Source organism: Heterodontus francisci, chromosome 41, assembly GCF_036365525.1.
Source record: "Heterodontus francisci isolate sHetFra1 chromosome 41, sHetFra1.hap1, whole genome shotgun sequence".
Lineage (NCBI taxonomy): Eukaryota > Metazoa > Chordata > Chondrichthyes > Heterodontiformes > Heterodontidae > Heterodontus > Heterodontus francisci.
Window position 1 is genome coordinate 16148750 of NC_090411.1, and position 72089 is coordinate 16220838.

Sequence of the window (72089 nt, forward strand, 5' to 3'; positions counted from 1 at the left end):
CAAAAAATTCAATCATGTTTGTTGGACACAATTTCCCCCTGACAAAGCCATGCTGACTATCCCTGATTAATCCCTGCCTCTCCAAGTGGAGATTAATCCTGTCCCTCAGAATTTTTCCAATAGTTTCCCAATCACTGATGTTTCGACTCACCGGCCTGTAATTACCTGGTTTATCCCTGCTACCTTTCTTGAATAATGGTACCACATTTGCTGTCCTCCAATCTTCTGGCACCTCTCCAGTGGCCAGAGAGGATTTGAAAATTTGTGTCAGAGCCCCTGCTATCTCCTCCCTTGCCTCACATAACAGCCTGGGATACATCTCATCTGGGCCTGGGGGTTTATCCCCTTTTAAGCCCGCTAAAACAGCTAATACTTCCTCCCTTTCAATGCTAATTTGTTCAAGTATATCACAATCCCCCTCCCTGATCTCTACACCTACATCGTCCTTCTCCATCATGAACACAGATGAAAAGTAATCATTTAAAACAGTTACATCATCCAATCCAAGAAGAGAGGTGGGATTACATAAAGTAAATTTACCAACCAGCAGTGGGACCTCTGTTAGATTGATGTTTTATTAACCAATCGCCAGCTCGAATCAAAAAATATTTAGCTCATTTCTGCACTGAGAGATCCTACTGAATCATTGTAACTGCCTCATATCTCTAACGCCAGTTCACATCGTGCTGATTGCATTTTGAAGGTTGTGAATTTATATCCATCTCCACCTTCAACGTCTGGTAATCAAAAGTCCATTATGGATATGCTAATATCTCTCTGCAGCCAAAGTCTCAAATTGTTTTTTAAAGCAAGTTCTTTCTTCACCAACAATAGTTTAAAATCAATGTTCATGTGGCAAAATTAATTTTCCTCATTTTTGGCTGATGGGGGTGGGGCTTGCCTGACATCCTGAAGAAATGGATCATCTTTTAATAACAGTGTTTTAATTAGAGTGATTTTTGCAGTTCCACCTTCTTCCAACAGATGTTGTAAATGGCTAATAAGCCTGCAATTCCACATGAATCCAACAGGGCCCGCCATCTTCCTCTACTTGGGATTCTTGGCTTTTGAATCCTCTGTCGGGAGAGCAGCTTTTAATCCAAAATATTCCCCATTTCAATGAGAAAATAATGTTCCAACAACAATTTGCTTCTGTAAAGTTCATATAAAAAAACATTCCAAGTGTTTTACAATGAGCTAATAAGAATGTTGAGCAGAAGAATAAGGAGAATCAAAGCAGAATTTTCACCAGTCTATAAAACCGCAACATAAATGCAAGGTGTTGTTTTTGTTGGTCTTTCTGCCAGCACAGACGTGATGGGCCGAATGACCTCCTTCTGTATCATTCTATGATTCGATGATACTCTTAAGGTCAGTCTGTGATCAACAGAAGGTCTTTCATTTCTACAGAGACTTTTACATCCTCCAGACATCTCAAAAGCAATGAAGTCATTTGGAAGTGTCGTCACTGTTGTCGTGGTTTGAGCACAGCAAGATCTCACAAATAGCAATGATCAGATCATCTGCTTTGATTGGTAATGTTGATTGAGGAATAAATGCTGGACAGGATAGGGAATCAAGTCTCTGCTTTGTTGGTTGCTGCTCTGCATTGTGTGGACTTGTTTACTGTTGAATCTACGCCATCTCCTCACTCACTTATCCTTCACTATATCAACACCATTGGTGGAGAATCTGTGCCATTCACTTCTTTCTATGTGTAATGTTTTACAGAGAGTGGGAAAGTGTTGAGTTTAGGGCCTCGTGGCAGAAGCTGGGATCACTACTCTTCCGAATTTCCATAAATGACCTGGATTCGGAAACTCAGTGCATTTAATATAGTGTGCGAGACACGGGATAATGGAAGACAAGCTTACAGAGTGGAACCTCTTGGCATCCTCCACAGGCCCCATCAAGGCATTTGCTGCTGCCTCTTTACAAACAGCAAACCCAACTGCCCCATCTTACTCCCTCGCCAACTGTCCTGCTCCGCACGGCTGCTGGGACCTAATCTTTGCAACTTCCTTCCCATCCCACTCATGGCCTTAATGGAAACCTGGCTGGTGGGCAATGACACTTTCTTCCAAACTGAAGCCTCCCCTCCTGGCTATTTTTTCACCACTTGCCCCATCCAGCCCATTGTAGTGGCAATGAGACTCTGATAACTAGATCACACCTTGGTCTGTCCCCTTACTCCTCTGGTACTTTCTCCCCCTTTGAGCATCTCACCTTGTTCCACCCCTCTCACCTCTCCTTTAAAATCCTCGTTCTCTATCGCCTGCCCAAGTACCCTGCCAATTTCTTACCGAGATTTCTTCACTGCTTTCCTCCCCCAGCCTCTGCACCGAAAGGCTTCTCATCCTCGATGTTTTCAACCCCCATCTCAACACGTCACAGAAAATATAGAATCGTAGAAATTTGCAGCACAGAGGAGACCATTCGACCCGTCGTGTCTGTGCCATCCAGCTTAATCCCACTTTCCAGCTCTTAGTCCATATCCCCTCTAAACCTCTTACTTCCTTCCTCCTACCCTAAATCTATTTCCCTTCAACCAAGAGGAGTAGGGTCTTCCTATCCACTCTATCTAGACCCCTCATAATTTTATACACTTCAGTTAGGTCTCCTCTCAGCCTCCTCTGTTCCAAAGAAAACAACACTAGCCTATCCAATCTTACCTCGTAACTAAAATTTTCCAGTCCAGGCAATCTCCTCATAAATCTCCTCTGTACCCTCTCGAGTGCAATTACTTATGTACGGTACCGGGGGGGTGGGTGGGTGGACACCAGCCTCATCAGCTTGGACCAGGAGAAGGCCTTTGACAGGATATCGCACACCTACGTGATGGACGTGCTTTCCAAAATGGGGAGGGAATCCACAATTGGATCAAACCGTTCTACACAAACATCAGTAGTGCAGTCTCAATCAATGGGTGGGAATTGGAATGTTTCCTGATCCAATCTGGAGTCAGACAGGGCTGTCCTCTCTCCCCGGTCTTGTTTGTTTGCTGTATGGAACGCTTTGCTGAGTCTATTAGGAAGGATGCGAGCATAAGAGGGGTGACAATCCCAGGCAGTGGAGGCACTCAGGTTAAAACCTCCCTGTACATGGATGACGTCGCCGTCTTTTGCTCGGATCCGCTGTCTGTGCGCAGACTGATGAGCATCTGTGACCAGTTCGAACTGGCCTCGGGAGACAAAGTTAACCACAGCAAGAGCAAGGCCATGTTCTTTGGGAACTGGGCTGACCGATCCTCTGTCCCTTTCACCGTCAGGTCAGACTACCTGAAGGTGTTAGGGATATGGTTCGGAAGGGCCGGGGTGTTTGCCAAAATCTGGAAGGAGCGTATAGCCATGGTGAAGCACAAATGTTATGAATAAAGTATATTTTTGCAAAAAAAAGTTAGCAAATTTTTGGACTGGGGAGGTGTGGGGGCTCCCTCCACATTATGTAGGGTGCACTTAGTACTAGTTTCCTCTGTTCCATCCCCCTTCTCCTTTTAGGGGAACAAAGCTGAAGAAAGAATTAGGTTGCCTTCTGTAATGACATGTTCGCAAGTAAATCTGCCCATTAGCCTGCAGAATCGATGACTGCACAATAGCCAGAGAGAGAGGCCATTCAGCCTATCGAGTCTATGCCTGCTATTTGTAGAGCAATTCAGTCAATCACATTCCCCTGCTCTAGGCCGACAGCCCTGCAAATTTATTTCCCTCAAGTGCCCATCTGGTTTCCTTTCGAAATGAGTCATTGTCTCAGATTCCATCACACTCAAAGGCAATGAGTTCCAGGTCATTAATACTTGTTGCGTACAAAATTGTTCTTACTCACACCCCACCCACCCCCCCCCACCCCCCCTCCCCGTAACTTTAAATCTGTGTCCCCCTAGTCCTTGTACTGTCAGCTAATGGGAACAGCTTTTCTTTACCTACCATGTCCAAACCTGTCATAATCTTGTACACCTCTATCAAATCTCCCCTCAATCTCCTTTGCTCCAAGGAGAACAACCCCAGCTTCTCCAACCTAACCTTGTAGCTAAAATTCCTTAACACAGGAGCCATTCTGGTAAATCTCATCTGCACCCTCTCAAGGACCCTCGCATCCTTCCTAAAGTGTGGTGACCAGAACTGGGCGCAGCACACTAGTTGTGGCTCAACTAGAGCTTTATAAAGGTTCAGCATAACCTTCCTGCTTTTGTACTCACTGCCTCTATTTATGAAGCCCAAGATCCCATATGCTTTGCTAACCATTCTCTCAATATGTCCTGCCACCTTCAAAGGTAGATGCATATGCACCCCCAGGTCTCTCTATTCCTGCACACTCTTGAGAACTGTGCCATTAAGTATATATTGCCTCAATGCCAAAATGCATCACCTCAGAATCCTCTGTATTAAATTCTATCTGCCACTTGTTTGCCTATTCTGCTCGCCTTTCTATGTCCTTTTCCAGTCGATTGGTATCATCCTCATTGTTTGTCATTCCTCCAAGTTCGGTATCACCAGCTTATTTTGAAATGTTACTCTTTATTCCAATATCCAAGTTATTTTAATATATCAAGAAAGCAGTGGTTCTCGCACTAACCCTTGGGGAACAGTACTACGTACCATCATCCAGTCTGTAAAACAACCATTTCCCACAACTCGCTATTTTCTGCCCTTAAACTAATGTTTTTATCCAAGCTGACACTGACCCTCCTATTCCTTGAGCTCCAGTTTTGTTAACCAGCCTTTTATGTGGGATGTTGTCAAATGCTTTCTTAAAATTCATATAAACAACATCCATTTCATTCTCGTCATCAACCTTCATCAAAAAATGCAACTCGATTAGTCAAACTCATTCTGCTTTTTACAAATCCATACTGGCTCTCCTTAATTAACTCAAACCTCTACAAGTGCCTGTTGATTTTTTCTCTGATTATTGTTTCTAAAACCTGACTGTCCTGTAGTTACTAGAAATGTCTTTACATCCTTTCTTGACATTGACAATGCTCTTTTTAAGGTTGAGCAGTGAAGGTTATAGAATGGTTACAACACAGCAGAGGCCATTCAGCCCGTCATGTCCTTGCCAGCTCTCTGCAGGAGCCACTCACCTGGACCCACTCTGCCGTCTTTGCCCTGCAGCCCCTGCAAATTTTTTCGCCTTGGATAATTATCCAGTTCTCTTTTTGAAGGCCTCAATTGAATCTGCTTCCACCACGCTCTCAGGCAGAACATTCCAGATCCTAACCACTCGCTGCGTAATCAGGTTTTTCTCATGTTGCTTCTTTTGCCAATCACCTCAAATCGGTGTCTTCTGGTCCTCGACCACTCAGCCAACTGGAACAGTTTCTCCCTGTTTACTCTGTTCGGACCCCACATCATTTTAAACACCTCTGTCAAATCTCCTCTTAATCTTCTCTTCTCCAGGGAGAACAGCCCCAATGTCTCCAGTTTATCCACGTCACTGAAGTTCCTCATCCCTGGAACCATCCCATGAATCTTTTCTGCACCCTCTCTAAAGCCTTCACATCCTTCCTAAAGTGTGGTGCCTGGAACTGGACAATACTTCAGTTGAGGCCGAACCAAGGTTTTATACAGGTTTATAACTTTGTTGCTTTTGTACTCTATGCCCCTATTTTTCAAGCCCAGGATCCTGCATGCTTTATTAACTAGTTTCTCAACCTGCCCTGACACCTTCAATGATTTGTGCACATGTACCCCTAGGACCCTCTGCTCCTGCACCCCCTTTAGAATTGTATGCTTAATTTTATATTGTCTCCCCTCATTCTTCCGACCAAAATGAATCACCTCACACTTCTCTGCATTAAATTTCATCTGCAACGTGTCTGCCCATTCCATCAGCCACTGTTGAAGTTTATCACTATCTTCCTCACAGTTCACAATACTTCCAAGTTTTGTGTCTTCCGCAAATTTTGAAATTGTGCCCTGTACACCCAAGTCTAAGTCATTAATATATATGAAGTAAAGCAGTGGTCCTAACACCAATCCCTGGGGAATCCCACTATATATCTTCCTCCACTCAGAAAAATAACTGTTCACCACTATTCTCTGTTTCCTGTCCATGCTGCTACTGTCCCTTTTATTCCATGGGCTCTAACTTTGCTCACAAGCCTGTTATGTCGCACTTTACCAAATGCCTTTCGGAAGTCCATGTACAACACATCAACCACATTACCCTCATCAAGCCTCTCTGTTACCTTATCGAAAAACTCAAGCAAGTTAATCAAACATGATTTTCCTTTAACAAATCTATACTCAATTAATTCACATTTGTCCAAGTGATCGTTGATTTTGTCCTGAAATATTTCTAAAAGCTTTCCCACCACCAAGGTTAAACTGATTGCCCAGTAGTTGCTGGGCTTACCCTTACACACTGTTTTGAGCAAAGGTCTAACATGTAGAATTCTCCAGTCCTCTAACATCACCCCTGTATCTAAGGAGAGTTGGAAGTTTATGGGCAGTGCCTCTGCAATTTCCACCCTTACTTCCCTACTTGATCCACTTGACCCACCTCATGGGTGGTTGATGTTCGGCACAGACTCGGTGGGCCGAAGGGCCTGTTTCAGTGCTGTATCTCTAATCTAATCTAATCTAAATCATTCCCCAGAACCAGATCAGCAATGCCTCCTTCCTTGTTCTCCAGAAACATACTGATCTAGAAAATTCTCCTGAACACACTTCTTAAACTTTTCCTCCTCTCTGCCCTTTACACTATTATTATCCCAGTCTGTAATGGGATAATTAAACACAATGTTGAGTCCAGAAGGCTGTAAAGTGCCCAGTCAAAAGGTGAGGTGCTGCTCCTCGAGTTTGTGTTGAGCTTCATTTGAACACTGCGGCAGGCCAAAGACAGAAAGGTCAGAGTGGGAGTAAGGTGGGGAATTAAAATGACAAGGTACAGGAAGCTTGAGGTTGCACTGGCAGTCTGAATGTAGGTGTTCTGCAAAGTGGTCACCCAGTCTGCATTTGGTCTCCCCAATGTAGAGGAGCCCACATTGTGAGCAGCGAATACAGTACACTAAATTGAAAGAAGTACAAGTAAATCACTATTTCACTTGCGAGGAGTCTTTGGGGCCTTGGACGGTGAGAAGGGAGGAGGTAAAATTGCAGGTATTGCATCTCCTGCTCTTGCATGGAAAGGTGTCGTAGGAAAGTGGGGAGGTGATGGGGGTGACAAAGTTTTGTGGGGGGAATGGTCTCTTCAGAATGCTGAAAGGGGAAGGGAGGGAAAGATGTGTTTGGTGGTGGCATCACACCAGTGGTGGCGGAAACGGCGGAGGATGATCCATTGAATGCAGAGGCTGGTGGGGTGGAAGGTGAGGACAAGGGGAACCCTAATATTGCAAATTCCCTGGATGTGGGAAAGGTTCCAGTGGATTTGAAAAATGCTAATGTAACGCCCTTATTCAAAAAAGGAGGGAGGCAGTAAGTAGGAAACTATAGACCTGTTAGTTTAACATCTGTCATTGGGAAATTATTAGAATCCGTTATTAAGGAAGCAATAACAGGACATTTAGAAAGTCAAAATGCAATCCATCAGAGTCAGCATGGTTTTATGAAGGGTAAACCGTGTTAGACTAATTTGCTAGAGTTCTTCGAAGATGTAACAAGTAAAATGGATAATGCAGATCCTGTAGATGTAGTATATCTGGACTTCCAGAAGGCATTTGATAAGGTGCCACACAAAAGGTTAATACACAAGGTAAGATCACATGGGGTTAGGGGCAATTTATTAGCTTGGATAGAGGATTGGCTAACCAACAGAAAACAGAGAGTCGGGATAAATGGGTCCTTTTCTGGTTGGCAAGATGTAACTCGTGGGGTGTCACAGGGTTTGGTCCTCGGGCCCCAACTATTTACAATCTATATTGATGACTTGGATGCAGGGATAGAAGGTACTATAGCCAAATTTGCAGAGGACACTAAAATAGTTGGATAGTAATTTGCAATAAAGAAATAAGAAATTTACAAATGGATATGGATAGGTTAGGTGAATGGGCCAAAATTTGGTAGATGGAGTTTAACGTGGATAAGTGTGAGGTTATCCATTTTGGTCAGAAGAATAGAAAGGCAAATTATTATCTAAATGGAGAGAAACTTCAGAGTGCTTCAGTGCAAAGGAATCTGGGTGTCCTTGTGCATGAATTTCAGAAAACTAGTATGCAGGTGCAGCAGGTAATAAGGAAGGCAATTGGAATGTTGGCATTTATTGCTAAAGGAATAGAGTATAAAAGTAGGGAAGTGTTGCTGCAATTGTACAAGGCATTAGTGAGACTGTACCGGGAGTATTGCGTACAGATTTGGTCCCCTTACTTGAGGAGGCATTGGAGGCAGTTCAGAGGAGGTTCACTAGATTGATTCCAGAGATGAGGGGCTTGTCTTATGAAGAGAGATTGAGCAGTTTAGGCCTTTACTCTCTGGAGTTTAGAAGAGAGATCTAATTAAGGTATATAAGATGATTAAGGGGATTGACAAAGTAGAGGTAGAGAGGATGTTTCCTCTGGTGGGGCAATCTAGAACGAGAGGTCATGGTTTTAGGATAAGGGGTAGCAGATTTAAAACAGAGATGAGAAATTACTTCTCTCAAAGGGTTATGAGTCTGTGGAATTCACTACCCCAGAATACGGTGGACGCCGCGACATTGAGTAAATTTAAGGAGGAGATAAGACAGATTTTTAACTAGTAAAGGGTTGAAGGGTTATGGAGAATGGGCAGGAAAGTGGAGTTGAGGCTGAGATGAGATCAGCCATGATCGTATTGAATGGCGGAGCAGGCTCAAGGGGCTGAATTGCCTACTCCTGCTCCTAGTTCTTATGAAATCGCTAGTATGGAAGGTTGCATCATTCGAACAGATGCGACGGAGACGCAGAAACTGGGAGAATGGAATCGTGTCCTTGCAGGAAATGGGGTGTGAGGAAGTGGAATAAAAACAAGAAATGCTGGAACCACTCAGCAGGTCTGGCAACATCTGTGGAAAGAAAAGCAGAGTTAACGTTTCGGGTCAGTGACCCTTCTTTGGAACTAGCAAATATTAGAAGTGAGGAAATGGAGTCCAGGTAGCTGTGGGAGTCAGTGGGCATACAATGAATCCCCAGAAATGGAGACAGAGAAGGATCGCGTGTGTAATATGAAACATTCACAATTTAAAGAACATAATAGAAGCAGTTGAACTTGCAAATCTTGCAGTTGTTCCTGAATGAGTCTCTTGTTCAATCCAAACAGAGGAGACTCCAACCTCTGATTGGACAGAATTACGTCAATCAAAGAGTTCCGGCGCTGTTGATTGGGCGACGTTCCGTCCCCGCCTCTCCATGATGTCGCGGCATTCTAAGTCCTGATTGGTTACTGGGAATGTCACTCAGGTATGGCGCGGATCTTCGGAGTGCGCACGCGTAGAAGCTTTGCGGCATCGGCGCCGAAGAGGAACCGGGGGAAAGGTCGTGGCTGTTCCGGTAAAACCTGTTTTCATGGTTGTTTGGTCTGTTTTTCCTGAGAATCTTCATGATTTGGTGGGGGAGGGGCCGCTGAACCCTCACCTGTGGGGGGGAGATGCTGACGGACCTTCACCTGAGGGGGAGGGGCTGACGGACCCTCACCATCACCTGAGGGGGAGGGGCTGATGGACCTTCACCTGAGGGGGCGGGGCTGATGGACCTTCACCTGAGAGGGGAGGGGCCGAATGTCTGACGGACCCTCACCTGTGGGGGGGAGGGACTGACGGACCATCACCTGAGTGGGAGGGGCTGACAGACCTTCACCTGAGAGGGGAGGAGCTGATGGACCTTCACCTGGGGGAGATGCTGACCGACCCTCACCTGAGGGGGGAGGGGCTGATGGACCCTCACCTGTGGGGGGGGAGGGGCTGATGGACCCTCACCTGTGGGTGGAGGGGCTGATGGACCATCACCTGAGGGGGAGGGGCTGACGGCCCCTCACCTGTGGGGGGAGGGGCCGAGGGGCTGACGGACCTTCACCTGAGGGGGAGGGGCTGACGGACCTTCACCTGAGGGGGGAGGGGCTGATGAGCCTTCACCTGAGAGGGGAGGGGCTGACGGACCTTCACCTGAGAATTGAGGGGCTGACGGACCTTCACCTGAGGGGGGAGGGGCTGAGGGGCTGACGGACCTTCACCTGAGAGGGGAGGGGCTGACGGACCTTCACCTGAGGGGGGAGGGGCTGATGAGCCTTCACCTGAGAGGGGAGGGGCTGACGGACCTTCACCTGAGAATTGAGGGGCTGACGGACCTTCACCTGAGGGGGGAGGGGCCGAGGGGCTGACGGACCTTCACCTGAGAGGGGAGGGGCCGAGGGGCTGACGGACCTTCACCTGGGGAGGGGCCGAGGGGCTGACGGACCTTCACCTGAGAGGGGAGGGACTGACGGACCTTCACCTAAGGGGGGAGGGGCTGACGGACCTTCACCTGCGAGGGGAGGAGGGGCGAAGTAGTGATGTATTTTGTTGGGGAGAATGAGGAGAGGCAACATAAAATAAAGGGTGCAATTCTAAAAAGGGTGCAAGAACAGAGACACCTGGAGTTATATGTGCAAAAATCTTTGGAGGTGGTAAGACAAGTTGAGAAGGCTGTTAAAAAAAAAAGCAGATTTTTAGCTTTATTAATAGAGCAATACAGAGTACAAAAACAAGGAATGGTTGCAGGAATGAAGGATCTCACTTATGTGGAGAGGTTGAAGATGTTTGAATTGTTCTCCGAGAGAGATTTGATGAAGGTTTTTTGATACGAGGCGCTCACGTTGTTGCTGTATGTGGCACAAGTCTGGCTCATACCCCACTCCTGCGCTGTGGCGGTCACCCGAGCCATTTTCCGCTTCATATGGGGGATCCAAAATGGACCGGGTCCGGAGGGACACGATGTTCAAACCTCTTGATAAGGGCAGGAAAAATGTACCCAACGTCGCCCTCATCCTGATGACAACCTTCGTGTGCGGCTGCATCAAGCTGTGTGTAGATCTCCAGTACGCAAACTCCAAGTGTCACTACGTGCTGAGGTTCTATCTGTCCCCGGTGTTGCGAAGGATGGGCCTGGTCACATTGCCGCAGAACGCTCCATCCAGTTGGACCGTGCTGTACCACCTATCCTTCGTGGAGAAGTTTCTGTGGAAAAACACTTTTGACCACCAATCCATCAGACAGTGGTCTGCATGGAATGTCCTCAAGGCCCTACAGGAAAAGGAGATGGTGGATCCTGTTGGATGGGGCCCCGAGCAGACCGCCAAAGTCATTTGGCGGAATGCCTCATCACCAGAACTTTCAAACAAGCACCAAGATGTAACTTGGCTGGTGGTGAGAAGAGCCCTCCCCGTCAGATCCTTCCTGCACGCCCGGAGTCTCACATCCTCCGCACAATGCCCCCGTGGTGGCTGTGGTGGGGAAGAGACTGTTGCCCACCTCCTTCTGGAATGTGTCTTTGTAAAGCAGGTGTGGAAAGAGATGCAGTGGTTTTTGTCGAGGTTCATCCCAAGCAGTTCTGTAACACAGGAGTCTGTGCTCTACGGGCTGTTCCCAGGGACGCACACCGAGATAAACATCAACTGCTGCTGGAGGACTATCAATTCAGTGAAAGACACTCTTTGGTCTGCCCGAAACTTGCTGGTCTTCCAGCGCAAACAGTTGTCCACGACTGAGTGTTGCAGACTGGCACCTTCCAAGGTACAGAACTACGTGCTGAGGGACGCACTAAAGCTTGGGGCAGCCACGACAAAAGCTCAATGGGGAAAGACCACCGTGTAAGGTCCCTATGCCAAGGTGAACAGAGGGGCTGGATCCATGGGAAACCCCTCGGGCTGTATCCAGAAAATATTTGTTTGCTGCAAAATGTACATGGCATGAAAAATGAAATGGAAGGGTTGTGAGGCAACTCACTCCTGTATTGAAGGAAACTGATCTCCTTTGCACTCTTTGAATCGTTGACTTGGTGCTGTTTTGAACTGTTTTGTAATGTGTTTTTTTACAGTTTTTTATGAATAAGGTATATTTTGGGAAAAAAAAGGTGTTCTGATAGAGTGGATAAGGAGAAACTGTTTCCAGTGGCAGAAGGGTCAGTAATCAGAGGGGACCAGGCTGAAGGTGATTGGTAAAAGAAGCAAAGGGGAGATGAGGAAACAGTCTTTTACACAGTGTGCTGTGGTGATCTGGAATGCACTGCCTGAAAGAGTGGTGGAAGCAGGTTCAGTCGTAAGTTTTAAAGAAAATTTGTTACCTGAAGGGAAGAGATTTTACAGGTCTGTGGGAAAAGAGCGGAGGAGAGGGACTAACTGGATAGCTCTACCAAACAGCCAGCACAGGCAGGATGGGCTGAATGGCTGTCTCCTGTTCTGTAATATTTTATAATTCTGTGATACACTGGCCTTTCGGGAGGGATTGGTGTACATTCATATTTAAGGGGAAAGTGTTGTAGTCTTTGGGCCCACTGATAATTTGCAGTGTTCTTGTTACTTTTAATAGGATGTGATCCGAAGCCTTTCCTGCAGCCGGTAAAGGAAATGTCTTTCCTGTCAAAATGGTTTTCCACAACAGCCATGAAAGGTAAGAGTTAGTGGGAATTGCGGTCTGTGGGCAGAAGTTAAAAATAATCTGTTCCCCAGCATTAACATCTCTAATCTCAATTAGGGCTAATAATATTGAAAGGATGTTTGGGAACAAAGTTGGAAATCCATTGTGAAGAAAGAAAGACTTGTATTTATGTAGCACCTATCACAACCTTGGGACTTATGAAAGCACTTTACAGCTGATAAAGTACTTTTCGAAGTGTAGTCCTGTTGGAATGTCGGAAAGGCAGCAGCCAATTTGGGCACAGCAAGCTCCCACAAACTGTAATGTGATAATGGTCAAATAATTTACGCTAGTGATGTTGGTTGAGTGAGAAATGTTTACCAGGGCACCGGGGAAAATTCCCCTGTTCTTCTTTGAATAATGCCATGGGATCTTTCACGTCCACCTGAAAGTGCAGACGGGTCCTTGGTTGAATGTCTTATGCGAAAGACCGCACCTCTGACAGTGTAGCATTCCCTACACTGGGAACATTGGCCATATTGTGTGCTTAAGTCTTTCGAGTGGGACATAAACCCACAAAGTTCTGACTGAGTTGCGAGAGTGGTATACAGTGAGTGGTATACATTATTACCTTAGCAGCAGGGCAAACAGATTTCATTCTTTTTTGCTGCTGAGTTGCTGTTCTGATTGAGAAAAGAATTGGTCCAGATGGTAAACGTAATGTGATAATTCATCAGTATGAAATACACCAGAACAGCAACTACATTTTTTTAAAAAGTACTTAATTGTCTGCAAAGGGATTTGTGACGGACTGAGGTTATGAAAGCAGAAATATAAATCCAATTTCTTTCTTTTAAAAAGCTGTATAACGAAGTTTAAGTAACAATAAGGATTTTTACTGTAAAATTGATTAATATTTCATGATTTATATTGGGATATTTTTGTTATGCTAAATATGACTTTCATTACATTTTGATTTTCATTTTTGTTGAGTTGTGATGTCTTCCTGTTCAATAAAAATTATGAAATTTGCAAACAAACCTGCTATAGATTTATCTCTGAGCAAGTGTGAACACAGACTTGTGACAGGAAGTGTGAAGTGTTGCAAAGGAAAGGCGCACGCACACGGACAGTTTTCAGTCTTCACTTATTCCTTCAGTTTGCCTCTGTCGATCATTGAGAGCACAGGTCCCCATCTGCCTGTGCCAGTCCCAATAATCAGCTGCTGATGGTTTCATGGTTGTCCCAATACCTCGCAATGGGTATCTCCTCAGCACCTTCTTTCTGTGCTTGGCTAAGATTAGAAGCTTGCCATGAGGCTAGGAAATCAGTGAGTGCCAGACTTCCTCCTGGCGTTCTGTGTGGTTGCACAGTGCCTTGTTAATACAGAATATTGAAAATGTTCAATTATTTGGATGGTTTTTGTTGCACTGATGATCACAGGCAAACCTCACAGTCCTCTTCCACTTATTCTTTCAACACAGATCTCTGCCATGAACTGAGTTTCGCAGTCCCATGGGGCCATATCGCAGCCAAAGCCTGGGGACATCCCAGTGGGTGGCCAGTGCTATGCCTACATGGCTGGGCAGATAATGCCAACTCTTTCGACCGACTCATTCCGTTGCTTCCAGAAGGTGAGAATTGGGTCACATTTCATTTGTAATCATGGATTTCACTCCAGGAAGCACCATCTTGCAGTATCCATTTCTTTTTAACAATCAAAAAGGCTAATGAAATGTTGGCCTTTATTTAAAGGGGGCTGGAATAGATGCCCCTGCCTCAGCTCATCTGTTGCTGAAACCCTCATTTTTGCTTTTGTTACCTCCAGACTTGATTGTTGCAATGTTTGCTTAGTCAGCTTCCCACCCTCTGTAAACTTGAACTCATCCAAAACTCTGCCTGTGTCCTAATTCGCACCAAATCCCATTCACCATCACTTCAATTATAACATTTTTATCCTTGTTTTCAAATCCCTTCATGCCCTCGCCCTCTGTACCTCTAACCTCCACCCATCCTACACCCTCTGAAATATCCTCCAATGTTCCTCCAATTCTGGTCTCTTTCATATCCTTGATTTTAATTGCTCTGTGCCTTCAGCTGCCTAGGCCCTAAGATCTGGAATTCCCTCCCCAAACCTCTCTACCTCTCTTTCTTCCTTTAGGATACTCCTTAAAACCTACCTCTTTGACTAAGAATTTGGTCATCTGCCCTAATGTCGCCTTATGTGGCTCGGTGTCAAATTCTGCTCTGATTTTTCGATGAAGATTCTTGGGCTGTTTTGCGACATTAAAAGTGCTAGATAAATACAAGTTGTTGCTGAACATAAAAGTTAGGAAGTGATGATTCAGTTTTATAGACCTTTGGTTAGACCCTATTTGGATTACTGCATTCAGTTTTGGACACTGCACCTCAGGAAGGTCTTGGAGTGGATACATAGTATATTTATCCGATGTTGGAGCTTAAAGGGTTAAGCTGTGAGGTCAGGTTGCATAGACTAGACTTGTATTCCCTTGTGTTTAGAAGATTTAGAGGTTATGTAATTGAGTTGTTTGTTAAAAGGTAATACGAAAGCAAAATACTGCGGATGCTGGAAATTTGAAAATGCTGGAAAGACTCAGCAGGTCAGACAGCATCTGTGGAGTTAACCTTTCAAGTCTGTGACCTTTTATCAGAGCTGCCTAATCAAAAGATGAGGTGCTGTTCCTCGAGCTTAGATTGAGCTTCATTGGGGCAGCATAGGAGACTGAGAGGACAGAGAGGTCAGCATGGGAATGGGGCATTAAAATTACAGGCTGTATTTTACATACAACACAGGGTGGAAAAAGTGGAAAGAAATTCCCTTTTAGAATCGTAAAATAATTCGGCACAGAAGGAGGCCATTCAGCCCATCGCGTTTGTGACCACTCTCTCAAAGAGCTATCTAATTAGTCCTGCTCCCTTGCTTTTTCCCTGTAGCTCTGTGTCCTTTTCAAGTGTTTATCCACCACCCTTTCAGGCAGTGCTTTCCAAATTGTAACTCGTAGGAACACAAGGCCATTCAGCCCCTCTCCCTGTTCCACCATTCAGTGAGATTATGGCTGATCTGTGACTGGAGTCCGTATACCCGTCTTTGACCCATATCCTTTATCCCCTTAGTTAACAAATATCTGTCAGTCTCAGATTTAAAATTAACAATTGACCCAGCATTAACTGTCTCCTGATCCTTATGCTGAAGAGAATTCCAAGCTTCTACCACCCTTTGTGTGTTGAGGTGTTTCCTACCTTCACTTCTGAAAAAATCACAGAATTGTTCCAGCACAGAAGGAGGCCATTTGGCCCATCGTGTCTGCACCGGCTCTCCGAATGAGCAATTCTCTGAGTGCCACTCCCAGCCTTCTCCCTGAAACCCTGCACATTCTTCCTTTTCAGATAACAGTCCAATTCCCTTTTGAATGCTTCAATTGAACCTGCCTCCACCACACTGTCAGGCAGTGCATTCCAGACCTTAACCACTCGCTACATGAAAAAGTTTTTCCCTGTGTCGCTTTTGCTTCTTTTACCAATTATTTTAAATCTGTGCCCTCTCATTCTCGATCCTCTCTGGCCATGTCCTCTAGTCCTAGGCTCCCCAACTAGCGGAAATCTACCCTATCAGTTCCCTATATTTTAAAAACTTTGATAAAATCACCTCTTCATCTTCTAAATTCCAGGGAATAGAACCCTGATTTGTGTAATCTCCCTTAATTTATCTCTTGGAATCCAGGCATCACTCCAGTAAATCTACACGGTACAGCCTCCAAGGTCAGTATATCCTTCCTAAGATGTAGTGCCCAGAACTAAACTTCAGCTGGGGTCTAACCTGGGGTATAGCGGCAACTTGACTTCTAAGCCCTTGTATTTTAGTCCTTTAGATATCAAGGTCATCATTCCATTGACACTTGAATTTTTTTTTTATACCTTTCCCTGACATTTTAATCTATCTACATGGACCCCTAAGTCTCTTCGGACTTCCGTTGCTTCTAGCTTTTTATCATTTATAACTACTCTGATCTATCTTGTTGGGTACAAAGTGGATGACCTCACACTTGCCTGTATTGATATCCGTTTGCCTATTTTTTCTATTTCCTATTCACTTGATCTAGTAATAGCTCTTTGTAATTTTATGCTTCCATCTACACAGCTTATGATACTGCCCATGGATATGTGGCTCTCTATTTGTTCATAAATACAGTGAATAGTTGAGGCCTCAACACAGATCCCTGTGAGACACCATTAGTCACATCCTGCCAATTAGAGTACCTACCCCATTTCTCTACTCTCTGTCTCCTTCCACTCAGCCAATCCCCTAGCCAGGTCAATCATCTGCCCTCAACTCCATGAGCTTCAACATTAGCTGACAGTCTCTTATGAAATGCCTTCTGGAAGTCTTTGGATGTTCCATTACTTTAGTCACATCTTCAAAAACTTCAGTCATGTTTGTCAGGTATAACCTGCCCTTTATAAATCCATGCTGGCTCTCTGTGATCAGCTGAAAATTTTCAAGGTGTTCAGTCACTCCATCCTTAATTATACACTCTAGTAATTTCCCAGCAACAGATATTAGGCTTAACTGGTTTATAATTCCTTGGTTTCCCCCTCTCGCCTTTCTTAAATGGTGGAATGACGTGCAATTTTCCAGTCTAAAGGAACGATTCCTGAATCGAGAGAACTTTAGAAGATTGTAGTTATGGCATCTGCAATGGTCTCACCTACTTTAAAATCCTGGGATGAAAACTATCTGGTCCTGAGGATTTGTCACTCTTTAGTGTCATTATTTTGCTTACGTTAATTTTGGTGAATCCCGTTCTTGATTCAATGTTAGTTTCCTTGAGATATCTTCTACTGTAAATACTGATTATGATTATGATTATGATTAGAGATACAGCACTGAAACAGGCCCTTCGGCCCACCGAGTCTGTGCCGAACATCAACCACCCATTTATACTAATCCTACACTTATCCCATATTCCTACCAAACATCCCCACCTGTCCCTATATTTCCCTACCACCTACCTATACTAGTGACAATTTATAATGGCCAATTTACCTATCAACCTGCAAGTCTTTTGGCTTGTGGGAGGAAACCGGAGCACCCGGAGAAAACCCACGCAGACACAGGGAGAACTTGCAAACTCCACACAGGCAGTACCCAGAATCGAACCTGGGTCCCTGGAGCTGTGAGGCTGCAGTGCTAACCACTGCGCCACTGTGCCGCCCTCTCAAAGTAATTATTTAACACGTCTGCCATTTCCTTATTTTCATTTATGATGTCATCATTATCAGTTAAGCCTCCCCCATTGTTCTTAACTGCCCTCTTTTTTCCAGAATGTAAAAGTTTTTTGTGTCGATTTTGAGATCCGTGCAGGTTTCTTTTCATAATTCCTTTCTGTAGCTCTCACTATCTGTTTTCTCATCCTTTGCTATCCTTTGTATCGCCCCCATTCACCAGGATCTGTTGGTTGTTGTTTTCTTGTATGCTTTTTCTTTCAGTTCCTCTTTAGTCACCCATGGCTTTTTTTGGCAAGTCGAGCTCTTCTCCCTTCGAGGTATAAACTGGTTCTGTATCGCATTCAATTCTTTTTTGAACACCTCCCATTTATATTCTGTCATTATAGCCCTTAATAGATTTGCCAATTTATTTGGAGAGTCTGTCTCATCCTGTTGAAGTCAGCTTTATGTAATTTTAGAATCTTGGCTGTTTTGTATTTCCCCTTTTCAAACAGCACATTGAACTCAGTCATGTTATGGTTGATATTAGATGAATATTCAAACACATTGCTGGGTTGTTAACTAAATCTGGCTCATTACTAAATCTAATAATGCCTGCCCACTTGTTGGTTCTAGGAAGTATCCTGAACACGCTGAAGAAATTCACTACGTTTCTGGTAGACCTTGTCTATTTAACCCAGTTTATGGAAGTTAAAATCCCCCATTATAACCACTCTGCATTTTACATGTTCGTCTAATCTCTGCATTAATACATTTGCCACTTCACAGTTGCTACCAGGGGGCCTATACACAACTCCCACTGCTGTTTTAAATATTTTTCTGTTTCTTAATTCTACTCATAATGTCTCCATTCCTGTTTACCTCGTTATATATCATCTCATCATTGAAGTGATTTAATCCTTAATCACTAAGGCTACTCATTTCCCTCTACCAGATTCTCTGTCCTTCCTGTAGACTTGGTATATTCAGTTCCTAGTCCTGACTGTCTTATACCCTCTAAGTTGAATTTGCACCTGTAATTCATTCAGTTTGTTCCTTATACTCTGTGCATTTGTGTGATTTTTAAAAAAAACACTTATTTAGGCCACACACCCTAACCTGTCCTTCTGCGCTAATAAATAAAAACAAGAAATGCTGGAAATATTTAGGTCTGGCAGCATCTGTCTGACACATTTCTTATTTCTCTCTCCTGATTTAATCACTTTGTATCTTTTAGTTTATCCTTTACCTGTAGTGCCTAAAGCACAATTTCTAACTATTACTCTGCTCTCTTCCTTTTCATTTGTTTTAGAGCCATAAAGGCGGGGCCAAAGTGTGGCGAGTCGAAGAGACTTAGCAGTTGGCAGGAAAAAAGACAGAGGCGCAAGAGGAGAGCCAACTGTGTAACAGCCCCGACAAACAAATTTTTCTGCAGCACCTGTGGAAGAGCCTGTCACTCTAGAATTGGCCTTTATAGCCACTCCAGGCGCTGCTCCACAAACCACTGACCACCTCCAGGCGCTTACCCATTGTCTCTCGAGATAAGGAGGCCAAAGAAGAGTTATTATTTATACTACCTTTTCCATCTGAAACCTCTTGTTTAAGAAGTCCTTGTGACTGCCTTATTTATCCTTTCTGCTAGAACCTTGGTCCCAGCTCGGTGCAGGTGAAACCCATCCCAATGGTACAGGTCATTCCTGTCCCAGTACAAGTGCAAATGTCCCATGAAATGGAACCCCTCATTCCAACACCAATCCTTCAACCATGTATCCACCTCCCTAATCTGTTTATCCCTATACAATTTGCACGTGACTTGAGTGATCATCCAGAAATTATAACCCTTGAGATCCTGTTTTTTTAAAGTTTAGCTCCTGTCTGGACAGGAGCTTTTGCCTTCTGTTTCCTATGCTGTTGGTCCCAACATGGACCACAATGACTGGATCATCCCCCTCTTTCTCCAGTATTATTTTAAGCCAGTTCGAGATGTCCCTCACCCCGGCACCATGTGGGACTATTGATCCTGCTTACATTACATCACAAAAACAGATTGTCTGGTCATCATCACATTGCTGTTTGTGGGAGCTTGCTGTGCACAAATTGGCTGCTTTGTTTCCTTCATTACAACAGTGACTACCATTCAAAAATACTTCATTGGCTGTAAAGCACCTTGCAATGTCTGGTGAAAGGTGCTATATATTTATATATATAGCAAGCCTTTCTTACAAAGGGTGCCATCCATTTCCCCTCTCTCCCCCCCCGCCCCACTAATTATTGAATCCCCTACAGCTACCACATTACGCTTTCCCTCTTCCTCTCTTTGGATAGCCGCCTGCTCCAAGGTGTCATGATCACATTCTGTCTGTCCTTCCGACAGTCTTTATTTAATCCTAACAGGTAGTAAATACATTGTACCTGTTGGATAGGATCAATTTTTGCAGATTCTTGTTCTCAATCTCACCCTTACTTTTCATGCTATCGGATAATACTAGCTCTGTTCTGATCCTGCACCTCTCTACAACATGTGAACATGTGAATTAGGAGCAGGAGTAGGCCACTTGGCCCCTCAAGCCTTCTCCGCCATTCATAGAAAATAGGAGCAGGAGTAGGCCATTCGACCCTTTGGGCCTGCTCCACCATTCAAAAAAGATCATGGCTGTAGAGTCATAGAGATACAGCACTGAAACAGGCCCTTAGGCCCACCGTGTCTATGCTGACCAACAACCGCCCATTTATACTAATCCTACATTAATCCCATATTCCCTACCACATCCCCACCATTCTCCTACCACCTACCTCAATTAGGGGCAATTTACAATGGCCAATTTACCTATTAACCTGCAAGTCTTTGGCTGTGGGAGGAAACCGGAGCACCCGGTGGAAACCCACGCGGTCACAGGGAGAACTTGAAACTCCGTACAGGCAGTACCCAGAAGCAAACCCAGGTCGCTGGAGCTGTGAGGCTGCGGTGCTAACCACTGCACTACTGTGCCACCCACAGGCTGATCGTCTAATTTAGTACCCTGTTCCAGCTTTCTCCCCATATCCCTTGATCCCTTTGGTACTAAGAATTTTTTATCTGTTTCCTTGAATATATTTAATGACTTGACCTCCACTGCCTTCTGCGGTAGAGAATTCAACAGGTTCACCACTCTCTGAGTGAAGAAATTTCTCCTCATCTCGGTTCTAAATGGCATACCCCATATCCTGAGACTGTGACCCCTGGTTCTGGACTCCCCAGCCAATGGGAACATCCTCCCTGCATCTAGCCTGTCTAGTCCTGTTAGAATTTTATAGGTTTCTATGAGATCCCTTCTCATTCTTCTAAACTGTAGTAAATATAGGCCTATTCGATCCCAATCTCTCCTCATACATCAATCCTTCCATCCCAGGAATCAGCCTAGTAAATCTTCTTTGCACTCCCTCCATGGCAAGAACATCCTTCCTCAGATAAGGAGACCAAAACTGCACACAATACTTCAGCTGTGGTCTCACCAAGGCCCTGTATAACTGCAGTAAGATATCCTTGCTCCTGTACTCAAATCCTCTTGCAATGAAGGCCAACATACCATTCGCCTTCCTAATTGCTTGCTTTCAGCGACTGGTGTGCAAGGACACCCAGGTCTCGCTGCACCTCCCCCTTTTCCAATCTATCACCATTCAGATAATCTGCCTTTCTATTTTTACAACCAAAATGGATAACCTCACATTTATCCATGTTATACTGCATCTAAGTAAGTTCATGGCTGAACTGATTACCTCATATTTCCTCCTACTCCCGATAACCTTTCATCCTCTTGCTTATCAAGAATCTATCTACCTCTGCCTTAAAATTATTCAAAGACTCTGCTTCCACCGCCTTTTGAGGAAGAGAGTTCCGAAGACTCACGACCCTCAAAGAAAAAATTTCTCCTCATCTCTGTCTTAAATGGGCGACCCCTTATTTTTAAACAGAGACCCTTAGTTCTAGATTCTCCTACAAGAGGAAACATCCTTTCCACATCCACCCTGTCAAGGTCTCGAGCAAAATGTTCAGATACTTCCCGCCCCCCCCCCCCCACCTTCTCTTATGTGTCAAAGTGTCTCTGAATTGCACACCAGCTCAATAACACTGAGCCAGAGAGATTTGAGATGGAGACATCTAAGGCAGATATGTTAGCTCAGGACAGTCTCACTGTCCTCCCCTACAGGCTGCAGTCCAGACAGAAAACCTGCTCTGCCATGACTTAGTGTAGATATATTTATAGAGAAAGTTAATCTATATATTCTTTTTGGCTTTAAGGCTATTTAACTGTTTAGCTAACACATACTAGCTGCTAAATAAAAAACACCAACCATAAAAACACAAACCGTTAAACTAAATATTCACATGTAATTTAGCAACACTGCTGCATACTCTGTACTGACAATAGCATCACTTTTTGAACTTTCCCTGTCTGCCTGGTGTCTCCTGCTCCCAAGAGGCTCTGATGCTGATGGCTGTCACACACTGTTTAAATCCACCACTCTATTTACTACGTCGAGCTTGCACAAACCACTGCAAATGTTAAAGGTGCAGAGAAGCACCTCCTTTCCCCCTCTGCACTGAATTCTAAACTTCCCACTCCATTCACGATGCAGTCTGTTGTTACATTCACTCCATAAAAATAATTCTCATTTCTCCTCTGGCATTTTACCAATCTATGCCCTCTGGTTATCAACCCTGCTGATAGCAGGAGCAGTCTCTCAAAGAACAAAGAACAGTACAGGAACAGGCCAGTCGGCCCTCCAAGCCTGCGCCGATCTTGATGCCTGCCGAAACTAACACCTTCTGCACTTCCGGGGCCCATATCCCTCTATTCCCTTCCTATTCATATATTTGTCAAGATATCTCTTAAACGTCGCTATCGTATCTGCTGCCACCACCTCCCCTGGCAGCAAGTTCCAGGCACTCACCACCCTCTGTGTAAAAAACTTACCTCGCACATCCCCTATAAACTTTGCCCCTCGCACCTTAAACCTATGTCCCCTAGTAACTGACTCTTCCACCCTGGGAAAAAGCTTCTGACTATCCACTCTGTCCATGCCGCTCATAACTTTGTAAACCTCTATCATGTCGCCCCTCCACCTCCGTCGTTCCAGTGAAAACAATCCAAGTTTTTCCAACCTCTCCTCATAGCTAATGCCCTCCAGACCAGGCAACATCCTGGTAAACCTCCTCTGTACCCTCTCCAAAGCCTCCACGTCCTTCTGGTAGTGTGGCGACCAGAATTGCACGCAGTATTCTAAGTGTGGCCTAACTAAGGTTCTGTACAGGTGCAACATGACTTGCCAATTTTTATACTCTATGCCCCGACCGATGAAGGCAAGCATGCCGTATGCCTTCTTGACTACCTTATCCACCTGCATTGCCACTTTCAGTGACCTGTGGACCTGTACGCCCAGATCTCTCTGCCTGTCGATACTCCTAAGGGTTCTGCCATTTACTCTCCTAATGTATTTTGTCAATGCCCCTCATAATTTTGAACACTTCTATTAAATCTCCCTTTTGTCTTGCTCTTCTCTGAGGGGAACAATCCCAGCTTCTCTAGTCTTTCTACAGAACTGAAGTCCCTCACCCCTGGTGTCATTCTAGTAAATCTCTATACCATTCTTCATAAATAGTATATGCCGGGAATTGGATACACTACTCCATACAATACCGAGGCTCAGCCAGTGATTTGTAACGGTTTAGCCTAACTTCCTTGCTTTTGTACTTTTGGATTACAGAGATTATACAACACGGAAACAGGCCATGCAGCCCAATTGGTCTATGCCAGTACAAAAACAGAAAATGCTAGAAATTTCAGGTCAGGCAACCTTTGTGGAGAGAAAAATAGAGTTAACATTTCAGATCCGTGTGACCTTTCCAGCATTTTCTGTTTGTTCTTTCAAATTTCCACCATCCGCAGTATTTTGCTTTTGTGTTGATGGTTAATTCGCTGCCACTTCTCTTCCAGGAATGCCTACCTTGAAGAAGTTCTGCTCTTCTGTGTGACGGGATTTATATTTGTCTCTTCTACCTTGATTGCTTTCTATCTCCCTTCTTGTGTTTGATCAGGGTAATTACTAAAACTTGCTTTCACAGCCACATCTCCTTCCTCAGCAGCTGTTTCTGGCTCCAACTTATTCCATGCGGATTCCAACTGAACTTTCACCCTTCGTGTTTTGGATCCACCCACGATTACAAATATCTTCTAGTCATTCAGCATTCCTCGAACTGTTGTCCTCGCTGCATCCTAAGATCCACTCTCAATGCCATGCACACTCTCGACCTCTTTCTCCAACAGCACTGACTCTATCCCAAAGCTGTCCTGCTTTGCAATTTCATTTCATCCTTTGCTTCATCCAGCACTTCAACAAAACTTTTTATCTTCCTTTCAGGTGTGAATACCAGCACCCCTCTGGATCCTTCTTCCCCTTCACTTCTCTCTCACCCCATCTCTTCTTTGAATCTCACTCCTTGCCGTGTATTCATGATATCCTCTGATCTTCCCCCTTCTGACTCTGAACGATCTGTCCTTGGCAAAGGCTTCGGCTTCATCTCCTTACACCCCCAACCTCAATGAAATTCGAGCTCGGCATACTGCTGAGCTCTTCTGTCGCCTTCACCTCTGCACCACCTCTTAGGCCAGGAGTCCTCCCACCCCACTCAGAAGACCCATTTACCCTTCTCCAATTTTCTCCCTTCACTTGGACCCCTCCCTCTGGCTTCTTACCCTCCCTCAAATCTTTTCATTGTGAACTGCCAGTGTGACATCAGCCATCTCACTTTTTCTGCTCTCCTAACTCACTCGAACTTATCGCCCTCAAAAAGGTCACACAGACCTGAAACGTTAACTCTGTTTTTCTCTCCACAAATGCTGCCTGATCTGCTGAGTATTTCTAACATTTTCTCTCTTTGTTTCAGATTTCCAGCATCTGCAGTATTTTACTTTTGTTTGGTCTATGTCGGCGTTTATGCTCAAAATGAGCCTGCAACCACCCCTCTTCATCTCACCCTATCAATAGAACCATCTATTCCTTTCTTCCTTATGTGTTTATCTAACTTCCCTAATTGTAACTATGCCATTTAGAATCATAGAAATTTACAGCACAGAAGGAGGCCATTCGGCCCATTGTTTCCATGCCAATTGCCAAGTAGCCATCTAGCCTAATCCCACTTTCCAGCTCTTGGTCCATAGGTTATGGCACTTCAAGTACATAGACAAATATTTTTTAAATGTTATGAGGTTTCTGCCTCGACCACCTTTTCAGGCATTAAGTTCCAGATCCCCACCACCCCCTGAATGAAAAATCTCCCCTCAACTCCCTTCTAAGCTCTGCCCTAAATTTATTTCCTGTGGTTATGGATCCCTCAACCAAGGGGAGTAGGGCCTTCCAATCCACTCTGTCTAGACCCCTCATAATTTTATACGCTTCAATTAGGTCACCTTCAGCCTCCTCTGTTCTAAAGAAAACAACCCTAACATATCCAATCTTTCCTCATAACTAAAATTCTCCAGTCCAGGCAACATCCTCGTAAATTTCCTCTGTCCACTCTCTGGTGCAGCCACGTCTTTCCTATATTGTGACCAGAACTGCAGGCAGTACTCCAGCTGTGGCTTAACTAGTGTTTTATACAGTTCAAAGATAGCCACCCAGCTCTTATATTCTCTGCCTCAGCTAATAAAGACAAGTATCCCATATGTCTTCTTGACCACTTTACCTGTCCAGCCACCTTCAGGGATCTGTGGACCTGCACTTCAAGGCCCCTCTGTTTCTCTACACTTCTCAGTATCCTACTATTTATTGTGTATTCCCTTGCCTTGTTATCCGCCTTCAAATACATTACCTCCTACTTCTCCGGATTAACCTCACTTGCCACCTGACTGGTCCATCGATACCTTCCTGCAGTCTACAGCTTTCTTCTTCATCAACCACATAGCCAATTTTTGTATCATCTGCAAACCTATTAATCATAGCTCTTATGTTCAAGTCCAAATCATTGATGTATACCGCAAAAAAGTAAGGGACCTACTACTGAGTCCTGTAGAACCCCACTGGGAGATGGTAGCATAGTGGTGATGTTACTGGACTAGTAATCCAGAGGCCTTGACTAATGTTCTCGAGACAAGAGTTCACATCCCACCATGGCAGCTGGGGGAATTTACACTCAATTAATTATTAAATCGGCAATAAAATTCTAGTCTCATTAATAATGACCATGAAATTGTCATAGAAACCCATCTGGTTCACTAACGAAGGGAAGAAAACAGCCTTCCTTATCCCTATTCCAGATCCACAGCAACGTGGTTGACTCTTAACTGCCTTCTGAAATGGCGGAGCAAGCCACTCAGTTGTGTCAAACTGCGACAGAAAAACTAGCATTGTGGGTGTACCTGCAACATGTTGACTGCAGTGGTTTTAGAAGGCGGCTCACCATCACCTTCTCAAGGACAAGAGGGATGGACAATAAATGCTGCCTTGCCAGCGGTGCTCACATCCCAAGAATAAATAAATCAAAAACGCAGCCTTCCAGTCACAAAAACACCCATTGATCATTACCCTTTGCTTTCTGCCTCTGAGCCAATTTTGGATCCAACTTGGCAGTTTGCCTTGAATTTCCATGGGCTTTTCCTTTCGTGACCAGTCTGCCATTTGGGACCTTATTAAAAGTCTTGCTAAAATTCATATGAACTAGATCAAATGCACTACCCTCATCGACCCTTCTTGTTACCTTCTCAAATAAATTCAGTCATGTTAGTCAGGCACGGCCTTCCCTTAAATCATGCTGACTGTCTTTGATTAATCTCTGTCTTTCTAAATGAAGGTTTTATCCTGCCCCTCAGAATTTTTTGCCAATAACGTTCCCACCCCCGAGGTTAGGCTGACTAGCCTGCAATGACTCAGTTTTATTTAGTGCAGATCTTATATTTATAGCCCCTAGTTTTGGTCACTTACACAGGTGGAAACATCTTCTCTACATCAGCCCTGTGAAACCTTTCATAATCTTAAAGACCTCCATCAGGTCACCCCTTAGCCTCTATTTTCTAGAGTAAAGGACCCTGAAGGGTGGAACTGCTCAGTTCTTGTATTGTTCTTGTGAATCTCTTGCAGTTCCGCTGCCAAGGAAATGACCTGACATTTTTGAAAGTTACCAACTTCAAGGTAGTTGAAATGGTGCCCCAGGATTCAACCATCGGTGGGTCAGCCCGAGGAAGTGACAGGGAAAAATGATTTTTCTGCAGTAACCGCGTATAGTGACTGCTGTTTCCTCTTTCAGAGTTTTATTATGTAGCATTGGACTTTCCTGGCCACGGTATTTCCTCACACCGCCCACCCGGTATACCGTATTACTTCTCTGAATACATCTCGGACGTGCGGAGAATAACGGATGGTAGGTTTCAGTCCCTCGAGTGGGGTTTAATAGGGTTGGTGGGAATGGTGAATCTAGTCTTAAGGACATTACTCTTTCACTCAGCCGCTCCTGGTTCCTTCTACTTGCAGATGGCATGAGGCACACAGACCTGCAGAGCCGATGGTCAATCTGTGTTATGTGCTGACTTATCAGATCTCAGTGCGGGCGGCAGTGGGAATGCTGCAGTCAACCTCCGTGCTCCAGGAATGGGAAAATCAGCCAAACAGCGATCGCCAGAAAGTGTACAATGGTCGATATTAGTTAGAGACAGGATTGTGTGTGGGTGTTGATGGCTGTTGTGGTCAAAGCTCACATATAAAGCTTGCCCACTTTGATGATGTACCAGAGGATGACTATCCCAGCAGTGTCGTGGTTATACCACTGTCCTAGCTATCCAAAGGCCTGGATGAAGGGAACTTGCATTTATATAGCGCCTTTCACAAACTCAGGATGTCCCAAAGTGCTATACAGTCACTGAAGTACTTCTCACATGTGGTCACTGCTGTCAAGTAAGAAACGAGGTACTCGATTTACACACAGCAAAATCCTGCAAACGGTAATACGATAATGACCAGATAATATGTTATTTAGTGATATTGGTTGAGGGATGACTTGTCCAGCTCACCAGGGAGAACTCCCCTGCGCTTCTTTGAATAGTGAGATGGGATCTTTAGTGTCGATCTGAAAAGGAAGTCTTTGACCCATAATCCAGGCTGACACTGCAGTGCTGAGAGAGTGCTGCACTATTTGAGATCCTCTCCTTTTGAGATGTTAAACCGAGGTCCTGTCTGACCTCTTGGGTGGATGTAAAAGATCCCATAGCACTGTTCAAAGAAGAGCAGCAGAGTTCTATCTGGCGTCCTGTCCAATATTTATCCCTCAACCAACACCTAAAAATAGATTATCTGGTCATTATCTTGTTGTGGGATTTTTGCTTTCCCCAATTGACTGCCATGTTTCCTATATGACACCAGTGATTACACTTCAAAAATATTCCATTGGCTGGAAAGCATTTTGGGATGTCCTGAGGTTGTGAAATATAAATGCAAGTATTTTTCCTTTCTTAAATAAGAGCATCACATTTTTTTTTTCACCAAAAAAAGTATGGAGGAGGCACCATTTCAAAGGCTTATGAATAAAGGTTTCAACACTACTTGATGTTGGAGGGAACCATCAGCTGGAGATCCCCCCCCTCCTGTTTCTGTCTTAATCACCACTGCTGGACGCATGTAGTGGAGAGGATAGGCTCTGTAATTTCCCCCCCTAATAGTCTAATGCCAAGGCTGATACAAAAGTTCTTGGAGAAAATATCGGACTATGTCCCGGTGAGGAGTTAAGACCTGCAGGCGAGGCGGGTTGGAAGTTGATGAGGAATTAAAACTTCAAACATGTCAGTGTATTTGCTGATCTTAATTCATTTTACTGTTACAGCTTTAAAGTGGAATAAATTCACCATCTTGGGCCACAGCATGGGTAAGTGAACATCCTTTCTAATTAATCAAAAAATGACATTACTATGTGCTGTTGCACACATGAAATCCAGACAAAGTGTAGTCTTCAGGTGAAGAGGGGTTAGAGACCTGGCAATACACCGGCGTAATGTATACGTGTCAGCAGGTCACAGGTTCAAGCCCTACTCCCGGCACACTGATCCAGACTGAATTCCCACTGCAGAACTGAGGGAATGCTGCACTGTCAGAGGTGCCGTCTTTTGGATGTGATGTTTAACCAAGGCCCCACCCGCCCTCACAGGTGGACATAAAAGATCCCATGACACTATTTCGAAGAAGAGCAGGGGAGTTATCCCTGGCTTCGGAGTCAATTTTTATCCCTCAACCAACACCTTAAAAGCGGATGATCTGGTCACTATCACACTGCAGTCTGTTGGCAGGATTCCTACATTAGACCGGTAACTACACCGAAAATATTTTGGCTGTAAAGCGTTTTGGGACATCCCAGGGTTGTGAAAGGCGCTGGAAAAATGCAAGACTTTCTTTATGCCAGACTTTTATTTACCATGAAGGTAAGTTATTGTCACCCCAAAATTCTGTCAACATTGGAATATTGGGAATATCTGTGGCTCGCTCTGTTCCCTCTACCTCACTGCTACTGCAGCAAAAGACTAATCACACCTTTTATACAGCACTTTTCATAACCTGAGGGTGTCCCCAAGTGTTTCACTGTAAAGGGATTTCTTTAAAGTGCACTTGTTGCTGTTTTGTGGGCAAACGCGAAAGCCAACCCTTGCACAGTAAGATCCCACAAGCCGTAAGACAGTGAGATAAGTGAGCAATTGGTGTTTGTCAAGGGGTGAATATTAGGATGTGAGAACTCACTGCTCCTCTTCAAATGTGCAACGGGATCTTTTACATCCACTTAGTAGCGGGAAACGGCATTGGTTTATCATCTCGCCCATAAAAAAGTAAATTGTGGAAGGGAGGCTCCCATGATGACTCTGTAAATGCCTGGCAATGGAGCAAGGCAGAAAGTCACAGGTTAAGTTAGCAGATCCCTGCCATGGTATCACTCGGGGCTTATCAGTTGGCCTCTGAACAGCAAGGATAAAAATCAGTCTCGGTTCTGTGCTTAATCATTACCCAGTGACATCGACTGGAAAATACCTGGTTGTTAACAGTGGCTTACCGGTGGAATGTGGACACCAGTGGTGAATGGTGGGGTACCAGAGGGCTACCACTGCTCATGGAATTGTACCTCACTATGAGCTCTGTCCCTCAGAAAAAAGGAGAGGGAGGGGTTTGTGGAACAGTTATCTATTTGTGTATTTATCGGGAAAGACTGAACAGTCTGGGCCTCTTCTCTAGAAAAGAAGGCTGAAGACGTGATAGAGGTGTTTAAGATAATGGAAGGTAGATGTCGAGATGTTTCCACTTTGTTGGGTAACCAAAACTCGGGGCCATAAATATAAGATAGTCACCAAAGCTCCAACAGGAAATTTAGAGGAAACCTTTTACCCAGCAAGTGCTTAGAATGTGGAACTCACTACCACAAGAAGTAGCTGAGGCAAATATCATAGATGTATTTAAGGGGAAGCTAGATAAACACATGACAGAAAAAGGAATACAGGATATGCTGATGAGGCTAGATGAAGAGGGGTGGGGGGAGACTCATGTGGAACATAAATGCCGGCATGAACCAGTTGGGCCGAATGGCCTGTTACTGTGCTATAAACTTGAGGTAATTCTATATCAGATATTAATGTTTTCCTCGGTTCTTTTTCAGGGGGCAATGTTGGAGGCCTGGTGAGTCTTTAACCAAGTTAGTATGCAGGTACATTAAGAAGGCAGATGCAATGTTGTCGCTTATTGCAAGGGAAATGGAATATAAAAGAGATGTACAGGGCATTGGTGAGACCACATCAAGAGTATTGTGTACAATTTTGGTCTCCTTACTTAAGAAAGGATATAATTTCATTGCAAACAGATCAGAGAAGTTTCACTCGGCGGATTCCTGGGATGAGCGGGTTATCTTCTGAGGAAAGGTTGGGTCTGTATTTGTTGGCGTTTAGAGGGATGAGAGGTGACCTTATTGGAACAGATCCTGAGGGGACTTGACAGGGTGGATGTGGAAAGGCTATTTCCCCTTGTGGGAGAATCTAGAACTAGGCGGCACAGTTTTAAAATAAGGGGTCTCCCATTTAAGACAGAGATGAGGAGAAATTTTTTCGCTCAGTGGGTCATGAGTCTGTGGAATTCTCTTCCCCAGAGAGCAGTGGAGGCAGGGTCATTGAATGTTTTTAAGGTATATGTAGACAGATTCTTGACAAGCAAGGGAGTCAAAGGGTATCGGGGGTAGGCAGGAAAGTGGAGTTGTGTCCACAAACAGATCAGCCATGATCTTATAGAATGGCAGAGCAGGCTTAAGGGGCCGAATAGCCTACTCCTGGTTTATATGTTAAGATGAGCTGCAGATTCCAAAGCCATCGTATAATTTTGTAATTGTCCTTTTATTACTTGCACTAACATTATTTTCATAGTACATATTGGAGTGACCATCAAACATTGTAGGAGTAAGTGAGCTTTGTTTGGTGTCTGGGGCTGTGGATGGTCCAGGGAGGAACAGCAGTGGCATTGATGTGTCCTTGCTTCTTGCTCAGCATGATAGAGCCTCCCTCAAATGGCTCGGAACTCATACTGTCCATCCGACTGCTCGCCACCTCTGGTCCAGTACATCTACTCAGCATCTATGCTCCAACACTCTGCTCCCCACCTGAAGCTAAAGACCAGTTCTACAAGGAACTCCATAATATCATTAGTAGCATCCCCAACACCGAACACCTGTTCCTGCTGGGGGACTTTAATGCCAGGGTTGGGGCCGACCATGACTCATGGCCCTCCTGCCTTGGGCGCTATGGCGTTGGAAGGATGAATGAGAATGGACAGAGACTGCTTGAGTTGTGTACCTATCATAACCTCTGCATCACCAACTTGTTCTTTCACACTAAACCCTGTCACCAGGTTTCATGGAGGCACCCAAGATCGTGTTGTTGGCACCAGCTAGACCTCATCGTCACAAGGCGAGCCTCCTTAAACAGTGTTCAAATCACACGCAGCTTCCACAGTGCGGACTGTGATACCGACCGCTCCCTGGTGTGCAGCAAGCTTAGTCTCAGACCAAAGAAGTTGCATCATTCCAAGCGGAAGGGCCACCCGCGCATCAACACGAGCAGAATTTCTCATCCACAGCTGTTACAAAAATTTCTAAATTCACTTGTAAAAGCCCTTCAAAACACTCCCACAGGGGATGCTGAGGCCAAGTGGGCCCACATCAGAGACGCCATCTATGAGTCAGCTTTGACCACCTACGGCAAAAGTGCGAAGAGGAATGCAGACTGGTTTCAATCTCATACTGACGAGCTGGAACCTGTCATAGCCGCTAAGCGCATTGCACTGTTGAACTACAAGAAAGCCCCCAGCGAGTTAACATCCGTAGCACTTAAGCAGCCAGAAGCACTGCACCATGAACAGCCAAGCGCTGCGCAAAGGACTACTGGAAACACCTATGCAGTCATATTCAGCTGGCCTCAGACACCGGAAACATCAGAGGAATGTATGATGGCATTAAGAGAGCTTTTGGGCCAACCATCAAGAAGATCGCCCCCCTCAAATCTAAATCAGGGGACATAATCACTGACCAACGCAAACAAGTGGACCGCTGGGTTGAGCACTACGTAGAACTGTACTCCAGGGAGAATGTTGTCACTGAGACTGCCCTCAATGCAGCCCAGCCTCTACCAGTCATGAATGAGTCGGACGTACAGCCAACAAAATCGGAACTCAGTGATGCCATTGATTCTCTAGCCAGCGGAAAAGCCCCTGGGAAGGACAGCATTACCCCTGAAATAATCAAGAGTGCCAAGCCTGCTATACTCTCAGCACTGCATGAACTGCTTTGCCTGTGCTGGGACGAGGGAGCAGTACCACAGGACATGCGCGATGCCAATATCATCACCCTCTATAAAAACAAAGGTGACCGCGGTGACTGCAACAAGTACCGTGGAATCTCCCTGCTCAGCATAGTGGGGAAAGTCTTTGCTCAAGTCACTTTAAACAGGCTCCGGAAGCTGGCCGAGCGCGTCTACCCTGAGGCACAGTGTGGCTTTCGTGCAGAGAGATCGACCATTGACATGCTGTTCTCCCTTCGTCAGATACAGGAGAAATGTCACGAACGACAGATGCCCCTCTACATTGCTTTCATTGATCTCACCAAAGCCTTTGACCTCGTCAGCAGACGTGGTCTCTTCAGACTACTAGCAAAGATTGGATGTCCACCAAAGCTACTAAGTATCATCACCTCATTCCATGACAATATGAAAGGCACAATTCAGCATAGTGGTGCCTCATCAGACCCCTTTCCTATCCTGAGTGGCGTGAAACAGGGCTGTGTTCTCGCACCCACAGTTTTTGGGATTTTTTTCTCCCTGCTGCTCTCACATGCGTTCAGGTCTTCAGAAGAAGGAATTTTCCACCACACAAGATCAGGGGGCAGGTTGTTCAACCTTGCCCGTCTAAGAGCGAAGTCCAAAGTACGGAAAGTCCTCATCAGGGAAGTCCTCTTTGCTGACGATGCTGCTTTAACATCTCACACAGAAGAGTGTCTGCAGAGTCTCATCGACAGGTTTGCGGCTGCCTGCAACGAATTTGGCGTAACCATCAGCCTCAAGAAAACGAACATCATGGGACAGGACGTCAGAAATGCTCCATCCATCAATATTGGCGACCACGCTCTGGAAGTGGTTCAAGAGTTCACCTACCTAGGCTCAACTATCACCAGTAACCTGTCTCTAGATGCAGAAATCAACAAGCGCATGGGAAAGGCTTCCACTGCTATGTCCAGACTGGCCAAGAGAGTGTGGGAAAATGGCGCACTGACATGGAACACAAAAGTCCGAGTGTATCAAGCCTGTGTCCTCAGTACTTTGCTCTATGGCAGCGAGGCCTGGACATCGTATGTCAGCTAAGAGCGACGTCTCAATTCATTCCATCTTCGCTGCCTCCGGAGAATACTTGGCATCAGGTGGCAGGACCGTATCTCCAACACAGAAGTCCTCGAGGCGGCCAACATCCCCAGCTTATACACCCTACTGAGTCAGCGGCGCTTGAGATGTCATGTGAGCCGCTTGGAAGATGGCAGGAACCCCAAAGACACATTGTACAGCGAGCTCGTCACTGGTATCAGACCCACCGGCTGTCCATGTCTCCGCTTTAAAGACGTCTGCAAACGTGACATGAAGTCCTGTGACATTGATCACAAGTCGTGGGAGTCAGTTGCCAGCGTTCAGAGCTGGCGGGCAGCCATAAAGGCGGGGCTAAAGTGTGGCGAGTCAAAGAGACTTATCAGTTGGCAGGAAAAAAGACAGAAGCACAAGGGGAGAGCCAACTGTGTAACAGCCCCAACAAACAAATTCTTCTGCAGCACCTGTGGAAGAGCCTGTCACTCTAGAATTGGCCTTTATAGCCACTCCAGGTGCTGCTCCACACACCACTGACCACCTCCAGGCGCTTACCCATTGTCTCTCAAGATAAGGAGGCCAAAGAACTAGGCTGATGGGTTTTGGCGTTGCCCTCAGTACTTAGTCTAAATGCTTACGTGTGAGATTCATGTGGAGGCTGCATGTTAACTGACTGTTCATCTGACTGGGGACTGGATCTGGAAGATCAAGTGCTTCTATTTAATAATATACAGAGCAATCCATTCCAGGAAGAGCAGTTGCTAACGTGAGCATTCAGGTCGGCAAGATCTGGACGTTGAGACCAAAGTCATCAAGTCGGCATTTTACCGGTGGGACCCTGCCAGCTGATGTACTGGAGCCTAACTTAGTTTATAGGAACGTGGGAGAGGCAAACCCTGCCTTACAAAAGAAAAACTCTGAAACGTGTTTGGGCATGAAGTTTTTTGGATTATTTTGGTGGTTTGATGAGCTCTGTAGGTAAATACATCTGGAGATGGAGGTACAGGAGTGCCACCTAATGGTGGGAAACTTCTCATTACGGCATGGCAGACAATGTGAACATCCGATTTTATTATAATACATTTCATAGAATGATGCAGCACAGAAGGAGGCCATTCGGTCCATCATGTCTGTGCCAGTTCTTGGGTTTGGCTCTCCAATTCATCCATTCTCCTACTCGTTTCCCCTTCAAGGATTTATCCAATTCTCTTTTGAAAGTTATTATTGAATTTGCTTCCATGCCTTTTCGAGCAATGCATTCCAGATCATCACAACTTGCTATGTAAAAAAAAAATTCTTCATGCCGCATCTGGTTGTTTTGCCAATCACCTTAAATCGTGTGTCCTCTGGTTACTGATCCTCCTGCCATTGGAAACCGATTCTCTTTATTTACCCTATCAAAAGTGTTCATGATTTTGGAGACCTGTATCAAATCTCCTCTTTAACCTTCTCTACTTTGAGAAAAATTCTAGTTTCTCTCCATAACTGAAGTTGTTGACAGAAAACCATTAGTCTAAGATTGTGACAGAGGAAGCAAGGCTAATGTGGGCAGAAAACAAGAATTTTAATCTATAGATAGGTAGATATTGATGTACTCAATTAATCATACAGTAGACATGTCACAGTGTCCAAGTACATGGTGCATTGGTGACAGTAATAATTGAGTCCTTATTCTTTCTGATTTTCTAACCTCTGCTCTTGGTTGTAGTTCTGCTCCATTTTCCCTGAGATGGTGGATAAGCTGATATTACTGGATGGATACGGATTTTTTCCAATCGCCGGTGTAAGTTTCATTCTTTATATCGTGCATTTCAGATCATGACATAGGAACTGAACTGCGAGGATCGGTTTGAGGCAGTAACATCAGGACTGAGCTGTGAGGGTGGGTTAGAGGCAACAGGGTGATTCGCAAGCAAGACTTAGCACAGGACAGGATACAGGCAGCTGAGTTTTGGACAAGTTGGAGTATGTCCCAATCTCCACCATCCACAAGCAGAGTATTGCGAGTAGTCAAGTCTGGAGGTCACAAAAATTTGAATAAAGGTTTCAGCACTGTAGAGGTTGAGGGAGGCGATGTTGCATGATGGAGGTAAATTGTCACAGGTGGATGGGGTCAAACAGGATGTCAAGGTTGCAAGTATTCTGCTGTGGCATAGTGGTTATGTTACTGGACTGGTGATCCAGAGGCACAAGTTCAAATCTCACCACAGCAGCTAGAGAATTTAAATTCAATTAATTAAATAAATCTGGTCTCAGTAATGATGACCATGAAACTACCGGATTGTTGTAAAAACCAATCTGGTTCACTAATCCTTTAGGGAAGGAAATGAAGGAAATCTGCTGGCCTATATGCAACTCAGGTATGTGGTTTACTGCCCTCTGAAATGGCCTAGCAAGCCACTCAGTTGCCACCACCACCAGAAGGACATTTAGGGATAGGCAATAAATGCTGATCTTGCCAGCGACTCCCACATCCCAAAAATAGGAACAGGAGGAGGCCATTTAGCCCCTTGAGCCTGTTCTCTGCTCTGACATTCAATCAGATCATGGCTGATGTGTGACCTAATTCCAAATACCCACCTTTGCCCCATATCCCTTAATACCTTTGGCTAACAAAAATCTATCAGTCTCAGTTTTAAAATAAACAATTGACCTGGCATCAATTGCCGTTTGCAGAAGAGAGTTCCAACCCTCCAGCACCTTTTACATGAAGAAACATTTCCTAATGAATAAAAAAGAGATATCCCAGGTGGGGAATGGAGCCAGTGACAACTTTCATTAGTACAGAGGAGATTGCAGGGTGATTGGTTATAGGTATTTAAAATTATGAAGGGATTGAAACATATAAGATCCGGAGGGGTCTTGACAGGGTGGATGTGGAAAAGATGTTTTCCCCTTGTGGGAGAATCGAGAACTGGGGGGGTCACTATTTGAGATAAGGGGTCGCCCATTTAAGACAGAGATGAGGAGAATTTTTTTCTCTCAGAGGGTCGTGAGTCTTTGGAACTCTCTTCCTCAAAAGGCAGTGAAACAGAGTCTTGAAATATTTTTACAGCAGAATTGGATAGATTCTTGATAAGCATGGGGTGAAAGGTTATCGGGGGTAGGCAGGAATCTGGAGTTGAAATTGCAGTCAGATCAGCCATGATCTTGTTGAATGGTGAAGCAGGCTGGAGGGGCCGAGTGGTCTACTCCTGCTCCTAATTCGTATGTTCATATGTAGATTGAAAGTTTCCAGTAATTTAAGAGGTCTAGAACAAACAGTTGCAGCCGAGGATGGCGCAAGATAGATGAGTGTGACATACCATGACACAGATCTCCTGATAGGAGTAGCTACAAGCAGCAGCAGAACAAGGAGACATAGATGTAAGATTAAACGTAAAAGAGTTAGGATGGAGAACAGGAGAAATTTTTATACACAGGCGCGTTGTGAGGCTGTGAAATGTACTTCTAGCATTAATGGTGGATGAAGAGACCATTTCAACATTTGAGAATAGGGTCAATAGATGTTTGAAGTAAAGGGATATGGAAACTGAGTGGACACATGGGAACAGGATCATTGCTATTGGTGTGGAGGATAAACGCTTATGTAGATTGATTGAGCCAAACGGCCTTATTGCATGTTGCAATCTTTGTAATTCTGTGATCTGGTGCAACCCGGCCCAGGATGGAATTGGAGTCAGTGAAAATCATATGGAAATTGCAGCAGACGATGGCTTCACTCTTCTCAATTGTTAGCTGGAGGAAGCTATGACTTCTTCAAGACCTGATGTCGAACAAATAATCTGACAGTAGAGATAGTCGAAGGGTCAAGAGTGGAGGTGGAGAGGTTGAGTTGGGTGCCATCAGACAACGTTTGGAAGCTGAGAACATGTCTGCAGATGTCCCCAGGGGGAATAGCATTGAATCATAAATCCACACAAGTCAGTTTAACCAGATATGGCTGTGTCACTGCTTGAATCAAAGGACTTGGCTCACAGTCCGTCAGTATAACGAGGAGCTGAGTGTGCATTATGTACAGAAAGGACAGCAAAGAGCTGTTATTTGTTAGGTTGGGAGTGCCTGTATTAAACTGTATCATCAAAATATTTTGTTTTAATTACCAGACTGCTGTGCAGGAACAATTTCAGAGAGCGACCAATGAGCTTATAAAGCTGGAGAAGGAGCAGTGTTCACCCAGAGTGTATACGCGCGATGCAGCTCTAAAGAGGTTGGTACTGGTACTATGGCTAGAATTAAGAATGGGTCAGATTGTTATCTGGTGTGACCTGGTGTACTAATGAGAGAGAACTTGCATTTATATAGTACCTTTCACATCCTTGGGACATCCCAAGAACGTCACATTACTTCTGAAATGCAGTCACTATTGTCCTGTAGGCCTTTGCAGCAGCCAATTTGAACTCAAGATCCACCAACAGTAACTGAGGTGATCAACCAGTTCATCTTTTTGCTTTTATTAACCAGTTCATCTGTTTTGGTGATGTTGCCTGGGACACGAGGACCAATCTCCCTGGTCTTCCAGTGTGGCTATGGGATTTTTTAAGTGCCTCTGAGCAGGCAGGTCCGCCCCCACTTTAATGTCTTATCCGATAGACGGCACCTCTGGCAATGCAGCACCCACAGTACCAAAATGAACTGTTAACCTTTGAACCCACAACCATTTGACTCGGGCAGACACGCAGAGGCGAGCGTAATGTGTAAGAGGATAATGAGTTCTAGAAATACAGCTTCACTGTAGAAAGTTAGGGCATTGCATTGAAATTTATGAATCGATAACAGGCCATGTAAGTAATATTCTAGAAGCTGGAGACCAGGAGATGAATTTGTGGGATGTCTCCCATTTCACTGGCTACAACTGTAAAAGTATAGAAACAGAGCCAATCACGGACCTGCTTTCAAAGCAGGATAGGAATCTATAGAAGGGTTTCAATGTCAACTTAGTTTCTCAAAGGTTTGATGGAGTATGAACAGGAAAGGTACTTCTGGTTGATCCAGCCAGTCCCACAAAATTGCGATGCTTTGTGCACATACAAATAGGGGGCCTTTTTGTCCCTCTTTGTAAATTTGGGCAGCCCTGAATGCAGCTGTCACCATGGGCAACTGTGTTCAGGAAGAACAACTCTACGTAGTAAGGACAGTTGACCTCAATTTAGTAAGATTTTGTAAAAACTAGTGGAGCCCTGTGGCATTGCTCACTCTGGATGTGATGTTTATAAGGATAGCGGCATTATCCCATGTGTATCTCTGTATGACTCTATGACATACAGAGTATTATTCTGCTGCTAAGTTGAGTAGTGTCTATTTTCTTCTGTCCCGTTAAGTCCACAAAACCTAATGCCTTTAAATAGGCACATCCTGAGGTCAGTTAGTGCTTCATCCTGAAATGGTGTTCTCTATCGATTGGCAGATGCTTGCAAACCACAGGCCCCTGAACAAGCTGTTTTTTAAAAAAAAAAAGGGCTGGATTATTCCCCTTTGAAGATTGTTTAGTTCCTCTGACACTTTGCAATGTGAGATCATAATCTTGATGGGCTGAAAGGTTTCACATGGGAATTATCATCATGCATTGCTGTAGTCGTGACAGACCTCTTCCATGTGGAATGGAGCTGCTTAAATGCATGGCTATCAGTGTACTTGAGATGTGAATGCAGTTTCAGTTTTCCATTTTTAAAGCTTAAACTTTGTCCTTATAAATAACATTGTATGAACCATCAGTTGAATCTCTGTTTCGTATCCTCTACAGATGTGACCATGGCACACTGTCCCTCCTCATCCTCTTCTTTTGACACAGTCAAGCACACCATCCTCCTCCCCATCATGCAGCTAAGCAGGACATCCTAAACGTGGTTTCCCTCTTACTTACCAGATTACACCCAGAAATGGTTCCTCTTCCACCCTATAATGTAACCCCTGGAATCCCCCTAAGACCTACTGTTACCCCTCGTCTCCACCTCATAGAATAGAATAATTGAATTGTTACTGCACAGTATCTACATTATCCCTTGGTGACTTCATCCGCAGAGGTTAGATTCTACCTGTATGCTGCGCTACTCAGCTCTACCTCTTCAACACCTCTCTGAATGCGTTCACTGTGTTGTCAGACTGATTGTCTGAATCCAGCCCTGGATGAGTCACCATTTCCTCCAGTGTTTTGTACATTACAATAGTAACTATACTTCAAAAGTACTTCAGTGTCTGTAAAATGCTTTGTGTTGTCCTGAGCTTGTGAAAGGTGCTAAATAAGTAAATGTAAGTCTCTGTATTGGCAAAACCAAAGCCATCACCTTTGGCTCCCACTACAAGTTCCAAACTCTTGCCACCAATTCCAATGTCATCTTTCCCGCTGAACCAGACTGTCTGCAACCTTGGCATCCTATCCAACCCTGCACTGAACTTCCAACCATATCCTCCTCTCTGTCCACAAAGGTCGCCTGCTTCCACCTCTGTAACATTGCCTCCAAATGCTTGTTCAAATCGGTGGGTTTTAAGGAAGGGCTTAAAGGAGGAGAGGCCATAGAGGGGTTTAAACATGAGGATGTTAGAGAAACAAAACGGCCTTCAAATTGAGAGAGAAAAAAATCCAGCCTTTCCTGTTATTTTTCAGGAGTCGGGGATTTGCAAGCATCCACCAATCAACGAGAACAACCAGTTCAGGATGTGACAAAGCTTAATGAGGCTCTAATTGACTTCACGATGTGTCTATTTAAAGCAACTGGGTTTTGTGTGCTTAATGGGACAGGGAAAATTATACACAGCTCAACTCAGCAGCAGAATAATACTCCATGTATCACATGGAATAATGTCTCTGCCCTTATAAAGAATCACGTCCTCATGTTTAAATTCCTTCATGGCCTTGCTTGTCCCCAAATCAGTAGTCTTCTCCAACTCTATAATCGTGCTCTCACCCTCGAACTCTGGTCTTTTGTGCACTCTTTCCTCCTTCGCCTGACTTTTGGCAGTCATGTCTTCACCTGCCTCGATCCCACACTCTGGAATTTCCTCCCTAAATCCCTCCACTTGCTCCTCCTTTAAGACCCTGCTCAAAACCTACCATTTTGAACAAGCATTTGGTCATACCTTCCAATATAGAATCATCAAATCTTACAACACAGAAACAGAGCATTCGGCTCATCGTTCTGAAGAAGGGTCACTGACCTGAAACGTTAACTCTGCTTCTCTCTCCACAGATGCTGCCAGAACCGCTGAACATTTCCAGCATTTCTTGTTTTTATTTCAGATTTCCAGCATCCGCTGTATTTTGCTTTTATTTCGGCTCATCGTGCCTGTGCTGGCTTTTTGAAAAAGCTGTCCAATCTGTCCCAATCCCCTCTTTCTCCAAAGCCCTGCTATTTTCTCCCTTTCGAGCATTTCTCCAGTTTTCTTTTGAAAGTTATGAATGAATCTGCTTTCATACAGTGCATTCCAGATCATCATAACTCACTATATAAAAATTCTCCTCATCTTGCCTCTGGTTCTTTTGCCAATTACCTTAAATTTGTATCCTATGGTTATTGACCCTTCTGGTAGTGGAAGCAGTTTCTGCTAATTTACCTTATCAAAACGCTTCATGATTTTGAATGGCCTATATTAAATTTCCCCTTAAACTTAGGGAAGCACCAAAGAGGATTTCTCAAATCTCGCCACGTAACTAAAGTCCTTCAACCTTGGTACAGTTCTAGTAAATCTCTTCTCCACCCTTTCCAAAGCCTTGATAGCATTCCCAAAGCATGGAACCAGAACTGAACACAGCATCTCCATCTCTGTGATGTACCTTGGGGTGTTTTTCTACACCAATGATGCAATATAATTGTAAGTTATCGCAAATGGATGACAGCTGTGGAGTGTCCACCAGGTGCTAATTCTGAATTCCAAAAAGTGTGTTGTACATTCAGGTGTGTGCTAGTTGAGGTCACTATGCATTGACAAAGTAGAGAAAGACCAACCGTATTTCTTTTTCTCTGTGCCATTGTTGTCCAACCTGTATTATACTTTACAGATTCTCTTCAACTAAACTCTTTCTCTTGCTCTTCAGACTGCTGCTGGGAAATAAATCGGTTTCGGAGGAAAGTGGCAAAATTCTGCTTCAGCGGGGATCCACTGAGGTACCCGGAGGTACAGTTAGACTGCAAAATGGGAGTAACTGATTGTGAACCTTTATTTGATTCCTAAGCTGCTAGACCTTTGCCCCAGTGCAGCGGCAATAGGCGCAGGAAATCCTTCCCCAGTCTGTCCTATTTGTAACTCCGGACTCATAAGCAATGTGGTTGACTCTTAACTACCCTCTGAAATGGCCTAGCAAGCCACTCGAGGGTGGCTCAGCACCGCCTTCTTGAGGGCAGGTAAGGATGGGCATCGTCCACATCCCATGGATGAATTTTAAAAAAATGTTCTCGCCAATGTCCTGGCCAACATTTTATCCCTCAACTGACATCACTAAAACAAATGATCTGGTCACTTATCCCGCCGCTGTTTGTGGGAGCTTGCTGTGTGCAAATTGGCTGCCATGTTTCATACATTACAGCAGTTACTACACTTCAGAAGTACTTCATTGACTGTAAAACAGTTTGAGATGAAAGGTGTTGTATAGATGGCAAGTCCTTTCCTTTGAAAGGATCTTCAGAATGTGATCCTCTCTGAAGGGATCCCTACATTATGTTTCCTTTAGAAGTATAGTATTCTTTAAAGGGTTTCTGATAGTGAGACTCATGAATGCTGGTGGAGGCACCTGTCCATCAGCAGATGAATTGAGAAATGCAGTTTTTATTTTTCTGATTATGTATGTCTTTCTTTAAGGTCTCATCTTCACCAGAGATTTAAGAATCAATTTGGTGAGTTTTCTTTTAATTTCAGTTAATGCACCAGTTATGATAAATTGGTGCATCACTTAGTTCCATTTTTCACTTTTGGTGATAGTCGCCTTCATGCAGCCCTTCCACCAGAATAACACAGGGCTCCTGTCACCAGAAGCCCCCCACCCCCCGAAAAGACTGGTGTACGTCACGGACCAGAGAAATCTGGTGTCACGTCAGACAGGATCAGGTTCAAATCTGATTTGGTCCTATCCCCGGCACAGCTCCTGATCCTTTTAAAAGATGACAAAGGGATGTTAGCATTGCCACTGTGCGGTTAGAAAATATATAATGTTTGTTGTGTGGCAAAGGAATGACTGAGATGTGACCTCAGGAAGTATGCAAGGTATTAAACTGCATCATAAAGACAAATCCAGAGCACTACTTCAAGCTAAACTATGACAGTCGGATCAGAGAGAGACACATGCGCATATTTTCAAACTAAAGAAAAATTTAATACTCACATCAGTTTCTTTTTATTTGTTCATGGGATGTGGGCATCAATGGCAAGGCCAGCATTAATTGCCTTTGGGAAGGTGGTGGTGGGCCACCTTCTTGAACTACTGCTGTCCTTGTGGTGTAGTTACACCAACAGTGCTGTTAGGGAGATGCTGTCTAGATATGTAGCTGATGCATAGAATTCTCTCTGACTATTCAGAACATAGGGACAGCAGGACATTCAGCCCCTCAGGCTTGTTCCACCATACAATGAGACCATGACTGTTCTGTATTCTTAACTCCCATCAACCTGCCTAGGTTCCGTAATACTTATTTTTTTAGGCAAGAATATTATCAATTGACTCCCAGCCTCAACAGCTTTTTGAGTCAGGGAGAGTTTCAGCTTTCCACTACCCTTTGCGTGAAGGAGTGTTTCCTGACATCACCCCTGAAGATCTCAGCTTTAATTTTAAGCTTATGCCCCCTTGTTCTGGACACCCCACCAGATGAAATAGTTTCTTTCTGTCTACCCTGTCAAACCCTTTAATCATCTTCAACACCCCTTAATCTTCTATATTCAAGGGAATACCAACCTAGTCTATACAACCTGCCTCAGAATTTAACACTTTTAGCTTTGTTGTCATTCTGGTGAATCTGCACTTGCTCCCCTTTAAGGCTAATGTATCCTTCCTGAGGTGCGGTGCCCAGATCTGAATGCAGTTACTGCAGGTTGAGTCTAACTGCACAGCAGTAACATAACTTCCACCCTTTGTGTTCCAACCCCTTTGAGATAAAGGTCAACATTCCGCTAGCCTTTATCTTTTTTAGGTCCAAAGTGGATGACATCACACTTTCCCACATTGAGTTTTGCCCACTCACTTAATCTGCTCCCACCTACACTATTTAATGTGCCATCTAACTTGATGTCGTAAGCAAACTTGGAGAAATGGCTTTCTTCCTTCAGCAATGTCATTTATAAATATAACGAAAAACTGAGGCGACACCACACGTCACATCCTGTCAATTTGAGTACATACCTGTTATCCCCTACTCTCTGTCTCCTACCTCCTAATATATTCCTTATCCAAGCCGATACACTTAAAAATTGGAGGCAACCTGTTAAGTGGAAGTCTATCAAATGCCTTCTGGAAGTCCATATAACCAACTAGGGAACAGGCTGTTTTAGATCTAGTAATGAGACAGGGTTAATTAGGAATCTTCTAGCCAAGGATTCTCTGCAGAAGAATGATCATAATATGATTGAATTTCATATTAAGTTTGAGGGTGATGTTAAGTCTGAACCTAGGGGTCTTAAATTTAAACAAATCCAATTACGTAGATATGAAAGGCGAGCTGGGGGAGGTAAATTGGGGAATTTAATAAGCAATAACAAACAGTTAAAGCAATAATTCATCGCTCTCAATGAATACATTGGGGAATAAAAACTCCATTGGAAAAGTGATCCAACCGTGGCTAACTAGAGGAGTTAAGGATAACAATGGACTAAAGGAAGAGGCTTACAATGTTCCCAAGAAGAGTAGTAAACCTGAGGATTGGGGCGGGGTGGGCGTTCAAAATCTGCAAAAGATGACCAAGGAAGTGATAGAGGGAGAAAGTAGAATATGAGAGTAAACTAGCTAGAAATATAAAAACAGATTGTAAGAGCTTTTACAAAATATGTAAAAAGGGAAGAGATTAGTGCAAGTGCGTCCCAAAAGGCAGAGACAGGAGATATTATAATGGGGAATAAGAGAATGGCAGAGATGTGAACAAATACACTGTAGAAGAGGTAAAGAACATATCGGAAATTGTGGGGAACCAAGGGTCTAATGAGAGCGAGGAACTTAAAGTAATTAATATTAGTAAGGAAAAGATACTGAAGAAATTAATAGGATTAAAAGCTGACAAATCTCCTGGACCTGATGGCCTACATCCAATAGTTTTAAAAGAGGTGACTGCAAAGATAGTGGATGCTTTGGTTTTGACCTTCCAGAATTGCCTAGGTTCTAGAATGTTCTCAGTGGATTGAAAGGTAGCAAATGTAACTCCACTATTTGAGAAAGGAGGGAGAGATTAAACTGGATCTATAAATCAGTTAGCCTGACATTTGTAGGGAAAATGTTAGAATCTATTATTAATGACGTGGTAACAAGGCACTTGGAAAATCACAATGCGATTTCTGATAGTCAGCACTGTTTTATGAAAGGGAAATCGTGTTTGACAAATCTAATAAGAGTTTCTTGAGGCTGTAACTAGCAGGGCAGATAAGGGGGAGCTAGTGGGTGTGGTATATTTGGATTTTCAAAAGGCATTCGATAAGATGCCACATAATATGTTGTTAAATAAGATTGGGGCTCATAGGACTGGGCATAAATGAGGGCATAGATTGAGGATTGGTTATTGGCCAGGAAACAGAAAGCAAGAATAAACCGGTCATTTTCAGGATGGCAGGGTGTAACTAGTGGCAGACATTTAAGAAGAATGGCAGACATCTAAGGAGTTATTTCATAACTCTCAACAAAGATATATTCTATTGAGAAAGCCTCTCTGAGAAAGATGAATCATCCGCGTCTAACTAAGGAAGTTAAGGATAGTTTAGTTTAGAGATACAGCACTGAAACAGGCCCTTCGGCCCACCGAGTCTGTGCCGACCATCAACCACCCATTTATACTAATCCTGCAGTAATTCCATATTCCTACCACATCCCCACCTGTCCCTATATTACCCTACCACCTACCTATACTAGTGACAATTGCTAATGACCAATTTACCTATCAACCTGCAAGTCTTTGGCATGTGGGAGGAAACCGGAGCACCCGGAGGAAACCCACGCAGACACAGGGAGAACTTGCAAACTCCACACAGGCAGTACCCAGAATTGAACCCGGGTCGCTGGAGCTGTGAGGCTGCGGTGCTAACCACTGCGCCGCCCTAAAGTGTTAAATTGAAGGAAAAGGGATACAGTGCTATGAAGATTAGTGGTAGACCAGAAGATTGGGAAAATTTTAGAAATTAGCAAAGGATGGCTAAAAAATAATAGGGGATGAAATTAAAGTTTGAGTAAACTAGCAATAAATATAAAAACAGACAGTAAAAGCTTCTACAAGTATGTAAAAAGAGTGGCTAAAGTAAGTGCTAGTCCCTTAGAGGATAAGACTGGGAAACAATGGAACTGGCAGAAATGGAATCCATTATTAAGGAAGTAAAAGCAGGACATTTAAAAAATCATCATGCTAATCAGGCGGAGTCAACATGATTTTGTGAAAGGGAAATCGTGTTTGAGGATGTAACAAGTAGGGTGGATAAAGGGGAACCAGTAGATGCAGTGTGTTTGGATTTCCAAAAGGCACATAAAAAGTGCCACATAAAATGTTACTATAATAGATAAGAGCTCATGGTGTTGGGGGTAATATGTTACCATGGATGGAGGATTGGCTAACTAACAGGAAACAGAACAGCAGGATAAATGAAATAAAAACAAGAAATGCTGGAACCACTCAGCAGGTCTGGCAGCATCTGTGAAAAGAGAAGCAGAGTTAACGTTTCGGGTCAGTGACCCTTCTTCGGAACTTCCGGGAAGTTTGCAAGTTCTCCCTGTGACCGCGTGGGTTTTCGCCGGGTGCTCTGGTTTCCTCCCACCGCCAAAGACTTGCAGGTGATAGGTAAATTGGCCATTGTAAATTGCCCCTAGTGCAGGTAGGTGGTAGGGAATATGGGATTACCGTCGGGTTAGTATAAATGGTTGGTTCTTGGTCGGCACAGACTCGGTGGGCTGAAGGGCCTGTTTCAGTGCTGTATCTCTAAGTAAAATAAAATAAAGGGAGAAAAGGGTTATGGGGGAAGGCAGAAAAGTGGAGATAAGGCCACAATCGGATCAGCCATGATTTTATTGAATGGCGGAGCAGGCTCGAGGGGCTGAATGGATACTCCTGTTCCTATTTCTAATGTTCTTATGTACTAAGATCATTAGAAATAAGAGCAGGAATAGACCATATGGCCCCTCAGCCTGCTTCGCCATTCAATGTGATCATGGCAAATCTTCTGCCTCAACTCCACTTTCCCATAATGCCGTGATATTCATGGACATCTTTCTCTAGGGTCTCTTCCCCTCCTATGTATCACTGACTATTCAGGGTGGGCAGATAAACCGCCTTTCTTCCCCTCCCACCCACAACCTCCCAGCTCATTGCCCCTGTGTAACTGGGACCAAGGGATGTGGTAATTTCCTTTGTTGCCTTGCCTTAATCTAACCTTATCTAGCAGCCATTCATACATATCTATGAGGGCTGTGTCCCTGGTGAAAAATGGACTCATCAGACTGGAACCAAAAAGAACAGTCAGTAAAACGAGAATTTAACGGCTCCACCTTGTGTTTTATCTTAAATTTCACCAGCCCACTCCTGTGAGGATCACCATCGAACAGTGTCTGGAGTTTCAAAAGAATATCACGGCAGCCGTGCTCCTTATTGGGTAAGTACATCACCCGTCTGTAGTCCCCTGAGTGGGTAGCACTCTCACCTCTGGTTTTGGGTTCAAGTCCCACTCCAGAGACTTGAGCACAAAATCTAAGCCAACACTTCAAGTGTAGTGCTGTGGGAGTCCTGCACTTCGTAGCTGCCGTCTTTCAGATAAGTCGTTAAACCAAGGCTCCCTCCATCCTTTCAGGTGGAGGATGTAAAAGATCCCATGGCACTATTTTGAAGAAGTGTAGAGGAGTTCTCCCTGGTGTCCTGGCCAATATTTATCCCTCAACCAACATCGCTAAAACAGATTATCTGGTCATTATCACATTGCTGTTTGTGGGAGCTTGCAATGTACAAACTGGATGTTGTGTTTCCTACATTACAACAGTGGTCACACTTTAAAATTACTTTATTGGCTGTAAAGTGCTTTGAGCCATCCTGTGGTCATGAAAGGTGCTATATAAATGCAAGTCTATTTTTCGTTCTTTTATGTTGATTGTGCAAGTTATCAGCATTAGCTGCGAGAGAGGAACTGAGTGGATGAACCTGGGTTCTAGACAGGAATGGACAGTACTCTGAATACAAAGCTGCCAGAGGTCAATGGATGAATTAAATGATGAGCCAAGACCCAAATTGCAGAGCACTGTAACACTTGGGAGGTGAGGTAAACCAAAGTAAATGATGCCGAGTTTGGGTTCAACAGTTTGTAGTTTGTCTGAGGAAGGAAAGAGTGATGGCAGGGGGAGGAGGGTTGAGAGTTGTAAAGTGTTACACTCAAGATTTGGGGAGTAGCTCAAAGCAATGGCAAGAGAGAGGATTAGGGATCACTGTTCCTTGCCTCTACGAAAGCACTTGGCCTGAAATTAGCATCGTCGCGCAGTGACCATCGGAATTTCTGGAATCACTGAGGCGAAACCACAGCCTTTTATACACTCCGTGTAACACAATACTGGACCAACCACACAGCGAGCTTTATCAAACATTGTGATCATCAGGTTGGGTCAGAATTAAGTTTATATTTATCAAAGCTTTCCTTCCCTCCTGCACGACTGAGTGGGTAAATCGGCCACCTACTGCGGGAGAGGACTGAGACCAGGAAAGCTCCAAATTCAACTCTTAGGGCAGGATTTTCTCTGTGGGCTTCTGAACCCCGGCTTAGGGCTCAAACGTGGGTCATAGACCCGCATTGTGTGGGAAGCAGTCACTCATTGTGATTTTCCCTGGAGCAGCAAATTAATGGCCAGAGGGTGGACTCGGTGGTGGGCTGTCAAAGCTGGAGGGCCAGTAGGAGGCCTTGGAGGTTAAGTAAGGGAGAGGGTGCCTCTAAATAGAGGTGTCCTCTCTCCAACTTTTTAAAATTTAAACTAAAAAAATGGCTTTTTCAGCCAGGCCACCATTATGGGAGTGGTGGGGAGAACTCCTCTATGGGGTGGCCTGTGGCAGCGGCTGACACCCAGGCTGGCGGGTAGGACTCTAGGCCAGCCTGAAGTACTGGCCCCTGGTCTGCCGCCAGGAGGCCGCCTCTAGGCAGTTAATCAGATCCCTGCAGGAACTGGAAAATCGCAGTCCGCTTCCTATGTCATCCTTTAATAGACCTTAAATGACCCTTAATTACCCACGTCGTGCCACTAACCCCCGCCCCACCCCCATCCCGCCTCTGCGAAAATGGCCCAGGAGTGGGATGGAGCTGGGGAACAGGCAGGCAGGGCAGTGGGATTATTTTTAGTGCCCGCCCACCCACCTACAATCCTGGCCCTGCCGGGGGCTAAAAATCAAGCCCCTGGTTTCTGTTGAGTTAGCTGATCTTAGGGTGATGATGCGGACAGCGCAGTTAGCCTCAATGCGCTTGGACTGGGACAGGAAAAGTCATTCAGGGTTCCCATACCTGAACCCTATCTGCCTGAGAGGTGTGGATGTCTGATGACAGGATTGAATTGGGGTGTGATGGTCCCCAGTGTCGAATAATCTGATGGTTTCACACATAAAAAATAGCCACTTGGGCCGGGTGCTGGAGGGGCTGAATGGAGTTGGACCTCGCGTAAGCTCCTTGGGAAGGGGAGAAAGGGAGACCTCCACCCCAGCTCTCTAGGACCTGTCCCTGGTTGCAGCTGATCAGACACTGGAGCAACAATGGTTGCCTCCATTGCATGTGTCCAGGGTGACACACTGATCTGGTCCGTGCAGGGGTATTTACAGGGTGACGGGGGTAGTTCTTCACTTCTCAATTTCACATCTGCTGCCTGATAAGGTGCCAGTGACCCTGTGTCTTTTTTTCAGTGCTGAGGATGGGCTGTGGAAAGGGGAAAATTGGAACCCGAACAAGCCGCCATTTAGTCTCTTATTGGAGGGATACCAGACTTACTCAAAGCAGGTAAAGGAAGTGTTTCAGATCAGATCAGGAGAAACTGGTCTCTCTCCAGTAGGGCCTTTTAAAAACAAGAGTCGCTTCATTAGGACATCTTTTGAGTTGTGTCCAAATTCATTCAGACACTTTTGAAAGGACAAGACTCTGATCATCATTCCTTTATTCAGTGGATCTTGTATCAGGCTTTTGCTCTGAATTTTTTCCGTTATTTTATGCTTTTCCTCTTTAGGTTAAATTACGGAAATAAAGACATAAAGATGTAGAAGTAGTGGAACTCTAAAAGGGTCCAAATACTGAGGCACTGTCTTTAAACAGGAATCAGTCTGAATACACTGAATAGAGTCATTTACAGCACAGAAGGAGGCCATTTGGCCCATCAAGTCCATGCCAGCTCTCCGTGGAGCAATCCAGTCAGTCCCACTCCCTCGTTCGATCCCTGTAGCCCTGCACAATTATTTCCTTCAAGTGGCCATCCAATTTCCTTTTGAAATCATTGATTGTCTCCGCTTCCATCACCCTTGTGACAGAGAGTTCCAGGTCATTACCACCCGCTGCGTTTAAAAATAAGTCTTCATATTCCCTCCCCATAACTCCTGCCCAAAACATTCAATCTGTGCGCTTTCGTATCTCTGAGACAATGTTTATTACTATTTGCCTTGGGCGATATTACATGGTTTCTGGACCATGTCGTCGTTCCATGTCTCTAGCCTTGGACAGATCAGAGTCTGTTTTATACCATTCTTGTAGGTGTATGTCAGTAGCCCATTTTGTTTTTTTTTTTGTTTGCAATATTTGATTTAAGACCAAACTCTGTGGGTGATAGCTTTGATCCCTATTTTCCTGATTGGTCCCGTTAATTATACCACTTACTTTTCTCATTATCTGCCCCATACCTCTCGTCAGTTCAACTATTGGCTCCGCCCTCTAAGTTTTGTACGTTAAATCTTAGTTCTCTTTATTCAAACCTTATAGTATACCTTAAAGTTGTTTTCTCATAGACTCTTCATGTTCTCACTAATCTAGTCTGTTCCATGCTGAGGTGCCCACTTTGACCCCAACACCTATCCATGCTGCTGCATCCCTTTTCCATTTTTCCTGCTTTTTGTGGGGACCAGCTCTGGTCTAATTCTCAGCCTGTATTACTTCAGGGAAAATTGTCTACCAGTTCCTGTAAAGCGGCACCATATAATTTAGTAATTTCCAACAGGCCTGAGAGAAAAGTCAATTCTGATAGGAACATTAATAATGGGTACTATCTCAAAGCGGACATCATTGTGACCTCCTTGATGACAACCAATCCGTTAGTTGCCCCTGGCTCTCTTGGAATGCTCCACATCTTTCCCCATCCACCTTCTTAAGTCCCTGGGTATCGTCAGCCACGGGTTGTTTGGTGCATTCCTGATGGGTCACTTCTACTGATCTGCAGCTAAAACTCCCCTCAATCTTTTCCAAAAATAGGAGAACCAGAAAGTGCCAGAGAACTACTGGGCTGGGGTTCTTCAATTACATATTGGATGTTAATTGAGCCAATGGAGAACAATTTCTTAGTAATGGCAGAGTCCCATTAATCATTCTTAATACCCGTCATACAACTGGCCGATAATTAGAAGTTAAAATCAACTAATCTAAATGTAACTATAATATACTAAAACTGCCAGATCTTCTAGTATGCAATTCTATCACACTCCCCTCTCTCTATTCCTCTGTATGTAACTTTGTCATAGAATTACAGTATTGTACAGCACAGAAGGAGGCCGTTCAGGCCATCGCATGTACTCTGGCTCAACTCTCTCACTGTTCCCTCTCTGTATTCCTGTGTTTAATTCTACCATCCTCACTCTCCTCACATCTCTCTTTTTCTCTCTATTTTCCACAGTTCGGACTGGAGAAAGTTAAGGGAAATCACCACGTCCATTTGAACGAACCAGAACGAGTTGCAGGAATTATCAGCGAGTTTCTCAGGATGGACGTCCCCTCCAAGCTGTGAGGGTGGAACATGGGCAGGCTGTGGCCAGCATTGGTTAAAGAATGGGGATCACCCACTCAGGACAACAGAAGGGTCTCCTTACCCAGTCTTTGGCAACAAGACAACACTTACTGAAGTTCCGAAGAAGGGTCACTGACCCGAAACGTTAACTCTGCTTCTCTTTTCACAGATGCTGCCAGACCTGCTGAGTGATTCCAGCATTTCTTGTTTTTATAACACTTACCAGTTGTGTAGGAACACAACTGGGGCCTGGCCAGAAAATAACCAGTTTAAATATATTAACAGGAAATATAAATGGTGATATAAAATTAATTGCTGGTTTGAAATGAGATGTATACATTACTGAAACAAACAACAAATGCTGGAAATACTAAGCATGTCAGACAGCATCAGTAGAGAGAAAGAAATTGAATGTTTCCTGAGTTTTTCCAGCATTTTCTGTTTTTCTTTCAGATTTCCAGCATCTGCAGTATTTTGCTTTTGTAAAGATGATTACTTGTTTGCTAAATGGAGCGTGATGGGTTGTTGAAATAAGACATCACAGAGCAGGTTAATTGTAAAAGAGTAAAATGCTGGAAGCTGGCTGGAGTATCATGGGCGGAGATGTTAAATGGTTTGGAATTTTGATTTTCTGCTCAGTTCACAGGATAGAAAATTAAAATCCTAAACTGTTTAACATTCATTTAAATCAGATGCATGTAAATGGGCCAGAGCTGGCCCCCTCTGGCCACAGGTGGTGCGAAGATGACTCTGAGCTCCTGAGGGCAGGGCTTACCGTACTCAGGTGATGACCCACTGTGGGGCCCAGCTGCACTGGATTAATTGCACTATGATTAACATCTGGCTTTCGTCTAAAAATGTCAATCTCGTAATCCAATAAAGGATCCATTTGTGTATTTAGATCGAATTTACAGCACAGACAGCAACTCCCCAGCCTAAACTGTGAAGTCCTCTGGCCCAGAGGGCGAATTTCCCTCCTTCAGCCCCACATACTGGGGGCTTCCCAAGCTCTGTGACGATATGTGTGAGGGTTAGATGGTAACCAGTGCCCATGAAACTGTCCCCCCTTTCAAGAGTCAACAATGGGGAGAGCTGTGGGAGAGAAAATAAATCAATAAGTTTTATTTCTACAGTGCCTTTAATTTCGGTGCTTCACAGGCGAGGAAAAGGGACGCTCAGTAGTGATGAGAGAATTAGGTAAGATTGTTAGAGAATGGCCTTGTTCAGTCACAGATTGCTAAGTAATGAAAGAAAGAATTCATATTTACAGTGCACTTTTCTGTGTTCTCAGGATGTCTTAAAATAGTTCATAGCTGTGGCGAAAATGTACTTTTTTCAGTATTAGATTATCAGTTTGAATTCTTTATTACCACTAACAGCATACACAAGATTAAATGTATTTTCCAGCAAGAAATACACATTCTCAGTTGGAACAGGTGAAAATGAATGATAGTGGCTGAGTCTGTTTCCTGTCTGATAACAATGAGGTTAACTCATAATTAATTAATGTCCTCAGTACCTTGCTCTATGGCAGCGAGGCCTGGACAACGTATGTCAGCCAAGAGCGACGTCTCAATTCATTCCATCTTCGCTGCCTCCGGAGAATACTTGGCATCAGATGGCAGGACCGTATCTCCAACACAGAAGTCCTCGAGGCGGCCAACATCCCCAGCTTATACACCCTACTGAGTCAGCGGCGCTTGAGATGGCTTGGCCATGTGAGCCGCATGGAAGATGGCAGGATCCCCAAAGACACATTGTACAGTGAGCTCGCCACTGGTATCAGACCCACCGGCCATCCATGTCTCCGCTTTAAAGACGTCTGCAAACGCGACATGAAGTCCTGTGACATTGATCACAAGTCGTGGGAGTCAGTTGCCAGCGTTTGCCAGAGCTGGCGGGCAGCTATAAAGGTGGGGCTAAAGTGTGGCGAGTCGAAGAGACTTAGCAGTTGGCAGGAAAAAAGACAGAAGCGCAAGGGGAGAGCCAACTGTGTAACAGCCCCGACAAACAAATTTTATCTGCAGCACCTGTGGAAGAGCCTGTCACTCTAGAATTGGCCTTTATAGCCACTCCAGGTGCTGCTCCACAAACCACTGACCACCTTTAGGCGCTTACCCATTGTCTCTCGAGATAAGGAGGCCAAAGAAGAAAAGAATAAGACAAGCTTTTCATCCTGAAACCTCTGAAGCTCAGATGTTTTAAAATGTAACAATTGGCAATTAATTACTTCTGAGCAATTTTGTAGACAATTGCAGCAACAAATTTGGACAGTATTCCCCAAGCATCAGATTCAGTGAATGGTCAGTTAACCTGTCTTTTCTGCTGTTGTTTAAGAGGGGCGGATGTTACCCAGGTCATCAAAACTCTTCACTTTTATTTAAATAATACCAGGGCATCTTTTATCTCCACTTACAGTAGAACTTTTCATCCAATTCTGAGCACCACACTTTAGGTTGAGTTCACAACCATCTTCAGGCAGAAGGATCTTGTGGATGATCCAGCTCTGTCTCCTCCTGAGGTGCCCACCATCACTGATGCCAGTCTTTAGCCAATCCAAGTCACTCCACGTGATATCAGATTGTGGATCTGGATAACATCCCCGCTGTAGTGCTTAAGACTGGTGCACCAGAACCAGCTGTGCCTCTAATCAAGTCATTCCAATACAGCTACTGGCATCTGCCGACAAAGTGGAAAATTGCGCAGTTATGGCCTGACCGCAAAAAAGTAGGAGAAATCCAATCTAACCAATTACTGCCCCATTGGCCTACTCTCAATCATCAGCAAAGTGATGGAAGGTGCTGCCGATCAGTGCTATCAAGCTGCACTTACTCAGCAAACAGCCTGCTCACCGATGCTTAGTTTTGGTTCCACAAGGACGATTCGGCTCCAGACCTCATTACAGCCTTGTTCCAAATGTGGACAGAAGAGCTGAATTCCAGAGGTGATGTCATAGTGACTACCTTTGACATCACAGCAGTGTTTGACCTGGTAAAATGGAAGTTATCGGGAATCGGGGGTAGTCTCTCCAATGGTGAGAGTCAAACCTAGCACAAAGGAAAGCAATTATGATTGTTGGAGGCCAATCATCTCAGCCCCAGGACATTGCTGCAGGAGTTCCTCAAGGCAGTGTCCTAGGCCCAACCATCTTCAGCTACTTCATCAATGGCCTTCCCTCCATCCATGGGGATGTGTACTGTTCATTTCCATTCTTAATTCCTCAGATAATGATGCAATCTGTGCCTTCATGCAGCAAGACCTGGAAAAGGTCCAGACTTGGGCTGATATGTGGTAGGTAACATTTGTGTCACACAAGTGCCAGGCGATGATCATCTCCAAAAGAGACAGCCCAATCTAGGAATTATAGGGTTGTAATAGTAGGTGATTTTAACTTCCCTAATATTGACTGGGACTGCCTTAGAGCTAAGGGATCAGATGGGGAAGAATTTGTTAAGTGTGTCCAGGATAGTTTTCTGAAGCAGTATGTGGATGGCCCTACTCGAGAAGGGGCTATATTCGACCTCCTCTTAGGAAATGAGGATGGGCAGGTGGTTGATGTGTCAGTGGGGGAGCACTTTGGGACCAGTGACCATAACTCTATTAGCTTCAAGATAGTTATGGAAAAGGATAGGACTGGTCTTCAGGTTGAAGTCCTAAATTGGGGGAAGGCTAATTTCGATGGCATTAGACAGGAACTCTCAAAAGTTGAATGGGAGAGGCTATTTACAGGTAAAGGGACATCTGGCAAGTGGGAGGCTTTTAAAAGTGAGATAGGAAGAGTTCAGGGCCGGCATGTTCCTGTTAGATGGAAGGGCAAGGCTGGCAAGTTTAGGGAACCTTGGTTGACGAGGGATATTGAGGATCTGGTCAGGACAAAGAAGGAGGCATATGTCAGGTATAGGCAGCTGGGATCAAGTGAGTCCCTCGGAGTATAAGGGATGTAGGACTACACTTGAGAAGGAAATTAGGAGGGCGAAAAGGGGCCATGAGATTTCCTGGGCAGATAAAATAAAGGAGAATCCTAAAAGATTCTATAAGTATATTAAGAGTACAAGGGTAGCTAGGGAGAGAGTAGCATCCTAGGATCAGTGTGGCAATCTATGTGTGGAGCCACAGGAAATGGGAGAGGTCTTAAGTGAATATTTCTCATCTGTATTTACCGTCGAGAAGGTCATGGAATCTAGTGAGTTCAAGGGAGGAACAACGATATCCTGGAGCATATCAACATTACAAGGAGGAGGTGTTGGAGGTTTTGAAGCGCATTAAGGTGGATAAATCCCCAGGGCCTGACCAGGTGTATCCTAGGATGCTATGGAAAGCAAGGGAGGAGATTGCTGGGGCTCTGGCAGAGATTTTTGTATCATTGTTAGCCACAGGTGAGGTACCAAAAGACTGGAGGATAGCTAATGTTGTGCTTTTACTTAAGAAGGGCAGCAGGGATAAGCTAGGGAGCTACAGGCCGGTGAGCCTTACATCAGTGGTGGGAAAGTTATTGGAAGGGATTCTGAGAGACAGGATTTATATGCATTTGGAAAGGCGTGGTCTGATTAGGATAGTAAGCATGGCTTTGTGTGTGGGAAATCATGTCTCACGAATTTGATTGAGTTTTTCGAGGAGGATACCAAGAGGATTGACGAGGGCAGGGCGATGGATGTTATCTAGCTTAATCACATCTTTCCTGTAGTGCGGCTTTAGCAAGACCTTTGACAAAGTCCCACATGGTAGGCTGGTCCAGAAGGTTCGAACACATGGGATCCAGGGTGAGCTAGCAAATTGGATACAAAATTGGCTCGGTGATAGGAGGTAGAGAGTGGTAGTGGAGGGTTGTTTTTCAGATTGGAGGCTGGTGACCAGTGGTGTGCCACAGGGATCAGTGCTGGGCCATCTGTTGTTTGTCCATATATATTAATGATTTGGTTGTGAATATAGGGGGCGTGATTAGTAAGTTTGCAGATGACACCAAAATTAGTGGTATAGTGGACAGTAAAGAAGGTTGTCTAAGGTTGCAACAGGATATAGATCAACTGAGAAAGTGGGCAAGGGATTGGCAAATGGAATTTAACATAGATCAGTGTGAAGTGATGCATTTGGGGAAGTTAAACCAGGGCAGGACAGATACAGTGAATGACAGGGCCCTGGGGAGTGTTGTTGAGCAGAGACACCTTGGGGTGCAAGTACATAGTTCCCTGAAAGTGGCAACACAAGTAGACAGGGTGGTGAAGAAGGCATATGGCATGCTTGCCTTCATCAGCTGAGGCACTGAGTACAAGAGTTGGGACGTCATGTTACAGTTGTACACAGCGTTGGTTAGGCCGCATTTGAAGTACCGTGTGCAGTTCTGGTCGCCGCACTACAGGAAAGATGTGATTAAGCTAGAGAGGGTGCTGAAAAGATTCACAAGGATGTTGCCTGGTTTGGAGGGCTTGAGTTATAAAGAGAGATTGGATAGGCTGGGTCTGTTTTCCCTGGAGCAAAGGAGGGCTGAGAGGGGACATGATAGAGATATGTAAAATTATGAGAGGCATAGATAGGGTAGATAGCCAGAGTCTGTTTCCCATGGTAGGGGTGGCTAAAACTAGAGGGCATAGATTTAAGGTGAGAGGGAGGAGGTTTAAAGGGGATCAAAGGGGGAAATTTTTCACACAAATAGTGGGTATCTGGAATGAGCTGCCTGAGGTGGTGGTGGAGGCAGGAACAGTGGCAACATTTAAGAGGCATCTGGACAGGTAGTTGAATGAGCAAGGCATAGAGGGATATGGAATTAATGCAGGCAGGTGGGATTAGTATAGATAGGCATTATGGTTGGCATGGAAGCGGTGGGTCGAAGGGCTTGTTTCTATGCTGTACGACTCTATGACTCTAACTACCCCTCCTTGACATTCAACAACATTACCATCGTTGAATCCCCCTCCATCAACATCCTGGGGGGGGGTCACCACTGATCAGAAACTTAATTAGACCAGCCCCATAAATACTGTGGTTACAGGAGCAGGTCAGAGGTTCGGTATCTGCAGACTTGCCTAACTTCCCCAAAGCCTTTCCACCGCATACAAGGCACAAGTCAAAATTGCAGCTGCAACACCTAAGAAGCTTCACACCGTCCAGGACAAAGCAGCCTGCTTGATCGTCATACTATCCATCACCTTAAACATTCACTCGCTTCATCACCAGTGCACCATGGCTGCAGTGTGTACTATCTACAAGATGCACTGCAAAATTTTTATTTGACACCACCTCTCAATCCCTCGACCTCTACTGCTTAGAAGAACAAGGGCAGCAGGTGCATGGTGACACCACCACCTCCAACTCTCACACCATCCCGACTTGGAAATATATCCCCCTCCTCCACCTTGGAACTCCCTACCTAACAGCACTGTGGGTGTATCTTCACCACAAAGATTACTGCGGTTCAAGAATGCAGCTCACCACCACCACCAAGGCATTTAGGGAAGGGTAATAAATGCTGGCCTTGCCAGTGACGCCCCCATCCTGTGAATGAATAAGAAAAAATCAAGACCTTGGAGAGAGTGCAGAGGAGATTTAATAGAATGGTGCCAGGGATGAGGGACTTCAGTTCTATGGAAAGACTGGAGAAGCTGATGTTCTCCTTCGAGCAGAGAAGGTTAAGGGGAGATTGTCCAGTGAAGATGTCCAAAATTCTGCGAGTTTTTTCGTTGTATACTTGAAAAGTAAAGTTTTGCTGGGCTATGAATATCATGCAGAAGCTGATTGGATAGTTTCTTTCTCTGTAACATCCTTAGCACCTGCCCACTCCCAAAAATCCCACTAGGCTCATCTGCTGAGGAAACACTCGCCCATGTTGTTATCACCTCCACGCTCAATTATTTCTGTACTACTCAGCCAAAGTCAGAGTGTAGGTCTGAGTGATCAGCCTGTCATTGGGAGATTCCCAGTCGGGGATAGGATCAGCGGCTGCCCCTATCGGCTATAGCTTCAGAAATTGCAGATATTATGTAGGACAGTATAGAAGCTGGGGTTTCAGAGCATGAGGCCCCCCCCCACCATCCTTTTTATTTTTACTTATTTTTTCTTTTTTATTTGTTCATTTTATTTTAGTTTGTTTCATCATTTTTTTTTTAACCATGTGCCTGCCCACTTTTGTTCTTCATGTTTGTGCTTTGGGCCAGGGCTGTTCATTTTTCTGTCCATTAACACCCTCTCTGTACTAACGCTTTGTCTTTCACCGCACCGATGACACGAAGGTTGCTGGAGTTGTGGATAGTGTGGAAGGCTGTTGTAGGTTGCAACGGGACATTGACAAGATGCAGAGCTGGGCTGAGAAGTGGCAGATGGAGTTCAACCTGGAAAAGTGTGAAGTGATCCATTTTGGAAGGTCGAATTTGAATGCGGAATACAGGCTTAAAGACAGGATTCTTGGTAGTGTGGAGGAACAGAGGGATCTTGGGGTCCATGTCCATAGATCGCTCAAAGTTTCCACCCATGTTGATAGGGTTGTTAAGAAGGCGTATGGTGTGTTGGCTTTCATTAACAGGGGGATTGAGTTTAAGAGCCGCGAGGTTATGCTGCAGCTCTATAAGGCCCTGGTTCGACCACACTTGGAATATTGTGTTCAGTTCTGGTCGCCTCATTATAGGAAGGATGTGGAAGCTTTAGAGAGGATGCCGAGGAGATTTACCAGGATGCTGCCAGGACTGGAGGGCATGTCCTACGAAGAAAGATTGAGGGAGCTAGGGCTTTTCTCATTGGAGCGAAGAAGGATGAGAGGTGACTTGATAGAGGGGTACAAGGTGATGAGAGGCATAGATAGAGTGGATAGCCAGAGACCTTTTCCCAGGGCAGAAAGGGCTATCACCAGGGGGCATAATTTTAAGGTGATTGGAGGAAGGTTCTTTACACAGAGAGTGGTGGGTGCGTGGAATGCGCTGCCAGCGGTGGTAGTAGAAGCAGATACATTAGGGGCATTTAAGCGACTCTTGGATAGGTACATGGATGATAGTAGAATGAAGGGTAGGTAGTTAGTTTGATCTTAGAGTAGGTTAAAGGTTCGGCACAACATCGTGGGCCGAAGGGCCTGTACTGTGCTGTACTATTCTATGTTCTATACCGTTTGCCTTTGTGCCATGACCTTCTGGTCAGTTATTCTCTGTGATCTTGTCCTAGCAACACCTTCCCTTTTGTTATCTCTTGCCCCACCCCTGCTTTATTTGCTTAAAACCTATTACATTTCTAACCTTTGCCAGTTCTGATGAAAGGTCACTGACCTGTAACGTTAACTCTGCTTCTCTCTCCACAGATTCTGCCAATCCTGCTGAGTATTTCCAGCATTTCTTGTTTTTATTTCAGATTTCCAGCATCTGCAGTATTTTGCTTTTATATTATTATTATAGAAGCTGGGGTTGTTCCCTTAACAAACCTCTTTGTTCTGAGGAGGAGATCTAATAGAGGTATTCAAAATCATGAAGGGCTTTGATGGAGTTTCCAGTGGCAGGAGGGTCAATAACCAGAGGACACAGAGTTAAAGTAATTGGCAATTTATTTTTATTCAGTGAGTTATGATCTGGAATGCCCTAAGAGAGTGGTGGAAGCAGCTTCAATAGTCAACTTTTAAAAGGAAATTGAATAAATAAATACTTGGAGGGGAAAACTTACAGGGCTTTGGGGAAAGAGCAGAGTGGCACTAATTGAATAGCTCTTTAAAAGAGGCAGCACAGGCCCAATGGGCTGAATGGCCTCCAATGCTGTATCATTGTACAACATATGGGGGCTCCAGTGGGTGTCCTATTCCAAGTCGCAGTAAAACTGAAGGGAGAGCTACTTGATTGTTCATGTACAATGTTAGTGATCATCTGCTTTTACCAACCAACCTAGTGGATCAGTTTCTAGGTCTCCCTTTAGGAAACTTTTTTTTCTCCAAAAATCTATAGTTTATTCATAACATTTGTAAAAGTACATTACATAATTCAAATTTGACATTACATTAAGTGCAATACAGATCAATACAGTACATGAGGTGCCTCTCTATTATATGTTATATTTATGATGTACGTTTACATGTGTCAGATGTTCTCTGGTGCATACAGCCCGAGGGGTTTGACACAGCTTCCAGCCTCTCTCTCTACTATGGCGGGAGAACCTGCAACAGTTGGTAAGCTGTTGCTTTAGGGAGTTTTATTTGTCTCAAAGGACCTGATGGCCTTTGTTGGCTTGTCCAGAGATGATATGTGGGAACGTCTGGACAAACCACTGTCATCTAAGACCTCCGTGATAATGTACAGGAAGGACTGGGAGGCTGTGCCGTCTGTGGACATCATGTCATACAGCCCGGCATAAAATGATTTGCTGATCCTTAGTATGTCAGACTGTGATTATGTTACCGAGCCGTTGTCTTCCTTCAGGCTGCTGATCACAGAGCTCTCTCTCACTCTCTCCTTTTGGAAGAAGAAATACGAGCACATCTCGTCCTGCTCCATGGAGCAAGCTCTGGACTGTAAGGTGATCTTGAAGGCTCTGAGGCAAAGAGCGAGGCCTGTTGGCTCTTCACCTCTTGGAAATCCTCCCCGACATTGACCCCCATCGACTGCAGCAGGAGAAGATGCTGGATGCTTTTCTGAGGTTGGGATATTTCCCTATGTCTCTCTCACGGCCTCTGAACACCTTTGAGGATGAAGAACCTCTTGATGTTCGCCTTGATCGCCTCCCACCAGTGTGTCGGGGACTCAGAGGGGTTTCATGCTTTTTCAACCTTTGTAATCCCTTTTGAGTTCCTTGATGTTTAACATTCAGCTTCCATATCCATATCACTTTGCTTAACGGTGGATTCCATGATACCAGAAAACTTTCAGTTTCTTTGTGACTTTCTCTTTCGTCCTGGCTTCCACTTTGGACTGAAATTTGGATTCTCCTATCGTTGAATTCCCTTCTTCAAGCAAATAATCTACATGACACTGACGGAGTATCTCTCCAAACTTCACTGGATACGTGAATGCACCTAGTCTCCTTACAACTTGAAACACATACTTCTCCATACCCCATTGGTGGCTTTTCACCATGACCTCCTGACCAACACTGAACTGCCTGGTGTATCATAACTCAACACGTTTGCTTTTCTCTTACTTTGCTGTTGATGTTAGGCTTAAGCTCTTGTCGTAGGAGCATGCTTAAACACTAACATAAGGTGAGCAGCCTGTTGTAGATGGTAGAGTTATTCTGAAAGAGAACAGAAAATTGTCTAGCCTGTGTCGAAGAGAAACGTGGAAATCACTGCCTACCAAATACTTTTGTATTGACCTCTTCTCAATCTGCACAGTGCTTTCTGCAGCACCATTCAATGCTGGACGTTGTGGTGGTACCGGAGTGTGGTTGACTCCATTCTTACTCAGAAATATTCCAAACTCTTCTGACGTAAACTGCAAGCTGTTGTCTGACGCCAACACCTCTGGCAACCTATAAATTGCAAATCAACTTCTCAAAACCTGAACAGTTTGGGCACTTGTGGTATTGGGCATAAACTCAATATGTATCTGCTTACTATCGCCATTTACCAAAACAAAGTACTGTTTCCCTTCCACTTCAAAGATATTGACTTGTTCCCATGGTTTCCTTGTCATAGAGTCATTTACAACACAAAAGGAGGCCATTCAGCCCATCGAGTCCATGCTGGCTGTCCATGGAGTTATGCAGTCAGTCCCGCTCCCCAGCTCGATCCCATACAAGTCTATTTCTCTCAGGTGGCCATCCAACTTCCTCTTGAAGTCACTGATCGTCTCCACTTCCACCAGCCTTGTGGGCAGCGAGTTCCAGGTCATTACCACCCGCTGCATAAAAAAAGTTCTTCATATTCTCCCTGCATCTTTTGCCCAAAACTTAAAAACTGTCCCCTAGTCCTTGTACCATTTGTTAATGGGAACAGTTTTGCCTTGTCTAAATTATCTAAGACTGATTGACCATGGAATGAAAGGAACTTTGGGTGGGTCATTTCTCATTCTGAGACACACTTAACAACTTCACCAATTCTCCAGTATCTCTGTCTACCTTTGGATACCAAAAATAGCTCCTTGCTACTGCTTTTATACAGAATATACCAGTGTGCTCTTGATGTAGTTCCTCTAGCAATCTCTCTAAACCTTGGCAGAATAATGATTCTCAAACCCCAAAGGAGACCGCCTTGATCTATACTCAGTGCATTTCTACACGTAGTTTCTCATCAACACACTGTTTAGGCCAGCCATTCATGACATAATGTAGCACTTTACTGAGCACCACGTCCCTGCGAGTTTCTGCACTAACTTCTCTGGTAGACCCTGGCATGTCATTTGTGTATATAAAGTAATTCACAAGTAACTCAGTGGCTAAGTCATCAGGGGAAATCTTAAAAGAACATCCACATTAGCATGATCTGCTGACTTCGATATTTAATAGTATACTGATTGGCCATCAAAATCCGCACCCCACCTCTGAAGCTGTGCTGCTGCTCGGAATGATGCTTCCTTTGAACCAAGTATGATTGTAAGGGCTTGGTCAGTAAAGTGAATTTCTTACCGTACAGGTACTTGTGGAACTTTGTTACACCATATATGATGGCTAATGCCTTTCACAATTTGTGAGTAATTTTGCTCTGACTTTGTTAACATACGTGAGGCACATACTGCAAGCCTTTCCATGGTGTTTTCCATTATATGAGGTAACACCACACCTAACCGATGTGGTGAGGCATCACATGTTAAAACCAGTTGTTTCTTGGAATCATACTGGGCCAAAATAGTATCACTGGTAAGTACTCTCTGCATTTCTTCAAATGCTTTCTGGTACTCAAATAGACCATTCCCAAGCCATTCTATTTTTGAGCAATTCATACAGTGGGGCGAATGTGTTAGCTAAGTCGGGGATGAACATAGAATAAACACAACAATCCTTATAAATGGCCTAAGTTCTTCTTTGTTCTCTGCTCCCTTTGCTTTCAAAATCCCCTCAACCTTCTGCATTGGGTGGATACCTTCACCAGCTGTTTGGTGATCCAGGTATGTTACTCTTGACACCATGAAGCAATACTCTAGGACTTTGTCCAACCTTACAATGTGCTGTTCCTCTGTCTTACTGCTAATTAGAAAGTCAATGAAGAAGCAGCACACTCCCTTCATCCCACTTAGCACTGGACCCATGACACACTGGAGAACTGCGGGGGCAGTAGACGCCTGAAATGGTAACCTTTCATACTGGTAAAACCCTTTGTGTGTGTGAATGGTAAGCAATTCCTTGCTCTTGTCAGTTAATTCTAATTGCAAGTATGCATTTGACAGATCTATCTTACTAGCTTTCTTACCTTCCCATTGACTATCTTGGAAAATAAATCTTCACTGCTACGTAATAAGTATCAATTTCAATCACTTTATTTATCGTTTGCTTGTAATCTCCACAAATCTGAATGGACCCCACTGTGTTTTGACTATCACAATGGTAGTAGCCCATTCACTGCTCTTCACCTTCTTAATCGCCCCTGATTTTTCTAATTATCTAATTCTTCACTTACTGTGCCTAACTGGGTGTAAGGTATTGGCCTAGCCTTAGAAAATGTCGGCTATACATTGTCCTTTATCTTGATTTCAGCCTTGTGGTACCTAACTTTATCACTTGGTCCTCCTTGCTGTTTTCTTCGGCAGTCCCTCGAGAACGAGGATGACTTTCTTCCATTAGGGTCCTTAGGTGACTGAATAGTCCAATTCTGGATCCACGCACACTGCCACAGGTGGGGCAGGTGATGTTTGGAGAGGCGTCTGAATGGGATGCTCGAATTTACAAACGCTCCTTCCGCTGTTTGCACTTGGTCACTGCCTGGCCGTGTCGACGTTGTTCTAACTGGCTGTCACCTTCACGAATGCCTCTTCTCCATTTTGGGAAGTCTCGGGCAAGAGATGCCCATGAATCGGTGGAGGTGCCACATTTTTTCAGGGAGGCTTTAAGGACATCCTTGTAGCATTTCCTCTGCCCTCCTGGTATTCTGTTGCCGTGATGGAGCTCGGAGTAAAATGCTTGTTATGGGAGTCTTGTGTCAAGCATGCAAACGATGTGGCCTGCCCAACGTAACTGACTAGCCATGACCAATGTCTCGATACTGGGGATGTTGGCCTGAGAGAGGACACGCTTTTCCTCAGACGACCAAAGGTTTCGCTAGCACACTGGAGGCAATGCTGAGTTTCAGCGTCGATGTCTGCCCTTGCTGAGAGGAGGCTCCCAATGTGTGAGGAATGATCCACATTGTCCAATGCTTCGCCGTGGATCTGTCCGGTGTGGATTCTATGGACTGGGCCACAGGTGAAGCAGCACTCTATCGAACAAGGAGAAGGAAGTGAGGGAGTCCTGGATGCCTCTACAGACAGAGGTGCTCCAACAGATGATGGGTCTGCAGTTGCCATGGTGTTTGTGGTTGGCCACTGTGAAGGGCAAAGGGCCATTTCCATTGCCATGGTATCGATAGATGTCTGTGACAAGAGCAGTTGTCAGACAGCTGGCAGGGCAGACAAGCAGAGATGCCATCAGACTGACTGGTTTCCGTGGCAGGAGAGTCAGTACCCAGAGCCAGGACACAGATTTAAGGCAATTGGCAAAAGAACCAGAGGGAAGATGAGAATTTATTTTACGCAGTGAGTTGTTGTGATCTGGAATGTGCAGTCTGAAAGGGCGGTGGAAGCAGATTCAATAATAACTTTCAAATTGGGAATTAGACAAATACTTGAAAAGGGAAAATTTGCAGGGCTACGGTGGAAAGCAAAAATTGACACCCAGCCAAATAAGGAGCTATTAGGGCAGGTGACCAAAAGCTTGGTCAGTGGTAGGTTTTAAGGAGCATCTTAAAGAAGGACAGAGAGATGGAGAAATTTAGGAGGGAATTCCAGAGCTTGGGGCCTAGACAGCTGAAGGCACAGCCGCCAATGATAACATAAGAAATAGGAGCAGGAGTAGGCCATTCGGCCCCTCAAGCCTGCCCTGCCATTCAGTAGGATCGTGGCTGATCTGCCCCAGGCCTCAACTCCTCTTCCGTGCCAGCTCCTCATAGCCCTCAACTTCCCAATATTTCAAAAATCCATCTACCTCTTTAAATACTTTCAGTGACCTAGCCTCCACAACTCTCTGGGGTTGAGAATTCCAGACATTCACTACCCTCTGAGAGAAGAAATTCCTTCGCATCTCAGTTTTAAATGAGTGTCCCCTTATTCTGTATCTATGTCCCCTAGTTCGAGGTTCCCCCACTAGTGGAAACATCTTCTCAACATTTACCCTATCAAGCCCCTTCAGAATTTTGTACATTTCAATAAGATCACCCCTCATTCTTCTAAACTCTAATGAATAAAGGCATAACCTGTTTTGCCATTCTTGATAAGTCAACCCCTTCATCCCATAATTCATCATAGTGAATCTCTTCTGAATTGCCTCCAATGCTAGTATATCCTTTCTTAAATAGAGGGACCAAAACTGTACACAGTACTCCAGGTGCCGCCTTACCAACACCCTCTACCGTTGTAACAAGACTTCTCTATTTTTATACTCCAACCCCCTAGCAATAAAGGCCAAAATTCCATTTGTCTTCTTAATTATTTGCTGCACCTGTATGCTAACGTTTTGTGTTTCATACAGCAATTAAGTTTCATGGAGCAATTAAAATCGGGGATGTACAAGAGGCCAGATTTGGAGGACTGCAGACATCTCAGAGGATTGTAGAAGGAGGTTACAAAGATAGGGAGGGGCGAGGCCATTGAGGGATTTGAACACAGGATGAGAATTTTACAATAAAGGCATTACCAAACTGGTCAGCAAGGCATGTGGGATGAATGGAATCGTGACTCAGAGTCAAATCCTTTATTCTGTATTTTCTTCCCTCGCTACACTGCAAATTGCCAAGGGGCGTTTTCTATTTTATAGGAGCTGTTCAATGGATACAAGATTTTCCACTGTTTTGCCTTGTTGCTGTGGTTACACTCAGAGTTACTAGCCTGTCAAGGTGTTGCTAAATGGCTGTCTGCTGCCCTCTGTTGGATTAATGTGGAACTGCACATATGTTGCCAACACAGAGCGACTAAAAAGACGTATTTATATTTTTATTCACCATTTCAGGCCCCAAACACTCCTTCCTGGTGAAACAGCAATTTACATGAACTTCTTTCAATTTATTACACTGCGCTCGCTGTTTACAATGTGGTTTGCTCAACACTGTGGAGACCAATCTTTTTTTTCCAAAAATATACTTTATTCATAAAATTTGTAAAAATACATCAATAACAAATTTGACATTACATAAAGTTCGATACAGACCAGTTTCTTTCAGTACAGTACATGAGGTGCCTCCCTACATTTTCCATTACAGGTTCTATTTACAATGTACATTTACATTCCGTGTCAAACATTCTCTGGTGCTTCCAGCCCGAGGGGGTTTTACATGGTTTCCAGCCCCTTGGTATACTATGGCCGGCAAGCCTTACACAGTGGTCTTTCCCAATTGAGCCTTTGCAGCAGCTGCCCCAAGCTTTAGTGCGTCCCTCAGCACGTAGTCCTGGACCTTGGAATGTGCCAGTCTGCAACACTCGGTCGTGGACAACTCTATGCGCTGGAAGACCAGCAAGTTTCGGGCAGACCAAAGTGCATCCGAGCTGATGGTCCTCCAGCAGCAGTTGATGTTTGTCTCGGTGTGCGTCCCTGGGAACAGCCCGTAGAGCACAGACTCCTGTGTTACAGAGCTGCTTGGGATGAACCTCGACAAAAACCACTGCATCTCTTTCCACACCTGCTTTGCAAACGCACATTCCAGAAGGAGGTGGATGATGGTCTCTTCCCCTCCATAGCCACCTCGAGGGCAGCGTGCGGAGATGGTGAGACTCCGCACCTGCAGGAAGGATCTGACGGGGAGGGCCTTTCTCGCCACCAGCCGTTGTCGGTCCACAACTGATGAGCATCTGCGACCAGTTCAAACTGGCCTCGGGAGCCAAAGTAAATCGCAGCAAGAGCAAGACCATGTTCTTTGGGAACTGGGCTGACTTATCCTTTGTCCCCTTCACCGTCAGGTCAGACTACCTGAAGGTGCTGGGGATATGGTTCAGAGGGGCTGCACTGCAAACTAGAAGGAGGGAGTGGCCATGGTAAAACATAAACTGGGCATGTGGGAGCAGCGTTCTCCCTCCATTGCAGGTAGGAACCTGGTCTTCAGGTGCGAGGCACTCTTGTTACTGTATGTGGCGCAGGTCTGGCCCATATCCCACACCTGCGCCGTGACGGTCACCCGAGCCATCTTTCACTTTATCTGGAGATGGAAAATGGACTGTCCATCGACAGAACTTTCAAACATACACTGGGTGACTGCTTTGTGGAACTCCTCTGTTCAGTCTACATGCATGACCCCAAGCTTTATTTTAATTCTCCACTTTGCTCTCACTCTGACCTCTCTATGCTTGGGCTCCTATGAATGAATTTTCCAATGAATCTCAACATAAGCTCAAGGAACAGCACCTCATCTTTCGATTAGGCACCTTACAGCCTTCCAAACTCAACAATGAATTCAACAATTTTAGACCATAGCCTCTGCCCCCATTTTGTTTTTTTTTGTTGGTTTCAGTTTTAGTCCTGGTTTTTGCTTGTTTTTTCTTGCAGCTGTCCATCTTCTGCCATTCACACCTCCTCTAGACGCATGTTTTGTTTCATTATGTCCCATTACCACTCCCTTTGGCCCTGCACCACCAACCCTGCTGTCATTAAATCTCTTTCGTCTTCCGCCCTATCACAGACCTTCCCTTTTGATTTTTCCCGCCTTTCTCCCTTGCTTAAAAACCTATCACATTTAGAACCATTGAAAAATTACGGCACAGCAGGAGGTTTATAACTTTTCTTTCGTCGTCTTTGCCTCTGCGCCCAGTTCTTGGACAGGAGGCTTTCCCTTGCACAACGGCCCCTTTTACTTGTCTCCAGTATTCTCCCAGTTCTGATGAAAGATCATGGACCTGAAACGTTAACTCTGTTTCTCTCTCCACAGATGCTCCCAGACCTGCTGAGCATTTCCAATATTTTCTGTTTAATTTCAGATTTCCAGCATCCGCAGTATTTTGATTTTGCATTTATATAGCGCTTTTCACAACCAACGGCTGTCTCAATGAAGTACTTTTGAAGTGTAGGCACTGTTGCAATATAGGAAATACCTCAACTCCACCTTCTCGCATTATTCCCATATCCCTTAATTCCCTTAGCATCCAGACACCTATCAACCTCCGTCATGAATATAACAGCAACAACTTGAATTTGTGTAATGCCTTTAAAGTAATAAAACGTCCCAAGGTGCTTCACAGAGGCATTATAAAAACAAATATGACACTGAGCCACATAAGGAGATATTAGGTCAGATGACCTAGAGTGAAAGAGGTAGGTTTTGAGGAGTGTCTTAAAGGAGGAGAGTGAGGGAGAGAGGCGGAGAGGTGTAGAGAGGGAAGTCCAGAGCTTGGGGCCTAGGCAACTGAAGGCACGGCCACCAACAATGGAGCAATTAACATCAGGGATGCTCAAGAGGCCAGAATTGGATGGAGGATTGTGGAGCTGGAGGGGATTACAGAGATAGGGAAGGGTGAGGTCGTGGAAGGATTTGAAAAGGAGGATGAGAATTAATTAAAGATTAAAACGTTGCTCGACTGGGAGCCGAAGTGGGTCAGCGAGCACAGGATGAGAGGTGAATGGGATGTGGTGTAGAATCACAGAATTGTTACAGCACAGAAGGAGGCCATTCGGCCGATCATGGCTGCGCTGGCTCTCTGAAAGAGCAGTTTATCTCGTGCCACTCCCTTGCCTTCTCCCCATAACCCTGCATCTTCTTCCTTTACAGATGACAATCCAATTCCCCTTTGAATGCCTCAATTGAACCTGCCTCCACCACACTCTCAGGCAGCGCATTCTAGATCCTAACCACTCGCTGCGTGAAAAAGTATTTCCCTCATGTCGCCATTACTTCTTTTGTCAATTACCTTAAATCTATGCCCTCCTGTTCTCAATCCCTCCATCAATGGGAACAGTTTCTCTCTAACTACTCTGTCCAGACCCCTCATGATATTGAACACCCCTATCAAATCTCCTCTCAACCTTCTCCAAAGAAACCGTCCCAACTTCTTCAGTCTATCGACATAACTGAAGTTCCTCATCCCTGGAACTATTCTCCAGAATCTTTTCTGCACTCTCTCGAATGCCTTCACATCTTTCCTAAAGTATGGCCCCCAGAACTGGACACAATACTCCAGTTGAGGTCGAACCAGTGTTTTATTCAAGTTAAACATAACTTCCTTACTTTTGTACTCTATGCTGGCTCAGCTCGGTAACGTCATCGCAGTCTGATATACTAAAGGTTAGCAAATCCTTTTATGCCAGGCTGTACGACGTGAAGCCCACAGACAGCACGGTCTCCCAGTCCTCCCTGTCATCTCTCATGGAGGTCTTAAGATGATGGAATGCGGGAGAGTCTGGACAATCTGCCAACTCTGGACGAGCTGACAAAGGCGTCAGGTACTTCGAGACAAGTAAAACTCCCGGAAGCAACAGCTTACCAGTTGAGTTGTATTCGGCTCTGTGGGACTGGGTCGGCCCGGACCTGCTGGAAGTATACGAGAGTATGTTCCTGGCCGGCAGCATGTCAGAATCCATGAGGAAAGGCATCATCACCCTCATCGACAAGCGGAAGGGGGAGAGGGCGAAAATCAGAAATTGGCGACCCATCTCACTGCTTAATGTTGATTACAAGATTCTGTCCAAAGTCATCGCCAGTCGAGTCAACTCTGCTCTGGAGTTGGTGATTCACCCTGATCAGACCTGCACTGTACCCGGCAGGAAGATCTCTGATAGCCTCGCATTACGATCGCCTACGTACAGGACAGGAGGGTGGACACCTGCCTCATCAGCTTGAACCAGGTGAAGGCTTTTGACAGGATATCACACACCTACATGATGGACGTGCTTTCCAAAATGGGGTTTGGAGAGGAAATCCGCAATTGAATCAAACTGCTCTACACAAACATCAGTAGTGCAGTCTCAATCAATGGATGGGGATCAAAAAGTTTCCCGATCCAATCTGGAGTCAGAAAGGGCTGTCCTCTCTCCCCGGTCTTGTTTGTTTGCTGAATCCTTTCAGAAGGATGTGGGCATAAGAGGGGTGACAATCCCAGGCAGTGGAGGCACTCAGGTCAAAACCTCCCTGGACATGGACAATGTCGCTGACTTCTGCTCGGATCTGCTGTCCATTTACAGACCAATGAGCATCTGCGACCAGTTCAAACTGGCATCGGCAGCCAAAGTAAACCACGGCAAGAGTGAGGCCATGTTCTTTGGGAACTGGGCCAACCAATTCTTTGTCCCCTTCACCATCAGGTCAGACAACATGAAGGTGTTGGGGATATGGTTCAGAGGGGTCGGGGCGTGCACCAAAACCTGGAAGGAGCGAGTAGCCAGGGTACACCATAAACTGAGCATGTGGGAGCAGTGCTCTCCATTGCGGGTATAAACCTGGTCATCAGGTGCGAGGCGCTCACTTTGTTGCTGTACGTGGCGCAGGTCTGGCCCATACCCCACTCCTGCGCCGTGGCGGTCACACAAGCCATTTTCCGCTTTATCTGGAAATCCAAAAAGGACCGGGTCCGGAGGGACACGATGTTCAAATCTCTGGATAAATAGGGAAATAATGTACCCAAGGTCACCCTCATCCTGATGGCCACCTTCGTGTGCTGCTGCATCAAGCTGTGCATACAGCCCCAGTACACAAACATCAAGTGTCACTACGTGCTGAGGTTTTATTTGTCCCCGGTGTTGCGAAGGCTGTGTCTGGTCACATTGCCGCGGAACGCTCCATGCAGTTGGACTGTGCCATTCCACCTATCCGTCGTGGGAAAGTTTGTGCAGACCTTTGACCACCGATCCGTCAGGCAGTGGTCTGCACGGAATGTCCTCAAGGCCCTACAGGAAAAGGAGATGGTGGATCCTGTCGGATGGTTCCCCGAGCAGACTGACAAAGTCATTTAGCGGAATGCCTCATCAGCAGAACTTTCAAACAAGCACCAAGATGTAGCTTGGCTGGTGGTGAGAAGGGCCCTCCCCGTCAGATCCTTCCTACACGCCCGAAGTCTCACCCCCTCCGCACAATGCCTTCGAGGTGGCTGTGGTGGGGAAGAGACCACCTCCTTCTGGAATGTGTCTTTGCAAAGCAGGTGTGGAAAGAGATGCAGTGGTTTTTGTCAAGGTTCATCCCAAGCAGCTCTGTAACACAGGAGTCTGTGCTCGACGGGCTGTTCCCAGGGATGCACACCGAGATAAACATCAACTGCTGTTGGTGGACTATCAACTCGGTGAAAGAGGCTCTTTGATCTGCCTGAAACTTGCTGGTCTTCCAG

General features: G+C 44.8%; 1 protein-coding gene across 3 annotated transcripts; it reads left to right on the forward strand.

The window, feature by feature from the left end:
• The first annotated feature begins 9364 nt into the window (after positions 1–9364).
• On the forward strand, positions 9365–53161 carry serhl (serine hydrolase like). Of its 3 annotated transcripts, none has more exons than XM_068019352.1 (13): positions 9365–9442; positions 12454–12534; positions 13986–14135; positions 27008–27121; positions 28574–28615; positions 30383–30402; positions 35320–35394; positions 37718–37821; positions 41644–41723; positions 42405–42439; positions 47293–47369; positions 49640–49733; positions 51604–53161. In XM_068019352.1, exons 2-13 carry the CDS (start codon positions 12492–12494, stop codon positions 51712–51714), a joined length of 945 nt encoding a protein of 314 aa, XP_067875453.1. In that variant the 5' UTR covers positions 9365–9442; positions 12454–12491; the 3' UTR covers positions 51715–53161. The 3 variants fall into 3 exon arrangements, with proteins under 3 accessions (XP_067875453.1, XP_067875454.1, XP_067875455.1); XM_068019353.1 differs by having other exon boundaries at positions 9423–9468; XM_068019354.1 differs by lacking the exons at positions 9365–9442; positions 12454–12534; positions 13986–14135 and adding an exon at positions 27232–27392 and having other exon boundaries at positions 27037–27121.
• The last annotated feature ends 18928 nt before the right edge of the window (positions 53162–72089 follow it).

Coding starts and splice junctions, on each gene's coding strand:
- serhl (XM_068019352.1), top strand. CDS start 12,492: ATGTCTTTCCTGTCAAAATGGTTTTCCACAACAGCCATGAAAG. Junction 27,122..28,573: donor CGTGCGGAGAATAACGGATG/GTAGGTTTCAGT, acceptor TTACTGTTACAG/CTTTAAAGTGGAATAAATTC. Junction 49,734..51,603: donor ACCAGACTTACTCAAAGCAG/GTAAAGGAAGTG, acceptor TATTTTCCACAG/TTCGGACTGGAGAAAGTTAA.